Below are 72,089 nucleotides of genomic sequence, written 5' to 3' on the forward strand. Positions count from 1 at the left end.
GATGGTAGCAAGTGATAACTTCCTGTCTCCATCAGCTACTCCATTTACTGATAGGTACCCAGTATTCTATTGTAATTAGAAGTCCCCCTTCTCCCCATCTATTTATTTTTCTCCTTATTATCTGCCAGGACTTGGTTTTTTCAATGGTTTACAGTTCACTACTCTGCATGATCATCGTGATGCTCAAAGTGTCCCAGATTTGGCTCCTGAAACTCTTGCAGACTGGCTCCTGTGTCCATGCGGGGAGCTTTAATGGACCATTACGAGGTGCCTCAGGGCTTCGTGGGAGGTTCAGTGGTAAAGAATCCCCCTGCCAATTCAGATGCCACAGGAGACACGGGTTCAATCCCTAGGTGGGGAAGATGCCCTGGAGGAGGAAATAGCAACCCACTCCAGTACTCTTGCCTGGAAAATCCCATAGACAGAGGAGCCTGGCAGGCTACAGTCTGTGGGGTCACAAACAGCTGGATAGGACTGAGTGATTAACACACATATATGTATATATTCTCCTGCAGAGCTTAGTTGGAAGAGTCCTGGCATGCCTTCTTGGGGGTCACCTCTGATCTCTTCTTGGAGTTGGCTTTCCTTTGAAGGATCCCAGTGGGCTCCTTGCAGTCGCTGCTGTTACTGAACCGCCTTGACCCCCTCCCTGGCCTGCTCCAGTCTGTCAGCGCCGCTGAGCTCTCTGTCCTCCCATCTCTCCCTCCTCTTTGTTCTTCTCTGACTGTGGCGAGGCTGACCTCGCCACATTGAGACCTGCAGGCCTCAATGCCTGTCTCGACATCTTTCTGGGTCTCATTTGCTTCCATGTGTAAACCAAGGAGATGGTTGGGCTTTAAACACCCACGGCAAACATTTTCTCTTCCTCTTGGGCTATTCGATCTCCTCTGCACAGTGGAGCTAGGTCCTGCCTCTGGGTACCACCTCTGGTTCCCAAGGTGATGCACATCCCAGCTGTTTTCAACACTCACCGTGCAGCATTCCCAGGCATGTTGACTCTCTCCTGTCTGCATATTCAGTGAGCTCCTTGAGTTTGGGGACCACATAATCAAATCCCAAGTATATAGTCCAGTGCCTGCAGCCCAGAGGGTGCCAAACACATATTTGGTGAATTAGAAACACGTGGGTCCAAAAGATCATCAGTTTCCATCAATAAATCCTACATACCTTGCTTTTTGTGATGCCAACTTCAAAGGCTGACTCACTTTGCTGTATAGCAGAAAATAACACACCATTGTAAAGCAATGATGCTCCAATAAAATTTTTTTAAAAAACAAGCAAAGTCAGGGGCTTTCCTGGTGGTTCAGTGAATAAGAATCCAGCTGCCAATGCAGAGGACACAGGTTCGATCCCTGGTCTGGGGGGATCCCACATGCTGCAGGGCAGCTAAACCCATGGGTCACAACTATTGAGCCCAAGTGCCGCAGCTACTGAAGCCTGCCTGCTCTAGAGCTGCTGCTCCGAGACAAGAGAAGCCACCCCAATGAGAAGGCCGCACACTGCAACTAGAGAGCTGCACCCACTCACCAGATCTAGAGAAAAGCCCTTGCAAAACAACGAAGACCCAGCACAGCCAAAAATAAATACATAAATAAAATTAAATTTAAAAAAGCCAAAGTCAGATGTATGTCTTTTTCTGGGTTACGCAAACAGAGTAGTGGTGATTTTTTTTTGTTTTGTTTTTACATCTTATCGTTTTGTTTCTCTCAGTTTATTTTACATCTATTACACAAAACTTTTATGAGAACAGGGTAAGATATTCTTCTTCCTTTTATAGAAGGAATGGCTTGAAGAATGAGCGAGAGAAGTTTCAGAAATATTCTGGGAATTCAAGTAGAAATGAACTGCCTTTCTCAGTGTTGGATCCCCAGGGTGAGAAAGGACTTTGTAAACACAGAACAATGAGTCAGTGAACGATGTGGCCGCATCTGTGGTTTAGAGTGGAGGTGTGGTCCCCACGACTTGCGTCTGCAAAGCTTTCAGTATCACAGCTGAGGAGGCCCTTTATTTAAAGGCCAGTTGAAAATGCATACAGAGCTTCAACGTCTGTGGTCAGTGGAAATGATGCAAAATATCCTCTGGCCAAGGGAGGGTGTACCTTCCCTGCGTGAGCTTGGAGGGACCCCCAAGAGAATCTCCACTTGCCATCATGTCGTTTTTCACGAACTGTTTCTCAGCCCCTTGGGGAAAACAGCTTTGCGGCCACCATGCATCACTTTTAAAGCGAGCAGCAAAGTCATCTTTGGCAAGCCTTCTGTTCTCTCAGCCAAACCACCAGCAACTCCTCTTTTAAGCAAGGCCTCCTGGCCTGGCCTGTACTCTGCTCACCACAAGGGCGATGCCGCTCGTCGCTGTGTTGGGAGGAGGCCGTCGAGAGGGTGAAAAGTGAAGAAAAGGCACGTGAAACCCATCTAAAAGTACAGACAATAATTTGTAGGGTGTTGAGTGTGGATTGTGACAGAGGGGAGATTATCTTTGTGAGAACAAGTGGGAAAAACGCGAGAGGATTTGAGAGGATTCAATGAGGGTGATTTTTCTATAAGGCTATGTTGATAGCCTTTCTCTTTCACACGTCGGAACTGTTGAATCCATCTCTTCTCCCTCCATATTCCCCTAGTATTTTATTCGTACATTTGTACAGTATTTACGACGGCCTGTCATGTATGACTTATTCAACTTGGCAGGGCAGGCTTTGACATTCACTGATCTGCATTTCCTCCATGGCGTCTGCAGTAGTAATTTACACTTTCTTTGCTTCATAATATTTCTTTAGTTTACCTAACTTTATTATTGTAACAAAGATAAATCAAAGTTCATGGGTGGCACTTATTATGAGTAGTCAGGGAGTAAAATGAATAACATTCAGGAGTTGACAGACTACATTCCTAATCTTGAATAAGGTGCCATATCCTGAAGACGGTATTATTTATGGTAAAAGAATAATCTTACTACTTGAGGAAAAGAATTGATGATTGTTTGTGGCAGTTGATAAACATGCATTGGAGGAGGGCTGAAATTTTTTTTTTTAATGTGAGTCAGTATAATCAGAACTTTCATTTGGATTTTTATTTTAATCAGTGCTAACTTTTCTTCTAAAATAATAACAGAGAGTCCCTGATAGTCTGGTGGTTAAGACTCCATTCTTCCAATGCAGGAGGTGTGAGTTTGATCCCTCACTGGGGAACTAAGATCCCACTTGCCATGTGGTGCAGCCAAAAATAATAATAATAATAACAGTATGAAGAAAGAATGATATAGTGAATATAATGAGAGTAATTAAACTTCACCAACCTTGCCTCCATCATGGCTGGACTGATACCAGAGTCTCCCGTCCAAGTAGGTGGAAATGTAAATCTTCAGACACATGCTGAAGAAAGGCTTGGCTGTGACATGGGTCGAGACTCAGGGAATGTTGAAACAACTGGTCCTTGAAGACGGGAGTGCTGAAATAATATGTTGTTTTAAGAGTCTTCACTGGGAGACTAACATTTCAACACACTTGAATAACTCCTTTGCTGTAAAAATGTTTAGGCTTTAAAAAAAATGAAGCTGGATAAGTAATAGAAGACTTCAAGTGAAAAATCACTCAACTTAGATAATTTCATGGCAAAGAAGTCAGACTCTGCCGTTACACATGTCCCCAGCAAGCCCACCCCCAATGAGCATTGCTTTGAGTTGGATCCTCTTCTGAAATTAAAAATTTAGGTGAATGACAGACCAACGAAAAGAATGAAATAATGCTGTTTGCACCAACATGGATGGACCTAGAGATAATCATATTAAGTGAAGTAAATCAGAAAGAAAAAGATAAATACTATATGACATCACTCATATGTGAGATCTAAAATATGACACAAATGAGCTTATCTATCAAACAAAAACAGACTCACAGACATAGAGAACAGACTGTGGTTGCCAAGGGTGGAGGGGGAGGGACGGAGAAGAATGGACTAGGAGTTTGGGATTTGAAGATGCAAATGGTGTATGTAGGCTGATAAACAACAAGGGTCTGCTGCACAGCACAGGGAATTAGACTCAATATATATCTCAGTCACTCTTCAGTTCAGTTCAGTTCAGTCACTCAGTTGGACTCAGTCGTGTCCAACTCTTTGCGACCCCATGAACCACGGCACACCAGGCCTCCCTGTACATCACCAACTCCCGGAATTCACTCAAACTCACACCCATTGAGTTGGTGATGCCATCCAGACATCTCATCTTCTGTCATCCCCTTCTCCTCCTGCCCTCAATCTTTCCCAGCAACAGGATCTTTTCAAATGAGTCAGCTCTTCGCAGCAGGTGGGCCAGGTATTGGAGTTTCAGCTTCAACATCAGTCCTTCCAATGAACACCCAGGGCTGATCTCCTTTAGGATGGACTGGTTGAATCTGCATGCAATCCAAGGGACTCTCAAGAGTCTTCTCCAACACCACAGTTCAAAAGCATCAATTCTTTGGCGCTCAGCTTTCTTTACAATCCAACTCTCACATCCATACATGACCAATGGAAAAACCATAGCTTTGACTAGACAGACCTTTGTTGACAAAGTAATGTCTCTGCTTTTTAATATGCTGTCTAGGTGGTCAGAATTTTTCCTTCCAAGGAGTAAGCGTCTTTTAATTTCATGACTGCAGTCACCATCTGCAGTGATTTTGGAGCCCAGAAAAATAAAGTCTGACACTGTTTCCACTGTTTCCCCATACATTTGCCATGAAGTGATGGGACCAGATGCCATGATCTTAGTTTTCTGAATGTTGAGCTTTAAGCCAACTTTTTCACTCTCCACTTCCACTTTCATCAAGAGGCTTTTGAGTTCTTCTTCACTTTCTGCCATAAGGGTGGTGTCATCTGCATATCTGAGGTTATTGATATTTCTCCTGGCAATCTTGATTCCAGCTTGTGCTTCCTCCAGCCCAGCATTTCTCATGATGTACTCTGCATATAAGTTAAATAAGCAGGGTGACAATATACAGCCTTGACGTATTCCTTTTCCTATTTGGAACCAGTCTGTTGTTCCATGTCCAGTTCTAACTGTTGCTTCCTGACCTGCATACAGGTTTCTCAAGAGGCGAGTCAGGTGGTCTGGTATTCCCAACTCTTTAAGAATTTCCCACAGTTTATTGTGATCCACACAGTCAAAGGCTTTGGCATAGTCAATAAAGCAGAAATAGATGTTTTTCTGGAACTCTCTTGAATTTTTGATGATCCAGCAGATGTTGGCTGGATCTTTGGTTAGGGTTCCTCTGCCTTTTCTAAAACCACCTTGAACATCTGGAAGTTCATGGTTCACTCTACAGCAGAAATTAACACAGCATTGTGAATCAACTATACTTCAATAACATAAATGAATAGATAAGTAAATAATTAATAAAACTTACAAAGTAGCATTTTGGGTGAGAGAGAATAGGCTTGAGATTCCCAAATTCTCATGAGAAAATTACTGAAAAAACTGAAATTTAAGTGACAAGATCTGATTTTTCTGAGAATGAGAGAAATTAAGGTAAATAGTTCTATCACCAATGCATATAATTTTTTTTTCACAGAGATTTAGCAAGTACCTATAGAAAAAAAAAATGTACTAGTGTCTCATGTAATGAATGAAAGTGATGATTCAGTTGCAAAAGATTAGAGTTCCACCATCTGAGTAAGAGAATATGATTCTCATTTCAAAAATGAAATTATCTAGGTTAAAAAGCTACAACTATTAGTTTAATATCAGCAAACTGGAACACTGGATCTTTTTCCAATATTTATTCATTCCTTACCTAACATAAGCCTTGCATTTTTATTCTTTTGGGTTTATGCATTCTTTTGTTCCTGTTTCCTCCATAGAAAATGAATGCTTATTATTTTAAAATCTCATGAAAATATAATTTCAATAGACTTCCACAGCTACTTGGAGAGGCTTTCATGAGCCTCTCCAGGTCTCTAATCAATAGCAAGGCTGGTCTTTTGTGTAGGATTTGTGATAGAACAAGATTGTAAGCAGTGTGTGCTTGACGTCCTACATTTATACATAAAATCTGTGTTTTGTATAAAATAGGTGTGTTTGTTTGTTCTTCCTGGTTGTTGTTGTAAGTGAAGGTATGCAATTTTAAGTGCTTTGTGTATGTGTGTTTTAATGGTTATTAGAATCAAGGACCCAGGTCTGCCTGAATCTTGCCTTGCAAACCATCTACTCCCCTCCCCACCAGTAGGGTTGCCAAGGAATAGACGTGAAAAGCTCAGCAGACAAATAAGAAATCACGTTTTGTAAACTGAGAGATGGCCACACCTAGACACAGGGCCCTTTGAAAAGCTGGCGCGCCTGACTTGGGCTAATGCCCACACTGGGCTAAGTCATAAGGCTGGCATCTACCACCCTGAAGCCAGTTGAAATCTTAGACCTTACTCCTCACGCTCAGTGTCATGAAAGCAGGAAATCCAAGGATGTGCACACACTGAGGCAGAGCGCTGAACCTGCCCTGAGTAGTCAGGGCTGCACTGGCTCATTCAGTCACCAAGATAGACTGAAGAGATGAGGTCCTGTCACCTGCCTGATTAACAGATCCCTGTGTGTGCTGAGTCACTTCAGTCGACTCTTTGCAACCCTATGGACCATAGCCCCCTCCCCCAACCCCAGGCTCCTCTGTCCATGGGATTCCCCAGGCAAGAATACTGGAGTGGGTTGCATGGCCGCCTCCAGGGGATCTTCCCTATCCAGGGACTGAACCCACATCTCTTACGTCTCATGCATTGGCAGGCGGGTTCTTTACCACTAGCATCACTTGGGAAGCTCAGAGGATGCCTATTCTAACTCAGCTGGCAGCTCCAAGATCTTTGTGGGGAAGCCAGGGTTGGGGCACATCTGAGAAGCAGGTGGCTCTCCGTGAGCTCATGAAAGAGCTGGAGCTCAAGGACCTCAGGTCTGTGCCCGTGTTGATGGGAACAGCAAAAAAAAAAAACCACACAAAAAAAACAACCATTGGTGAGCTTCTCTTCACAGTTCATGACCTGAGGACTGAGGAGCAGCATTTCAAATTCACATGTCACATTCCTCCCTTTAAAGTCTGCCCATCTAACAGTTCATAGACAAAGATTTTAAAGGCCCACTTTGGGATTCTGGAGGCAACCACAGCTCTCTCTCCTCCCAGTTCTGTTCCTAATCCAGAATCTTTTTGCTGTATTGGGCAACACATAGAAAAGTATTTTTATTTTTAAATTTTATATCATTGTAATGTTATATCCATAATAACTGTAGTTTCTAATGTCAAATAATTCTTAAAATCCACCCCGTCCCATTCCTCAGATTTTTTTATCCCCAAGTCAACTGATCTCAACCCTTCTAGCTATTTTCACTTGATTGTTGCTTCTGTATTTTTGAAGACCATGTTGATTCTATTACCTTGAGTATCATTTCTATTTTTTAACTTTTTTTTTTTAATTTTTCAGCCACAGCACGCAATACGTGGGCTCTTAGAAGCACAGAGTCTTAACCACTGGACCACCAGGGAAGTCCTTGCTTTTAATTTTACACATAATGTATTGACAACCTACCATCAGAGATAAGGGTTTAGCTTTTCCACACCAATTATCCCAGATTCACCTACTCCCAGATTTCCAACGTAATTAGATCACAATTTTTAGGTAAATTCATCGCTTATATTCGTATGATCTTGCAAGTATTATTCACTCTTGTGGCCCTCCTTTCTTATAAACCCTTTATTTTTGTTATTGTTGTTGCTGTTTTTGGAGTTCATCATTATTATAATTTTTCATTTGTTTAGTTTTCTATGAACCAATGATTTGATCTCTTTTCAAGAGTTCCAATCTTTCTGCTACAAGCATATCAATATTATTTTCCATATACTCAGATATGTCTCTTTTTATCTGGCAAACTCCCAAAGACATCACTTCCTGTCCTCTGCTCTAGTCTGTACTGTTTTGCTTCTATGCCTACATAGCTACATCCTGAACATTCCTTCTGATGACCACCTGTGTTCCTGATCCCTTTTTACTTTAAATTTTGTTGAAAATCATGTTTTGTTTTAATATCATCCTGATATACCTAAAGGTATAATAAGTCATTTTTTTTTTATTCCAACCTACCTGAAATAGTTATGCCCACATATAATCGTTTATCTGGATAGAGGATTTTGTGTTGAAAATCTTTTCTGGCAGAATTTGAAACCAAAGTTTTCTTGCTTTAACTTCCAATCTTATTCCTTAGAATCTTGTTGCTTAACCAATGGGTGAAACTTTGGGAGGTAATAAGGCAGAGCGGTTAAGAGCTGAACCACCTTGGTTCAAATTCCTTCTTATGCTCCACCAGCTTGGCCAGGTGACATTTGCAAAGTTACTTAAACTCTCTGTGTTTCTTTTTCCTGCTCTATAAAATCGGGTGTGATAAAAAATTATATTCAGCCCAAATCCATGTCTTGGGTATATTTGTCTTTAGATGATTTTAATTTAGATGAGGGAGAAAGTGTTTAGGATAAAACAAATCTTTGTGGGATTTAATTTTGTGATGGATGAACACAATTTTCAGCTATGGTCTTGATAGAAATTTGCAGTAAAATGCCGCATGTAATGCTAAGCACATCCTATACACACAAACACCAAAATAATTATGGTAGGTCAATCTCTGGGGGAAAAAATAGCATGTATTATGATAATACTACATATGCTGTAAGTCTTAAATTATAGTTTTATTTTGAATATTAAAAAATAGTTCACCAAGAACGACCCCAGTGGGAGGCCCAGAAGATCAGCAGATAGTCAGTCATGCTCCACACAGCAGGAAATCGGAACTGGAACATCACTGTGCCTTGGCCAAGCACAAAAGCAAAACGCTAGTCCAACGATGAAAACGCAAATGCTACGCATTTATTAATTTGGTAATGATTAATTGTTTGTTGCCATCCAAGCCTAATAATTCATTGTTCTGAAGTGGATTTCCCACAGTTTATTATGGTAATTAGTGCTGGTAAAGTGCTTCACACCCACAGATGGGAGGCTGAATTTCCAAACACCCTGATTTCGAGATGGAAAATGTGGGCTTTTTTGTTCCCTGTCCTGAGTAACTCACTTAACCTCTGCTCAGTTTCCCTGTCTGTAAATTGCTACAGCTTTTCTATTAGAGCATTTTAAAGGCTAAAATAATATGCATGAAAATTCTAGGTAAGTACTATGAAAATGACTGCAGGATCTAAGCCTCAGGCAAGAATATAAGTTCTTATGAAAGTAGAGGCTCTTCCTTCATTTCATGCATGGTTATCTTTTAGAACAGAAATAAATAAGACCCTGGTTAATGTAATATCTACTAGAAATTCCAGGCTGCAAACATTAAACAAGTCTTCTTTGCCTAAGAAAAATTTTGCTATATACTCAAAACAAGTCAAGTTTTTTTGTGATATTTTTTATGCCAAGATAACTAGATCAGAAGTCTCAAAGTTTTGTCATTGTGTGTCTTTATTTCCATATATCTCATGCTCGCATGATGCTTGTCATGATGTCTTCTACTAAAGATAATAATGATATTAAGTAGCATTGACTGATGATTTACTATGCAACAGGCATTGTGCTAGCAGGGACTGACTCTACTTGCTGTTTTCAGTATCCTAAGAAAGTGACATTCTTGAAACAGTACTCATTTTGTAATCTTCATTATCTTTTATTTGGTAAACAAAACAAAACCAAACACTCTCGTAACTCCTTTGGGAAAAGGTGTGTTGTGCAAAAACAAAGAACGTGCTCTCGCAGTTCATGAAGCTAGGGAATGCAAAGCTAGAGGGGGATAAAATGTTTTATTCTGAACTTCCCTTTATTAGCACTTAGTGCTGTACAAGATTAAAGTGATCTGATGTGATCACAAAACAGATAAAAGGTCAAATGACTGAAAATGCAATATAGGTTGGAGAGGATGGCTAATATGCAGTGTTTGCTGGGGAGACACAAAGGAACAGACAAATCTTTCTCATTTTCATTTAATTTTTTCCTCCTTTGCTTGATAATTTTAATACGTTAAATACTAGAGTTTGACAGACTCTGCAGGGAAAAGGTTAGCTCCCAGCTTGGTGGTTAAGAAACCATCACCAGATTTAGACAGAATTTTTTTTTTATTCACATAATAACTGGGTACTTTGTATAAACTGCTTAAACTCTCTAAGCCTCGGTTGCTTTATTCATAGAATGAGACTAAGAACACTTAATAGGGTAATTATGAGGATTATATGAGGAAATATATATTCACTGTAGTTTCCACTGCCTCTGATTCAAGTAGGCATGCATTAATATAATTATTAGCTTTATTATAGCAAAGCTAATTTGACTCTTTGTTATAATATTAGTTTTGCGAAAATGTTTTCCTTTTATTAAAATTCCCAAAAGTGAAAGTCACTCAGACTCTTTGAGATCCTATTCTCCAGGCCAGAATACTAGAGTGGGTAGCCTTTCCCTTCTCCAGGGAATCTTCCCAACCCAGGGATCGAACCCAGGTCTCCTACATTGCAGGCAGATTCTTTACCAGCTGAGCCACAAGGGAAGCCCAAGAATACTGAAGTGGGTAGCCTATCCCTTCTCCAGCAGATCTTCCCAACCCAGGAATTGAACTGGGGTATCCTGCATTGCAGGCAGATTCTTTACCAACTGAGCTATCAGGGAAGCCCAATGTCCCTCTTAAATAATGGAAACTCTAACTGGGTAAGTTCTCTATCAGTCTTCTTAAACACAAGAGCTCAGGTCTGTGGCTTTTAGAAGCATAATCACCTGGTCCTAGGTTACTAGCACATCTGGGAATGGTCTCAGCCTTGCCTATGAGCATTCTAATAATACACATCCTCTATTTCTCCCCAGACACAATTCCCTAGTTGGGAGGAGTAGGATACAAACTCCTCTATTAATGCCACGTGACACTGATGTATAGAACAGTCTTATGGACTCTGTGGGAGAGGGAGAGGGTGGGAAGATTTGGGAGAATGGCACTGAAACATGTATACTATCATGTATGAAACGAGTCGCCAGTCCAGGTTCGATGCACGATACTGGATGCTTGGGGCTGGTGCACTGGGATGACCCAGAGGGAGGGTATGGGGAGGGAGGAGGGAGGAGGGTTCAGGATGGGGAACACATGTATACCTGTGGCGGATTCATTTCGATATTTGGCAAAACCAATACAATATTGTAAAGTTTAAAAATAAAATTTAAAAAAAAAGAAATCAGGAAAATGAAAACCACGTTTACAATGACATTGTTAACATTTGTTGAAAGTAGCTTCCATAAATAATTAAGAGCTCCTTACACTCAACTCGAAGAAGTCACCCAGCTTATCCCTTTCTTCAAAATGATAAAATCTCAAAAGTTAAATAGGGAATGGCATGAGTAGTGCTGGGAAATTCAAACTACTCCACAGAGTCTGGGAACGGCACAGGACCTCCCATCTCTACTCACTATTAAGTAGAGAGACGCTTTATTTTCACCCATGCCCTCTGACCTCAGCTATCCATTAATGCTGCAGAGAGAAATGTAATAAGACACCAATTAAAGGAACACCATCCTTAGCAACATAAAACAAGACAAACAAAAACACAAATAAAACAATTCAATAAACACCAAACACTTCCTCCAACACAACACTACAGCTTGGCTTTCCTGGCTGGGAATAACAATAATTCACCATATTCCACACAATGGGGTTGGGCTGGAGTGCAGAGAGCTCTTCAACTGCAATTTTAATATTTCATTTATGTAAAAACTACTACTATTACTGCTACTACAAATGCCAGTACTATTACTAATGATAATTCTGAAAGAAATACAGTAAAATGTTAACATTTAATCAGCTATGCTGATTATTGTCCCCATTTCTCACTGTGTCCATGATTTCATGATCTTTTTGATGACAAAAAAGTTAAGGTGAAAAATGACGTGTGTGATGTAATAGAAACTGGAAGACACACATTTGATTTCTGATTCTGCTGTTCAATAGTAATTACTCAAGTCAATACTTAGCTTTTATCAATAAACTCTGTATATGTTAAAGCAAACCCTATAAATTGCTTGGCTACATTTTTACCTACCTCAAAAAATATTTTACAACTCTGAAAAAGAAGTAATGTGAGAAAATATCTAGTATAATGTCTAACACTATAAATCCTCATAAAACATTACTTTTATCTGAAAAATAGCATTATAATAGTTATTGTTATGTTTATAACCAAACTTACACACAGCTAGAAGAGTGGAATTGACAGAAGATTTTTTAGCACACCTGGTGAGAAAGGGGTAATTGTGAAAATGACCCAACAGTGACATACATTGGCCAAAAAATGTGGAGAAATAGGCTGGATTGGATTTATGGCCACTGTGGTGGACTTTGAGGAGTCTTAAATGAATAATGATAGTTTTAGTCATGCTTTGGTAAAGTTTAAATTAAATTTCTAAGAAGTGAACAATTTGGCAGAAGCACTTAAAAGATGAACAAGTTCTTGTTAAAACAAGAACAAATTTAAACTACAAGAGAAACGAAGAATACCCTGTATTACTTCCAAAGCTTTCAGAAAATAATGACCATTTAGGCCAAAATGAACGAAGGAGAGAGGAAAGGACAAAAGGGAAGGAGGGAGGGAGAAAGGAAGAGAGAGAGAGAGGGCTTTGAAGGAAAAAATATAAAGTCACCCACTTTGAAGAGGTGAATAGATATTTCCAGCTGTGTAATCATTTAATAGAATTCTTGAAAAGGAAAAAAAAAAAAAAAGATGAAGAAATTTGAGCAGAAATAGCAGAAATCAAAGACCAAAAGGCAGAGATTCATGAAGACAGGATCAAAGCGTTGAATGATGAAGAGCTTAAGGAAGAATCAAAGCCACAGCTCCAGCGCTCGAGGCGAGAGGGAGAGGTATATGGTGGCAGGGGATCAGCAGACAGGACACCTAGGGGAAGGCCGCCTGGAAGAGAGATGGTGCAGAGGCTTTGTCTAGGACCCCTTTAAGGGGGTGGGGGGAATCAAGGTAAGTGACAGCGTAACAGAAGGTGGTTATTAATCAGAGAAAGAAGAATCCAATAATGGAGCCGCAGCCCCAAGCAGCTTAGAGAGTACGTGATGGAGCACTTCTGAAGCAGAGCGGCAGGGAGGACTATTCTCACTGCAGAGGCTGCTCTGGGACAAGAGTTTACCCTTAGCTCCTGATGGCAAGTGGGAGAAAGATAAAAACGATTGGTGGAAAGGAGGAAAGGAGCCGTTAGGGACATTTTTTGAGAGAAGCAAGAAGGTGGTACTGTAAAGTAAGGATCAATAAGCTTTGTAAGCTCCAGTTAAACAGCTGGGCCAGGAAACTCTCAACGAAGCCTGGTCAGAATAATGGAAATGACAGACAGTGCAGCCAGAGCACACAGGTGCAAGGGGAAGGTAACTGTTCTGTTTTGTTGTTTTGTTTTTGCTGAATTTTAGTGGTAGCAGAGAATATCTCCAAAACAAGAAGGCAAGGTTATTTACAAAGGTCTGATTGATGAAGCAATTGCTTTCCCTCTAAGACAACACAGGAGTACAGTGTGCCACGGTGTTGTGTGCTGTGCTTAGTCATTAAATCGTGTCCGACTCTTTGCGACCCTCAGGACTGTAGCCCACCAGGCTCCTCTGTCCATGGGATTCTCCAGGCAAGAGTACTGGCGTGGGTTGCCACGCCCTCTTCCAGGGGATCTTCCCAACCCAGGGATGGAACCCAGGTCTCCCAAATTGCAGGCAGATTCTTTACCATCTGAGCCACCAGGGAACCCCACCGTGTGTCATAGAGGTTATAAAACCACTAGAATTCCATGTGCAAAGATCAAGTTAAAAAAAAATTAGATGAAACAATAATGAGGAAAATTTCACAGAGAGCCATTCTTATGTTGTTGCTGAAAGAAGTAGATGCCTAGGGAGCAATGGGTGTGTTACCCACGGTCCCACAGTTAGGGCTAGGTCTTTTTGACCTAAATCTTTTTTGCCTTTTTTTAAAATAAATTTTTTATTTTATATCTTTTTGACTCCAAATTCCTTGACTTTTCCGCAAGGTAGCTACTGACTCAACCAGAAAGCAAGCTAAAACCCATCAAATTCCTAATGCCAGTTTTCTTACATAATACATTCAAATACTTCCCACCAACGAGAGGGGACTCAGGATATGTCTCTGCTGCACAGTAAGATGAGCCTAGGAGGGATTTCCCACACATTCATGCACACACATGCATGCAGGCACACAGGGGTGGTAGGAATTAAAAAAGAGCAAGAACAATACTGGATGCTTGGGGCTAGTGCACTGGGACGACCCAGAGGGATGGTATGGGGAGGGAGGAGGGAGGAGGGTTCAGGATGGGGAACACATGTATACCTGTGGTGGATTCATTTTGATGTTTGGCAAAACTAATACAATTATGTAAAGTTTAAAAATAAAAAAATAAAAAAAAAAGAGCAAGAAAAGAGTAGCTTTCTAAGTATAATGAGTGAAGAGAGACAGAACCAACACATGTACTCTCTGCTAAAAAATAAGAAATTTTTGATCCAGGTAACTGAAAGATTGTTCATCCTTTTGCTATTGTTGGGTTTGTTACTCTTGTTATTTTTATTGTTTTTTGTTTGTTTGTTTGTTTTGTGAAGGTTTGTGAGGGAGCTGTGGGATAGGTTTAATGGCAGTTGGGGTAGAAAGCAGAAGAAAAAAAAAACAGCTACAGAGAATTATGCAATCGTACAGAATGAAAGTGGAAAGCAGAAAAAGAGAATTGCTGTCATGGGAATCACATGAATGTAGAAAGCAGTGCAGAAAAGAACTAAAAAGAAAATACTCAAAATATTATGAAATTCTACTGTGGCATCAGATGTTCTTGTAGCTATTATTGCTGTTTTCACCATAATAATTTTTTAAAATATTTTAATTCTCTTATTATGATTATTATTATTATTTTGGCCATGGAGAAGAATGAAATCCATTTGAAAAAGATATCAGAGAGTCTTGAGAAATTTCTATTTTCTCTTTGTAAATTAATGGGCTGTTGTGATGGTAAGAGTTGTATATAAGTTAAAAGTATTTTTAAAGTAAGAATTAAAATGGCTGTCAGATGAAGTGATTTATGTGAAAATACTCAAAATATTATGAAATTCTACTGTGGTGTCAGATGTTCTTGTAGCTATTATTGCTATTTTCACCACAATAATTTTTTAAATATTTTAATTCATTTATTATTATTATTATTTTGGCCATGACATGGGGCATGTGAAATCTTAGTTCCCTGACCAAGGATCGAACCCATGCCCCCTGCTGTGGAAGCAAGGAGCCTTAACCACTGGACTAGCAGGGAAGCCCCTCACCATAATAACCGATGGTGTTTCCTTCAGTACCACTCCTGGCTCACTCCCTACCCGCAGTGAGGTCCTCACCTCCATCATATTTTGGGGCTGTGGCTCTTCTTTGTAGAGAAAGCCCTGACCAACTACCCCTCTGGAGACAGTAGAGTGGATATCGTCTACACATCTTTCCATGAAAGAGACAGCAGTGAACTGGCTCTTCGGCACTTTCACCCGATACGGAAAATGAAGAAATGGTCACCAATTACAGTGAGAGAGATTTAAGTTTAGAATAAAATAATTTCCTACTGTTATGCATGGAAAAAGTTTAGTGAGGGAAGTAGCACTTCTATTTCTTAGAGCTGGTCAGAAAGAGTCCTCTGCCTGCCTTCAGATGCTCAAAAGGAAAGCTCTTAGAGGTGGGGCAGGGGTTGCTGAAGTGGGTGACTCCAGGGGTCTGTTCAAATCCCCGGACTGTATTATGATAAGTTGTCATCTTTTTGTCAAATCAAGATGTGCTATTGCTCTAGACATTCAGAGTCATGCTTCAATTCCATGTATCCTCAAGTAGCCTTAAAGAGTTAATGCAGTTTTGAAAATATTTTCAGTTCTGGAAGTTGTTGAATGCACTGGGACTGAAAACATTGAAAAAGAGCTTGAACTATTTCAGGTAATAAAAAAGTCAATATTGGATTTCTCTGTTTGAATTGCTATTTCTTTCTTTTTTTCTCTCTCTCTCTCATCCATGCCATTCTTAGAGCAGGCTGAGGCTAACTCGTTTTCTTTATTCACCCAAAATATGGGATTTGATGTTTCCTTCCGTATACAACTTCCTACTCACAGCTCCTATCTTCCCAAAGTCTATGAAGGCATTCTCTGCTTCCTTATCCTTTCAACCTAAACCAGAAAAGTTTTCCCCCTTTCGTTAAGAGGTATAAAAATGTCAGTGCCACTGAAAATACAATATCTTTATTCTCATCGTCTAGGAGTCAGGATGTGTGAGAGGGTGTTAAGTGTCAGCCATGTCAGATTTCACTTCCTGCTTCATAATCAATCCAATATGGCTCAACCAGTCCCCTGTTATGCCCCAGCCTTTCCAAGGAGATCTTGCTTCCAATCTGACCTGGGCTGCTCTCTCTTCAACTACCCAGGGACAAAGTTAACAATACCTGGCAGTATCCCTCTCCTTCATCCACCTCCTGGCCCCTCTTCCATCTTCAGGGTTATAAAAATGAAGGAAATCTGTTATGACGGATTCCCATGGTTTGGGAGTTGCCTGTTGAATGATTTCATAGTCTAGCTATTAGCTGTGAAGAAACATAATGCCATCCGTACATATCTGGTTTTAGTTGGGAAGGAAAGGCTTGCGAAAACCTCAGGAGAGGCAGAGGGGAATGAAGAGGGAAAGTCAGCAATCTGGGGACGCAATCAGATGATTTAGGAGGGTGATTAGGTGGAGTATTTATGGTGCTAAAGCTGGAGTTTGATTCCCCAGGTTTTTCACTCGCAGTGTGTGTGCCAGGCTAGAACGTGGCCCTGGGGAATAGCCATGTTAGTCCAGGTGGAGGGAGCTCATTGGGAGGGAATGAACAGCTTTTTGACTCATTTCCCCTGGTGGAGGGTCTAATGATGACTCTGACAACCAAGAAGCCAGTGCTTCTGAGTTGAGGTCCCATTACCACAGTGATGGGTGGTCTTGAGGCAAAATACTGTGGTGATTAAGGCTGGCCTCTGGGATCAGGCTGATGAAGGCTCAAACTTTGTGACTTTATGCAAAAGAACCCTACAAACTCCATCTCCGTAACTATAAAAGGAAAATGTGCGTGTGTGTACATGCTCAGTCGCTCCATCATGTCTGACTCTTTTGAGACCCTGTGGACTGGAGCTCTCCAGGCTCCTCTGTCCATGGGATTCTCCAGGCAAGAATACTGGAGTGGGTTGCCATTTCCTCCTCCAAGGGATCTTCCCAACCCAGGGATCAAACCCATGTCTCAAACCCATGTCATCAAAACCCTGGGTCTCCTGCCTTGGCAGGCGGACTCGCTCCCACTGTGCCACTTGGGAAGCCCCAAAAGGAAGATAATAAGTATATCTAAATGAGAAAATGGATGAATGGAGCTAAGTGCGGTGTTTAACATAGGACAACTGCTCAAAATGAGAGACACGAGGACAATAAGAAACAAAATAAAGTGTCTGAAAGAATTCCTTGATTCAGCAAATGTTTATTAAACATCTATTATGAATCAGGACATGCCTATGGTATTTTAAAAGACAGAGGGGTACACTGAACACAGCCTGGGTACTTCTATGCTCATTGGTCAGATAAAATACAATTAAAATCTCAAACTATTTAAGTAAGGAGAGATCAGGAATTCGGGAAAGGGAATAACTCATAAATTGGAGTAAAGAATCTCATGAACTATTTAAAATATTCAGAGAAAATTAGAAGACGTTTGTGATATTTCATGAAATTATTAGAAACAACAGTTACAGCTCAATAAGGTAGTTGTAAGTAGGTGTCTGCATGTGAGTGTTACTCCCACAAGGAAACTAAGGCACGAACAGTTTAGGAAATTGACTACCATCACCCAATTAGTAAGTTGCAAGGACAGAATTCCAGCCTATATCTGCCTGATCTGGTGCCCTGTAAATTACTCATTATATTTCATAGATTCTGAAAAGATATTTACTGAATAAATGGATGAAAGTGAAAGTGTTAGTCACTCAGTCCTGTCCAACTCTTTGCAACCCCATAGACTATAGCCTGCCAGGCTCATCTGTCCATAGGATTCTCCAGGCAAGAATACTGGAGTGGGTAGCTATTCCCTTCTCCAGGGTATCTTCCTGACCCAGGGATTGAATCTGGGTCTCCTGCATTGCTGGCAGATTCTTTTACCATCTGAGCCACCAGGGAAGCTCATTTCCAAATACCCATTTAAAACATCTAGGGAAGAAAAATAAAAGTATAACTGAAAAAATAAAACTATAAGTGGAAAAAATAAAACTGTAAGTGGAAAAAGTAAAAATATAAGTGAAAAAAATTTAGGTGAGGGAGAAAACTAACCAATCATTTATCTACTGATAGATTAGAATCTGAATTTATATACATAAAACAATATAATGTATATGTCTACAGGCTTTGCCAACTGTGATTATAATTAGCACAGAATTGATCAGTTTACAAATTCCATCTCCCACCTGCTCTCACAAATCTCCGAAAACCTTCAAAATCAAATCTAGTCATTCCTGGGAATGACTTGAACGGTTGTCACCAGCGCTTGCAAACAAACTCTTGGGCTACGGTGGTTGTATGACATCAGTGAGGTTCTTCCTCTTGTCTCCTCCCTCAGTCCCCTCTTCAGTGTTTGCTTCCTGATAAGCCAGTTCAGGGTGCCTCAGTCTTGTCCCCCCTTCAGTGCCCACCCCCCAGAGCATCTGTCATGTAAGACACTGTAAGCCCTCCTGATGCCAGAGGAGAGCTCTTACTGCATCAAGCTTACGTTGTATTTTGCACACACGTCCGTAGAAGTTCCTCTCCTTGACTGTATCACCAGAGCATTGATGCAGAACTCGGTTGTGTTCTACAGCAAGGGTCTCCAACCTCCAGATCTAATGCCCGATGATCTGAGGTGGAGCGGATGTAAAAATAATAGAAATACAGTGCAAAATAAATGTAATGTGCTTGAATCATCCTGAAAGCATCCCCCATCCGTGGAAAGATGGTCTTCTTCGAAACTGGTCCCTGGTACCAAAAAAGGCTGGGGACTCCTACTCTAGAGCCTGCAGGAAACCATGACAACGTGCAGACAGCTTGATTATCTTACACCTGCCCTTTGTCTACTACAGAGTTCAACCAGGAACCACTAATGCTGGTCCAGGGAACTCAGACAATCCTCTCGATATTTCACTCCATCCTGTAGGCTCTTTCCCATCATTCAACTAGACGCCAGGACTCTGCTTGTCTCCCTAATTGTCAATCAAATCCAAACATACCTGAGTCCCAGTGGTGGTTTTGGCTCAGGCTCAAGCCGAGACCACTACTACATCATTTTTTAAACCTTTACATTATTTTAGAAACTTGATCAGGTATTTTTTGGTACAGTTTGGTGCTGAGAGAGGGAAAACATGTTATATTCTGCCAAATATAATTTGAGAATGTCAGCTTAAACCTTTTTTATGCCCCAAATACACCAGTCAAATCAGATTAGGGTGATGGTGATGAGGAAGCTTATTAAAACAAGAACATGCCAACCTCATAGAGATGGAATGTTTTTCATTGTTAAATAAAAAAAAAATGTATGTGTGTAATCTACGACTAACAAATTTCAGGAAAAGGGACAGACCAGTGATTAAGAAATAAGCTCAGTGACAAAGACATACAAAGCAAGACAGAGATTAAGAGAATATCACTATTAGGACTTGTGTGGTGGTCCCGTGGTTAAAAGTTCCCATGTCCAATGCAGCAGTTGTAGGTTCAACCCCTAGTCTGGGAGCTAAGATCCCACAGTCTGTGTGTGGCACAGCCAAAAAAAAAAGACAGGACATCATTATTTTTATCTTTTAACCAACGAATATATATTGATTTCTCATTACACCCAGCTCAGTTCAGTCACCCAGTCGTGTGTGACTCTTTGTGACCCCGTGAACCACAGCACACCAGGCCTCCCTGTCCATCAGCAATTCCCAGAGTCCACCCAAACCCATGTCCATTGAGTTGGTGATGCCATCCAACCATCTCATCCTCTGTCATCCCCTTCTCCTCCTGCCCTCAATCTTCCCCACCATCAGGGTCTTTTCAAATGAGTCAGCTCTTTGTATCAGGTCACTGAAGTATTGGAGTTTCAGTTTCAACATCAGTCCTTTCAAGGAATAACAGGACTGAAATCCTTTAGAATGGACTCGTTGGATCTTCTTGCAGTCCAAGGGATTCTCAAGAGTCTTCTCCAACACCACAGTTCAAAAGCATCAATTCTTCAGTGCTCAGCTTTCTTTATAGTCCAACTCTCACATCCATACACAACCACTGGAAAAACCATAGCCTTGATTAGATGGACCTTTGTTGACAAAGTAATGTCTCTGCTTTTTAATATGCTGACTAGGTTGGTCATAACTTTCCTTTCAAGTAGTAAGCGTCTTTTAATTTCATGGCTGCAAATCACCATCTGCAGTGATTTTGCAGCCACAAAAAATAAAGTCAGCCACTGTTTCCACTGTTTCCCCATACATTTGCCATGAAGTGATGGGACCGGATGCCATGATCTTAGTTTTCTGAATGTTGAGCTTTAAGCCAACTTTTTCACTCTCCTCTTTCACTTTCATCAAGAGGCTCTTTAGTTCTTCTTCACTTTCTGCCATAAGGGTGGTGTCATCTGCATATCTGACGTTATTGATATTTTCCCCCGCAATCTTGATTCCAGCTTGTGCTTTCTCTAGCCCAGTGTTTCTCATGATGTACTCTGCATATAAGTTAAATAAGCAGGGTGACAATATGCTGCCTTGACGTACTCCTTTTCCTATTTGGAACCAGTCTGTTGTTCCATGTCCAGTTCTAACTGTTGCTTCCTGACCTGTATACAGATTTCTCAAGAGCAGGTCAGGTGGTCTGGTATTCCCATCTCTTTCAGAATTTCCCACAGTTTATTGTGATCCACACAGTCAAAGGCTTTGGCATAGTCAATAAAGCAAAAATAGATGTTTTTCTGGAACCCTCGTGCTTTTTCGATGATCCAGCGGATGTTGGCAATTTGATCTCTGGTTCCTCTGCCTTTTCTAAACCCAGCTTGAACATCTGGAAGTTCACAGTTCACATATTGCTAAAGCCTGGCGTGGAGAATTTTAAGCATCACTTTACTAGCGTGTGAGATGAGTGCAATTGTGCAGTAGTTTGAGCATTCTTTGGCATTGCCTTTCTTTGAGATTGGAATGAAACTGACCTTTTCCAGTCCTGTGGCCACTGCTGAGTTTTCCAAATTTGCTGGCATATTGAGTGCAGCACTTTCACAGCATCATCTTTTAGGATTTGAAATAGCTCAACTGTAATTCCATCACCTCCACTAGGTTCGTTCGCAGTGATGCTTCCTAAGGCCCACTTGACTTCACGTTCCAGGATGTCTGGCTCTAGGAGAGTGATCACACCATCATGATTATCTGAGTCGTAAAGGTCTTTTTTTTTTTTTTTTTTTTTGTACATTACACCCAAGGCACCAGGAATAAAAAGAAAAAACAACCAGCATGCCATGTAAATTAAAAATTACCCTTCAGCAGAACATATTTATAATAAACTAATGGGAAAGTTACATTTGAGGGACCTCAGACAGAGTGACTGAATTTCCCCAAGGTTGTCAGAGATAAATTCATTCAAGATGCATCAATGATATTGTGGTTATAAGAACATAAGCTCCTGGGCTCAGGTTTCACTGTATTACTTATTACCTAACTTCAGATTCCTCATCTGTAAAATAGAGATAACAAAACTGCCTTATCTCAGACTATTGTGAAGGATATATGACCTACTCCAGGTAGAAGATTTAACAGGGTACAGGAAGCTTGGGGCTGGTGCACTGGGATGATCCAGAGGGATGGTATGGGGAGGGAAGTGGGAGGGGGGTTCAGGATTGGGAACATGTGTACACCCGTGGCTAATTCATGTTGATGTATGGCAAAACCAATACAATATTGTAAAGTAATTAGCCTCTAATTAAAATAAATAAATTTAAAAAAAATTAAAGAAAAGATTTAAAAGAGGGTCTGGCAATTTTTAAGTGTTTCATAAATAGTAACTATATATATACTCCCTTCTCTGTGTTTTATTTCACCTGTGTATTCTTATGTACCTAGCCAATCTTAAAGGAAATCAACCCTGAATATTCATTGGAAGGACTGATGCTGAAGTTGAAGCTCCAATACTTCAGCCACCCGATGCAAAGAGCCAATTCATTGGAAAAGACCCTGATGCTGGGAAAGATTGAAGGTACAAGGAGAAGGAGGCAACAGAGGATGAGATGGTTGGATGGCATCATCAACTTAATGGACATGAGTTTGAGCCAACTCTGGGTGATGGTGGAGGGCAGGGAAGCCTGGCGTTCTACAGTCCATGGGCTCGCAAAGAGTTGTGCACAACTTTGTGACTGAAAAACAAAAGCAGGGTGAGGGAACAAAAGAAGTAAAGACATACAGAAATCTTGCATTTTGATATTCACTATTCTAGATGCCATTAAGAACATTCGAGATTCATGGAAAGAGGTCAAAATGTCAACATTAACAAGACTTTGGAAGAAGTTGATTTCTACCTTCATGAATGACTTTGAGGGGTTCATGATTTCAGTGGAGGAAGTAACTGAGGAATGTGGTGGAAATATCGATAGAATTAGAATTAGAGCCTGAAGGTGTGACTGAATTGCTGCGATTTTATGACAAAATGTTCACGGATACAGAGTTATTTCTTGTATGAGCAAAAAGTGGTTTCTTGAAATGGAACATACTCCTGGTGAAGTTACTGTGAAGATTGTTGAAGTGACAATAAAGGATTTAGAATATTATATAAACTTAGTAGCTGAAGCAGGGGCAGACTTTGAGAAGACTGACTCCAATTTTAAAAGACTCTCTACTGTAGGTAAAATGCTATCAAATAGGACTACAAGCTACAGAGAAGTCATTTGTAAAAGGAAACGTCAATCAGTGTAGCAAACTCCATTGCTGTCTTTTTTAAGAAATTGCCGCAGTCACCCCAGCCTTCAGCAACCACTACCCTGATCAGCCAGCAGCCATTAGCATGGAGGCAAGACCCTCCACCAGTAGAAAGATTATGACTCAATGAAGGCTCAGATGATGGTTAACATTTTTAGCGGTAAAGAATTTTTAATGAACATACATACATTTTTGAGACATAATGCTATTGCACACTTGGTAGACTACAGAATATTGTAAATATTAACTTGTATATGCACTGGGAAACCCCCAAAATCCACGTGATTTGCTTTATTGCAATGTTCTAGGACCAAACCCTTCACATCTGTGAGGTGTGCCTCTGATGAAGTGTGTGTATAACATACAAGACACTGTTTTAAATGTTTTACGTATGTTTTCCTTTTCAATTCTCATGGCAACTCTGTGAGGCAAATACTATTATTATCTCCACTTTGTGTTAAAAAATATGTCACATAGAGAGGTTAAATAATGTCCCTTAAGACACAGAGATGGTTAGTGGTGGAGCCAGAATTCGAAACAAGACATGTTCTTCCCCCATCTACAATTATTCCTGGAAATTGAGATAATCTTGAAAAAGTAGCACGTTAGCTATTAAACTCTTCCTTATGAGTTGGTGTAACCCAGACTTACAGAGCCCTGGGATCTCGGATAAGAGAGAGGTTAAAAGAGCAAAGTAAGAAAAAACTTGAAGGATTGCATACAAAATTTCTGTTATATTTTGAGAAAAGGACTGTGAGGGCAGTAAGAATTTCTTTATCAATGGTTACACACAGACCACAAAATTTTTAACAACTAAATACATGATCAAGTGGTTTCAATGCACTTTTTCTGTCTACAAACACAGATGTTCATCAGACACCAATGGAATCTGAAATGGAATGAAAACAGTAAAATGAAACAACATCAAAGGCAAGAATTTGCATCCATTGCTGGGGGAATGTAAAATGGTACAGATCATGGGGAAAACTATTTGACAGCTTCTTGAACAGTTAAACATAGTTAACTTATAACTCAGCAATTGCACTCTAGGTATCTACGCAAGAGAAATAGAATCTTATGTCCAAATGAAGACTTGTTCACAAATGTTCCCAGCAGCATTATTCCTAATAGCCCAAACCAGAAAAGAACCCCACTGTCCATCAACTGGTGGGTGAATAAGCAATTTTTGACATGTCCACACAATGGAATAGTACTAGGCAACAGAGAGAAATGAAATCCTGATACATACACCAATGTGGATAAATCTCAGAGACATAATCCTAAATGAAGACGACCAGACACAAATATTATATATTGTGTGATTTAATTTTTATGAAATTTGTACAAAAGTCAAAGCTAGAGTGCACAAGGTAAGGTTTTCAAGTGATGAAATACCCTAAACTTGGATTATGGTAATGGTTGTATCACTGTATAAATTTACTGAAACCACTAATTGCTCTCTTAAAGGGGGTGAATTTTATGGTATGTGTATAAATAATGACTTCCCTGGTGCCTCAGTCGGTAAAGAATCCATCTACAATGCAGGAGATCACCTGTAATGCAGGAGATCTGAGTTCGATCCCTGGGTCAGGAAGATCCCTTGGAGGAGGAAATGGCAACCCACTCCAATATTCTTGACTGGAGAATGCCATGGACACAGGAGCCTGGTGGGCTACAAATAGGCCATAGGGTCACAAGAGTCGAACACAAAGCTGCTTACAAAGTATTTAAGCCTTCCTCTAGATTTACTACACCAGTGTTCCCTCATACCTTATTTTCAGTTGCAGAAAAATATAAATAATATGGAATTGATCATTTTAACCATTTTTAAGTGTACAGATCAATGGCATTTATTAATAGCACGTTCATATTGTCATGCAAGCATCACCACCATCCTTCCCCAAAAGATTTTCATCATCTTCTGCTGAAGCTCTCTGCCCATTAAACAATAACTCAGAATCCTCTCCTCCTCTCACGGCAACCACCATTCCCCTTCAGTCTCTATGAATCTGAATCTCTAAGCACTTCAAGTGCTTAGTCTCTTCAGTCGCGTCCAACTCTCTGCAGCCCTGTGGACCATGGCCCACCAAGCTCCTCTGTCCATGGGATTCTCCAGCAAGAATACTGGAGTGGTCTGCCATTTCCTCCTCTAAGTACTTCAAGTAAGTGGAATCATACATCTGTCCTTTGGTTTCTGGCTTGTTTCACTTAGCATAATGTCTTCAGGGTTCATCTCCGCTGTAGCGTGTCAGAATTTCATTCCTTTCAAAGGAGTGCATTTTCTTTCCATTGTATGTGTGTATATTAGGTTTTGTTTATCCATTTCTCCATAGGTGGATACTTAGCTTGTTTCCTCCTTTTCAATATTGTGAATAAAGCTGCTATGACTATTGGTGTATCTTGGTGCTGTTTTCAAAACATGTATTGCTTTTTTAGGGCTTCCCCTGTGGCTCAGCAGTAAAGAATCCACCTGCAATGCAGGAGATGTAGGAGACGTGGGTTCGATCCCTGGGTCTGGAAGATCTCCTGGAGTAGAAAATGGCAACCCACTCCAGTATTCTTGCCCGGAAAATCCCATGGATGGAGGAGCCTGGCGGCCTACAGACCATGGGGTGCAAAGAGTCAGACATGACTGAGCAACTGAACACACACACACGTTGCTTTTTGTGGGAGAAGGGGACCCAGTGGCTTTCATTATATTTTCAAAGTCTGTGATCCAAATGCAGGTCATGTGGCTGACCAAAGAACACATAAACAAAATCTTCACGACTTTATTTCTCTGAGTGCGGATGAGTCTAGCAATTTAGAATGGAAAATATGCTTACTAGATTTTAGCCTACAACACAGAGATAATGACTATTATCTTATTAACCCTTCCTTATGTACTCGGCTAAGTACCAAGCACTTTTTAATTCATTAGAGCATCTAGCCCTTAGAAAACACTTTGGGTCCAAGCTTGTGAAGCAGTGGGAAGCAAGTAATTGACTCAAAGTCAGCAGAGCATTTTTATTTACTCAGATTTTAATCTGACCCAAAGGCCATGCTCATAACCGCTTGACTACATTGCCTTTGGAGAGAAACTTCCTTGACTCATTTGAGGGGTATGAAAATGGTTATAAGTTGGCACCGATTTTAGGAAAGACTGGTGCTTTGATTCAAAAAACAAAGCAAATCTCTGTCACACTTTGGAGTATAATTAGCAGAATCCGATAGCTAGAAGGAAGGCTTACAACTCTAGCAGTGATTATGTTTTAGATCTGATTTGGGACTTGCTTATACAAAAATTAAGCCAGTTGGCATCAAGCCAATTCTATTTAAACTAAATCTTCTTCAACTTCCTTGTATTTCCTTTCCCACATCTGCAGCAGAGAGGAAAGGCCACTCTACCATAGCAACAAAGCCTAAAAGGTTTTGTCCAGATCTCTTTTTCAGGAATCCTCTCAGTGGATCCTGGGCAGGTGTCGGGAGAGGAGGTGTCTGTGTTTCTACCCCTAATTCAAAGCAGACTTTCCCAGCAAAAAGTTCACAATAGCCTGGAAGCAAAGCAGTGGGCTCTTTACAGATGGAGACTGTATTCAGATGCAAATAAAATTCTTCTAGGGTTACTTGGTGTTCCTAGCTCTGACTGAAGGTAACTCCCTCACCTGGGTTTTCACATAATTTCCTCAGCTGCAGTTTAGTGAATTTCCTATTAAAATATAGACACCTGTCTTTTTTTTGTGTGGCGCTTTTTTCTCAGAGCATTAGTTTCTATTAATACAGACTCTGGGGATGAATACCAAGAGGGGGAGAAACCACTGAAGTGTGAGACGATCTTGTTGGCCACAGATCTGATCAGAAGTGTCAGTCTGGGGAGTAAAACAGAGCAGGTGATGAATAGATATATGATTTATAAACATGGTTCACAGTGGCCTGCCGGAATTGTTCTGTATTTGCATGGCGTTATACTAAAGCATGCCTGCTAAGTTTAAAACTTGTGACATCCCAACAAGAGGCTATATTCTGATTTTCTCAAGATATATGCCCAGGAGTGGGATTGCTGGGTCATATGGTAGTTCTATTTTTAGCTTTTTTGAGGAACCTCCATACTGTTCTTCCTGGTGGCTGCATCAAATTGCATTCCCACCAATGATGCTAGAGGGTTCCCTTTTCTCCAGACCCTCTCTAGCACTTATTGTTAGTAGATTTTCTGATGATGGCTGTGTAAGGTGATAACCTCACTGTAGTTTTGATTTGCATTTCTGTAACAATGAGTGATGTGGTACACTGTTTCACGTGCCTCTTGGCCAGGTGGATGGACCTAGAGTCTGTCATACAGAGTGAAGTAAGTCAGAAAGAGAAAAACAAATACCGTATTTTAATGCATACATGTGGAATCTAGAAAAACGGTACAGGTGACCTTATTTCCAGGGCAGAAATAGAGATGCAGATGTAGAGAACAGACATGTGGAAATAGAGGGGAAGGAGAGAGTGGGATGAATTGGGAGACTAGGTTTGACATATACACTACCATGTGTAAAGGAGATATTAATAGTTAGTAGGAACCTGCAGTATAGCACAGGGTGCTGAGCTCAGTGCTCTGTGAAGACTTAGAGGGGTGGGATGGGGGGAGGGGGTCCAAGAGGGATGGGTGTGTGCATACGTGCTGATGATTCACATTGTTACTCAGCAGAAACTAACATAACACTGCACAGCAATTATACTCTAATTAAAAAAAGAAAGCAGCAGCTACATTCTGCAAAGGAAAGGGCTGTGTTTCCCTCATCTCCACATCCCAGCCATCCCCAAACACCCAAACTATATTTTTGGCATTAATACTTCAAAGGTATTTCTGTTTACATTTTACTACGTCATCAGGGGTAACATAAGATTTAATTTCCCCACTTTTAGTGATTTAGAATTGGTAAGTAGTGGCTTTTTTTTTCCTGCCGTGTCTAATGGCAAAGGCAAACATATCTTAAGAGGGTACCTTTAAAAATATAATAATTTTATTTCTTTATCTGTTTGTGGCTGTCGTTGCTCGGGCTTTCTCTCGTTGCAGCGAGCAGGGGCTACTCTTTAGTCGTGGTGCACAGGCTTCTCACTGCGGCGGTTTCTCTTGTTGGGCAGCAGGGGCTCTAGGGCGGGGGCTCGGGTGATCTCAGTCCCCAGGCTCTAGAGTACAGGTTCAATAGCTGTGGCACACGGGCTTAGTTGCTCCAAGGCCTGTGGGATCTTCCTGGATCAGGATCGAACCCATGTCTCCTACATGGGCAGACGGACTCTTTACCCCTGAGCCATTAGCAAAGCCCCAAGAGGGTGATTTTGTGTTGCCGAGGTCTGTGCTTCCCACAGACCCATGGGGTTGTTAACAGAACCTTATCGCTTTGATCCTAGACTTAATGAAAGATTGGGGTGGACGTTCCCAAAGAGGAAAGGGATGTAAACCTGTGCTATTGGTGGGAGGGAGGACTTGTCAGATGTGGTGTTCTACTTACTGGGGCGATCGGGCTGTAGCATGCAAGGTGGCGAACCCCTGTGCTTCCCTTGCACACCTCCTGGAGGTGCCAGGACCCTGGTTTGTAGACGGTTCCCTGGAGCTTGCGGAGACTGGGCACTGAGCATCAGTTCCTGACAGCCTGGTGAGAACCCATGCAATGAACTGGATTATGACCGGGATCTCTGTGTACCCAGTGATCTTGAAGAACCCCGACTGCTTCACAAGGGCATCGTGTGGCAGAAAGGTGATGACTGGGACGAGCGTGGATTAACACCCATGTGCTTCCTTGCTCACCCCCCGCCCCCGGACTGCATAATCCCCGAGCCTTTGTAACATCGTGGAAAGAAGAAGGAGCCACCAAAATGATTTGCATTGATATCTTAAGGACCTGGGTGAGTGGGGCCTTGGGACCAGGTTTGATTTGATTTTGGCAGGGATGGAGAGCATGACTATCACAGCTTTTACACTGCTTACCCTGCATGCCTGCGTGCATGCTAAGTCACTTCAGTCATGTCTGACTCTTTGCAACCTCCTGGACTGTGTAGCCCGCCAGGCTCTTCCGTCCATGGGATTCTCCAGGCAAGAATATTGGAGTGGGTTGCCACGCCCCTCTCCAAGGGAACCTTCTCACAGTGCTTACTGTGTGCCAGTATTTGTTCCAAGAATTTATACTTACTAACAAAATGAATTCTTACACTTTACATATGAGGAAACTGAGATACAGAGGGGTTAAGTAACCCATCTGAGAGAGGGGAACTAACAAGTTCAGGAGCAGGGTACGGAATCCAAGCAGCGAAGCTTCCACGTCTGTTCCTCCCATTCATATGAGGCCAGATTTACATCCATTAGAAGCTTAAGGAAAAGAAAGGATGTAGGAATGTTGGAAAAGACCCCCTTCCCTCTACCACACAAACCTTTTTTCAGGGAATATGCTGATGATTTCCTTGATTTGCCCCCGGATAATATTCAGAACAATGCTCAGCTTGATAAATCTGCACTTCATTGGATAAGGTGTAAAAGATTCGTTGCTGCACCACTTACAGCAGGAAGGAGTAACTTGGAGACACAGAGAAAACAAGTCTTTCTTATTTGTCCTCCCTTGACCCCACATCCCTTATCTTATTCCTGAGTCTCTTGTCTGTGCTCTCCCAGTCTAGACAGCAGAGGATGACAAGTAGGTGTAACTCAATACTCCACACGGCTATGCCCAGTAAATTCTGAAAACCATGCATGTCTTGCAAACAGGGCTTTACCTAAAGGGATCAGAGCGTGTGCGGTTCTCTGTCCTTTTTCTCCCTTCAAGCAGTACGTGCATATGTCCTCCGACTAATCTTTCTCATCTTCTTTCTCCCCAGATTTTCTGAGTAGCAGCCAGTTCAGCCCCCAGACAACTCAGCCATTTCAAACACCCTCCTGTTCTCGAGCAAACAGCTTTGCGCTCAAGCAAACAGCACAGCCTGGGAGGTTTGTGGTGCTCGTGGGCTGCCACTGGACCCTGTCCAAGCCCCAAAAGCCTGTGCCCAGGCGAGATCTAATGGGACCTACTGCCAAGCAGCATGTGATTTATCACACCTGAGCTTACTTGGAACAAGAGAGGCATTCCTTGTTTCATTTCTCCCATCTTGTGATTTCCACCCCATTGCTAAGCTCAGATCACAGGGTCTAACTAAAAGAAGAGTTGATGCCAAATATCACTAGCTGATACAAACTAGATAAAACAGATGAAAAAAAAAAACAAGGTCCTGAGTGCATGCACGCACAGTTGTCTATGACTCTTTGCCGTGTCATGGACTGTAGCCCGCCAAGCTCCTCTGTCTATGGAATTCCCCAGGCAAGAATACTGGAGTGGGTAGCCAGTCCCTTTTCCAGGGGATCTTCCTGACCCAGGGTAATCAAATCCTCATTTCCCGTGTCTCCGGCATTGACAGGCAGATTTTTTTTTACCAAGCGCCACCTGGGAAGTACCAAACTGTATATTATACACAAATACTGTATAGCATAGAGAACTGTATTCAATATCTGGTGATAAGCTATAAAGTTAAAAAAAAAAAAAAAGAGTTGATGACAATAGATAGTGTTTTCTCCAAACAGCTCTCTTTTCTCTCCTCCATCTTGCTATAGTCTAATTGGCAGAATGTTTATTTCCAATCTGAATGGGAACTTAAATTTGTTTTCCTAATAATTGAGGAATTATTACAGGGAAGATACTTGCTCTCACTCCATGGATAGATCTGAATCTTTTAAATTGCATTATGCCTTCAGAGTTTTCTTTTTGGTTTTTTTCTCTCTGCTCATCCTTAAAGATGGATTTTATGTTCTAAAGAAGAAATCCATTAAAAAAGATTATAATTTGGGATAATGATGCATACTGAGTGGGTACAAAGAATATACAAAGAGAGGTAAGTATGTACAAAGTTAATAAAATCCAGATAATGGGGAAAAGAGGAACAGAACATCAGGAGTGGAGGAGAAGATATTAAATAAGGTCAAGAAATCACTCTAGAGGGAATCCTGGGAAAAATCCGCTACAGAGAAGAATGTAGCTGTGCAATGACTAGGTCTGAATATACCAGACAGAACAGCAAAAGTATAAAGGCTGCAAGGTGGGCAGAGATTTGGCATATTCAAGAAAATCCAGAAGCCTATTGTTGCTAAAACATTTAAACGGGGAAAAAACTAGCGGGAGGTAACAGGTGATGGACAGGTCATATAGTGTCTTCTACGCCCTGGTGAGGAATTTGCCTTTAAGGCATAAAAGGAAGCCACTAAAGGATTTTATGAAGGAAATAAACATGTATCATACTCATTTTGTTTTGTTTGTTTTTATGAGTATTTTTCAAAAAGTAGCCGTTACTGCTGCATGAGAAAGGTCTATAGGTAATCACTAGCAGAACCAGGTAGACCAGAGAGAGCCAGCTGAGACAGAGCAACCTGGACTAAGATCTTAGCGGTGCTAAGTTGTTGGAGACATAACACATTCCGAAGGGACAGCTGACAGCACTTGCTGATGGATTAGATTCAGAGAATCAGAGAAAGTTGTTGGCCTGAATCGTAGGGAGAATGGGGCTTCCCTGGAGGCTCAGCAGTAAGAATCTGCCTGTAACGCAGGAGACACAGGAGATGCAGGTTCAATCGCTGGGTCAGGACGATCCCCTGGAAGAGGAAATGGCAATCCACACCAGTGTTCTTGCCTGGGGAATTCCATGGACACAGGAGCCTGGTGGGGCCACAAAGAGCTGGATGAAGAGCATGTGCACAGGGAGAGAGGATGAAGTTAATGTTTCTTGATTTGGAAACCATAGAGCAAAAAACAAGTTTAATAGGGAAAAAAAATGTTTTTATTAGATTGGTTTGATATGCCTATTGGACAGCCAAATGGAGATGTCAAGGAGGTGATTAAATTTCCAGCTCTAAATTCATGAGAGCACTTAAGGGCTAGAAATGTCATTCTGGGATCCATCACCACAGAAATGGGTTTAAAAGTCAGGCTATGGAGGGAAAGAGAAAATGCATATAAAGAACAATGGAACTGGAGACTGATCTGAAGCAGTCCAGCACTGAGAAGCCAGAAAAGCAAAATCAGAAAGAAATGGATAGCTGTCTAGGAATAAATTCAGGGAAGTAGTGTGTTTCTGAAGTCAAATGAAAGCAATTCTTTAAGGCTAGGTGGTCCCATGTCAAATGCTGTATAAAAATCAAGAAAGAGGAAGAGAGAGAATTGATCATTGGATTTGGTGTGATGAGTGTCTTTAGTGACCTTGACAAAAACAGTTTCAATACAGTTGTGGGAAGAAACCTTGATTAGAACAGGTTAATGGGTGTTGTGGGAAGAAACCTTGATTAGAACAGGTTAATGGGTGGAGATATTTTAAGGAAATGGTGGGAATAAGTAGGAACAAATCATCTGAAGATTTTTGATGTGAAGTAGGGAGAGAAATGAAGCAGGATGCGGTTTTAGGCTTGACTAGGAGTAGAGTGAGGATGTCTTATTTTTGTTTTTGGGATGGAAACTATAAAGGTTGTGTGTTGATGGAAAAAATAATTCAGAGGAGAGGAAAAATGTAGGCTGTTAATTTGGGGAGCAAATTCCTTTAAAAAGCAAGAGTGGGTGGTATCCTGCATGTAAGTGGAGAGAGTGGTAGAGGAAAGAACTGATTCCAAGAGCAGAGCCAAGGAATAAAAGCCAGGAGAAACCACTCCATTTGAGAACCTAACCTCTATCACATCATTCAACCTCACACTTGAAGAAAGTCATCAAAGAACTGTTTTTGTATGAACATACTTCCGGAGGAACCTTAGACCTTCAGCAATTTATTTCCCTAGACTAGCCCTGGGGAAACTGTGGAACTGGTAAAATTAATCTCTCTGCACCACTCACATCCTTAGCCTTTCACATCCTCTACTTTCCACAGCTGCTGCCTTCCTAAGGGTTGCTGACTCTCCAGCAGCTGTCCAGCCTTCCTTGAAGGTTTTTGAACTTAGCTTTCCAAACCCTGTTTCCTTCAAGACTGACTTACACTGTTCCCCATTCCTGAACTCTCTGATAATCAGAGGTAATAACCACATAGCTAAAATCTACTATAATTCTTACTATATTTCAAGTATCTTACTGGGTGTTTTACATCTTTAAATGCATTCTTAGTGTTAATCTCTTACAAGATAGACCTTATCATGAAAGTGAAAGTGAAGTCGCTCAGTCATGTCAGACTCTTTGCGACCCCACGGACTATAGCCTACCAGTCCATGGGATTTTCCAGGCAAGAAAACCTCCTTTTACAAACGGGACAAACTCATGATATTCCTTTACATAGCTGTGTGTAGTTGAAGATCATTTATTCTAACTGCTGTTCATATCCCATCCTATGAATGTACCATAATTTATCTCTAAATTCTGCTGTTGATGAGCAATTGGTGGTTTCCTTCTTGAAATCAGTATAGGTAGTGTTGCTATGAACATGCTAGTACATACTTTTGATAAACAATCATATGCATTTGTTTTGGGTGTATACAGAGGAGTAGAATTTCTGAAATGCATATGTTTAGCCTAAGTAGTTCCCCTAAAATGCCCGTGTCAACATCTATGAAGTTATTAACTGCAGTGCTACTGCAGAAAAAAAACAAACAAAACTAAACCAAATGTTACAGCATTGCCTACCTACCAGCAGTAACATCAGAAAACAACCACAAACTATCCCTACCTTTCTCCCACCTTCCAAATAGTGTGCAAGTTCTGCAACGTGGGAAACCTGGGTTCAGTCCCTGGGTCGGGAAGACCGTCTGGAGAAGGGAAAGGTTACCCACTCCCGTATTCTGGCCCGGAGAATTCCGTGCACTGTATAGTCCTGGGGTCGCAAAGAGTCGGACACGACTGAGCAACTTTCACTTTCACTTCTTCTACTGACACCTAGTATTCACAACCAGGAAAATACCTCACATGGGTCCCAGCCTCTGATCTATGGACAAGCAAACTAGAAGAGAATTCGAATGGAAACTGAGTGCCAATCCATCGTGCCCATCACAAAGAGTGAGGTGCTTGTGTTCCAACACGTGGACAGGTTCTGGGGAGTGATAAACATCAGTCTTGAGTTTAGAATAGAGGTGGTGTCTGGACTTAAACCCTGGGGCCATTGACTAGTGGGAGTATTAGGATTGATTGTCTCACCAAAGAAAAGTAGAAGATGGGGAGAGAATACCCAAAATGAGATTTTGGACAACATCAGCATTTTCAAGGAGCCAGAGAAAATGATCCAGCAAAGGAGATTGAAGAGCATTCTGAGAAATAAGAAAGAGACCTAGGAAAGGAAAAAGAGTATCCAAAAAAAAGACAAAATTTTAAGAAGTTCAAATATGGAAGAAGAGCCCCTGGAATTTGCTAGCAGCCAAATAGAACATTATGTTTGGAAGACACTTTCTAAGTAATTATCTTCACCTCTTTACTATGGAGATGAGGAAACTGAAGTCCTGGAAGAGTTGAAGTTTGTGCTGTGGGTGAGAGCATGTCAGGTTGCAAGGATCTGAAAGAATTTGGATTATATTGACAAGCTGACCAACTCTTTCACCTCTCTGAGCATCCATTTATTCAACAACATAAAAAAACAAACAGCAGTTTGGCGGGAGGTTACATAAGACAGTTACATGAGATGGTTCTTTTTGCGCCTAACAGAAAGTTTTGCATTATGCCCTTAAGGGTTTGTTTTGTAATTTCTTCTTTGTAAGTTCCTTGAGGGCAGGGAACACTTCTGCTTTATTTCCTGTTACACCCCCAGCATTTAGCACACTGCTTAATTAATACATATAGGCACTCCATAACTATTTCTTCAATAAATGAAGGAAGTGTTGATATTATAGCTGATTAACCAGAGTTGCAACTGATGTTTCCCTTACGCCAGCTACTTTTTTGCAGTTTTATATAACATTTGTTACTAGAGTCCCTGTGAACAGAGCAGCATGTTCTCCACCAGCCTAAAATAGTTGTAGCAAAGTGGAGCACCATCTTCTTATCTTCTAAGGCCATATGAGGGGCCCCATAAAAGTGGACTTTCATATATTAGTCGCCCCTCTGTTCTGACCACACTGTTACTTCTCCAGCATCTGTTTGCAATCACTTAGGCCACTATTCCCTGCCAGCCGGCAGCAGCTAACTGCACAAAAGGCTGCGGCAGCAGCTAACTGCACAAAAGGCTGCGGGGTGGTATGTGGTGTAAATTCCTCAACTCCTTGTGCTTTTCATTCAATGAAGCATAACTCAGCCCTTTAAAACAATGCAATTTCCTGATGCTCCATCAGAAATGGTGGGGGCTCTTCTGAACTGCTTAATCATTGCTGCCTCCTTGAAAACAAAGCGAAACAAGTGTTCAGTTCCAGATGGCTTGCATGTTGGAGAGTTTCATTTGTTTTCACTTTTCTTTTTGTTTTTGTGGCGAGCGAAGGCCAATGAGAGTGACTCAACCAACCACATCTAGTCTCAGGTCTGGACCTTGTGGGCCTGTCATGAGCCCTGTTCTCACCATAAAAGTAGCTGAAAGAGTATCTGAACAGGACGAATTCTGGCTCTGAAAGCCACAGACTCTCAGAATTAGCGACAATCCACGAGACTGTCTGGTGGAACCTCCTTTTCCCTGTGAAGACTGGAAACAAGCGAGATGCAGAACGTGCCCACGGTCTTGAGGCTGAGGCTGAACAAAATTTAGCGTCTCTTTGATCTAATGCCTCTTCCTTTCATTTAAAATGGTGTGGATTTTAAGAGAAATATAATCCACATGCTTCTGATTGAGTTACATTCACTGCATCCAAAAATCATTTTGTTCGAGCCTGTCAGGACTCAAGCCACCCTCTGAGCGTCTTCATTTGAGATTTTTGGAAACATGAAATGATATTTTTGCCATGGTAAAGGAAAATCCCTTTGAACTAGGGCTTTGCAGTATATGTGTGTGTGAGAGAGAGAGAGAGAAAGAGAGAGAGAGAGAAAGGGTACCAGCTAAGGAAAAAAGAACAGAAGGAAGAAGACAAGAACCAGCACCTAAATATTATATCTTTCTAAGTGAAGCTATGCATTCTTCCTCCCCCTGACCCCTGATAAAGTCTGCCATGAGATGCAGTGTTTCCCAGCTCAGTGTGAGGCCAGCAGGGCCCTAAGACCATTCCCGGACACACCTGATCAGGTTCAGGTAACTGGCCATTTGATCGCTGGGTTCTGTTGATGTTGCCACAGCCCCCCTGCAGAATCCTCTCCCTTAGAGCCCAGGCTCCCACCTTCATTTCTTCCCTCTAAGTTCGCTTCATCATTGCAAACCCTGAGTGGGCTCCAAAGAGCCACAATTTCTTCTCTCCGTCCTTGTGGAACTTAGAAACATCCAGCGCGGCTGAACTGCGTCTGTTCTATTAGAAATAGAAATGGTGGGCAGCCCCTCCCTAGAATACACAGAGTATGAACAGAAGTTGACTGAATTTTATTAGAGACAGTGGAGGCAGTGCAGAGGGACTGATCACCAGGACAGGCAGGCACGTGAAGGGACTTATGTCAGGAGACACAGTGAATCAACACGATGGGGCATTATGGTGGCACCAACACCAAGCTAACTACCCCTGTCCCACGGCTGAACTCCCCGACCCATATTGCCTGGTGTGAACATTGTTCACTCTCACCAAGTGAAAGTGAAAGTGTTAATCACTCAGTGGTGTCTGATTCTTTGTGACCCCCATGGACTGTAGCCTGTCAGGCTCCTCTGTCCATGGGATTCTCCAGGCAAGAATACTGGAGTGGGTTGCCATGCCCTTCTCCAGGGGACCTTCCCAATCCAGGGATCAAACCTCTGTCTCCCACACTGCAGGTAGATTCTTTACCATCCAAGCCACCAGGAAAGCCCACTATCACCAAGCTATCTAGCAACGCCTGCATTGAGAGACCCACTTGCCAAGTAGTGTGTGATCGTAAGACAAAGCAATTGGATTTCTCCATTTCCATCCACACGCTCCACAGACACTCCATATTCGGGCTTCTTTTCCTCTTTAAAGTCCTCCTGATTTCACCTGGACACACAATTAAGTGTGGGGAGGAGAAGGAGAAGTGGATGATGCGGTGGGTGCCCAACTAGATTGGTACTTCTTTGGAGTTAGCTCTGTTCAGAGAGGGAACTGTGGTTCTTGGGAGTAAATGGAAGAACAAGGACTTTGGCCCAGGGAGAGAGCCCACAGGTAAGCGTGGCATCACCCCAGCTTTATCTCCATGGAGATGAGATCATCAGTGGAGAGGTCAGCTCTAATGTGGCTTTAGCCTCCAGTTTCAAATGAGGGCATAAGAGAGGCCAAGCGCACAGTAAAGAGGAGAATTCCACAGGGACATCTGGGAAGGGTCCTTGATCTCCCAGTTCTTCACTTCTAGACTCCATTCAGTCCCTAGTCAAGCAGTTTTCTCCATCTGGGCACTACTGACATTTTGGGCCAAATAATTCTATGTTTGGGGGATGGTCCTGCATATTGTGGGATGTTTAGGAGCATCCCTGGCCTCTGTTCAATAGATGCCAGTAGCAAAGCTCCTCAGTGTTGTGACAATCAAAAAGTTATCCAGATATTGCCAAATATACCCTGGAGGGTGGGGGTGGGGTAACATTGCCTGAAGAACTAGTGGCCTGAAAAGTTCATGTGTATTTTATAGGGTCTACCAGTGACCTGCCACTGCTGCTGCTAAGTCACTTCAGTCGTGTCTGACTCTGTGCGACCCCATAGACGGCAGCCCACCAGGCTCCCCCGTCCGTGGGATTCTCCAGGCAAGAATACTGGAGCGGGTTGCCATTTCCTTCTCCAATGCATGAAAGTGAAAAGTGAAAGTGAAATCGCTCAGTCTGGACCAAAAGCTGCAGTCTGCACAGTCAGACCAAAACCAAATTGTCCTTACTCCTTCCTATCCTCCCTTCGTGCTAGAAGGTCACCCAGAACCCAGGCACATTCCCGCCTGAGAGCCCACTCCACACTCTCCCTTCAGAGAAGGGAACAAACTGAAACAGGGAGAAGGGAACAAGAGCGGAAGCGAAGTAAAGTAAGAGAGTCTGGGGTAGGGAGAAAGCACGTACTTCTTTTCTCTTTCTCTCTCTTAAATAAAGCTCCTGGGCTTTCTCAAGTCAACCTCCGTCTGAATCTGGTTTTCATTTGCACGCCCCCACAACCGTGAACCGAGCTTCTTCTCATAGATAATTTGACTTGATTACTTTCTGAAAGGGCAACAGAGCCGGAGTAGCCCAGCGCTCATTTACTTGTCACTCCCAGCACTGCCTTAATTGGGGTTGAACTGCACCTCCCCCTCCAGGAATGACCCTGAGACAGGATCAAAATTCGCCAGGGATGAGCTGCTAGGGAGCTGGACAGTCCTCTCCGCCCAGTTAGGCAGGCAGGGCCTTGGACAAAATGTTAACACCATTTGACAAAAGAAGTTTCACAAAAGGCTGAATATAAGATAAAACTTGGCTTCCCAGGTGGCACAGTGGTAAAGAATCTGCTTGCCAATGCAGGAGACGCAGGAGACAAGGGTTTGATACCTGAGTTGCAAAGATCCAACCTACTCTGATTATCTTGCCTGGGAAATCCCATGGACAGAGAAGCCTGGCAGGCTATAGTCCATGGGATCACAAAGAGTCAGACGTAACTGAGCGACTGAGCACGCAAGATAAAACTCTGGGATGGTTAAATATCAAATTATTGGTTTTGTGAGCATGGGGACGTGTGTCATACTCTTATTTCACACATTTCAACCCGTAATATACTGCCCCTTCCTTCTTTGAGACTGAGAATGGATTCTACCATCTCTTCGCTTCATACCTAGGAGGTTACTCCATTCAAGATTCACAATAAATGCTTAATAGTTACTGCCTGATTAGGGCTTCAACATCTTTTAGCTTTAAAAAGATTTTGATGGATCAAGTTGCTAAATTTGGGCATTAGTGTGACAAGGAGTAGAAAAGAGTAGCCAAGAGCTTGGGATTAGGGATCAGACATGTTTTGATTTGAGAATCAGTTTAAACCCTGTGTCTTTAGGTGAGTGATTTGGTCCCTAGGCTTTGATTTCTTCATCTATAAAGTTCAAACAATGATATTGATCTCCTAGAGTTTGTGGAAATAGTGTTTTACGCAAAGCTTCACACGTGGTAAGACACCAGCTGCCATTCCATAATTATAAATATTAATAGTTATATATGAAATAAGAAGACTAATGCAAACATATCAGTTCAGTTCAGTTCAGTCGCTCAGTCATGTCCAACTCTTTGCGATCCCATGAATTGCAGCACACCAGGCCTCCCTGTCCATCACCAACTCCCGGAGTTCACCCAGACCCACGTCCATCGAGTCAGTGATGCCATCCAGCCATCTCATCCTCTGTCATCCCCTTCTCCTCCTGCCCCCAATCCCTCCCAGCATCAGAGTCTTTCCCAATGAGTCAACTCTTCGCAAACATATAATGGAAGCTAAAACTCTCTCTCCTAAAAACCCCAAAAGAGACTAACAAAGAATAAGAACTACATTCTTGTTCCACAAAGCTGTGTGTGTGTGATTTGTGAAAGTTTTTGTGCCTTTGCATCTATCTCAAGTGTGTGTGTGTGTGTGTGTGTTGTATTTGGGGCATATGTATGGGAGGGGTTTCATGCATTCAAATTTTAGTTTTACATGTTACCTCCATTTGACAACTGAAAAGAACCAGTGAAGTTAAATATTATAGGGAGAAGAAACCCATGGTTGAGACATAGCCAGCCTTTGTCACATTCTGTTGGTTCAAGGTTGTGAAAATTAAGTACAAGAATGTTGCTTTCTTTTTTTCTTCTTTCTGGCAAGTGGAAAGGCCAAAGCTCAGAACTGTTGGAAGTGACAACCCAATTAATCAGGCTCCGTGCTTCAAACTAAGTGTTGAGCCTGCTCATAATTGTGAAATTTTTAAATGACCCCTTTGTCCGCAGCAGCACGAAAGTGAAATTCTTACAGGATCCCTTGCTTCTTGGCACCTGGTATCTGACCAGCAAGAATGTGGGCAAAAGTTCTTTTGAAAGAGGCCAACCTGTGTATTTGTTTCCTCTGAAGGAAAACGTAAAAGATGTGATTTTACAGAAACACAGTTGGTTTGTCAAACTATGTGCTGCTGGAAGGTATCTTTCCACAAACAAGTGCCGCCAAGTAGATTTATAAAGGTTGACTCCTCCCTTAAGATGGCAGCAGAAAAGAGAAGTTTGTTCTTGGACTTTTAGAATGGGGAGCATTGAGAAATCTTAGAATCCTAGTCAAATCTCCTTCCCTTCTACTTCTCCAAATTGTTTACCAGATAATAAAATGGGGAACAGAAAGGTAAAACTACACATCAAAGATAACGTAAGCAGACAGAGTTAGAATGAGTACCTTGATCTCTCGGGGCCTCCCAAGTGGCACTAGGAAGGGATCTGCCTGCCAAGGCAGGAGACTCAGGTTCGATCCCTGGGTCAGGAAGATCCCCTGGAGAAGGAAATGGCAACCCACCCCATTATTCCTGCTGGGAGAACTCCATGGACAAAGGAGCCTGGCGGGCTACAGTCCATGAGGTCACAATGAGTCAGACGTGACTGAGCACACCATACACACACACACACAAACACACACGCATGTACACATGCACACACCTTGATCTCTTACTTTCTAACGCGAGGTGCCTACATCTTTATGGAGCCTGTCACGGCAGAGACCTGTGAATTCTCTTCCTCCATTTATGGTAACTTAAAGCTACATCCTACCTAGCACTTCCAAACACTTTATCTAAGTTTTTCCTCACTACACCACTGCGAAATAGATTAAACAAATATCGCTGGCATTTTATGCATGAGGAAGCACAGACTTCAAAACGTTCAGGAGCTTGATCTAAACTTGCAAAAACCGGAACCTCCTACTCGGGTTTCCAAAGTCCAAATTGATTCTGTTCTAGGATAGGATGAAATCATTTCAAAAGATACATGACACATCGCAGAGCTGTTAAATAATTGTTCTGAAGTTATACAGCCATCTCAGATTAAATAGCTTTTCCCTGGAACATGAGTGACTGATAATCAAGGTCTTTTATTGCCATTTTAAAGAGGACGTCAGCATTGATAACCTGTAACTTGAACACTAAAGAAGGCAAAGTATGGCTGGCCTGCCAATGACTTGCTCAGTGAGTAGTTCCTGTCAGTATATACTTGAGAACCTTGCTGGATACTTGATGTATGTTTAAAATTTACCGTATTTGAACTCTGAGTTAAAAAATAACACTAATCCAGTTTTTCAGGTGAGGAATGGAAGCTTTGAGAGAACAATAAACTGCTCACATCAAATTGCTAATGAGCCAGCATAGAGCATGTGGAAAGTGACTTGGGATCTCGTAGCTGTTAATATTTATGGCCATATATATGTATATCGCATGACTCCAGTCATGGCCTGGGTGCCAGGAAAAAGAGATGCAGGAATCTCAGAATTAAAATCCAGATCTGTCTTACTCTGAAAGCCATATCATTTCTTCTACTGCCAATCTGCAGTAAAGGTTCCTCCTGACTTCAAGCGTCTCTGAATGGGAATCACAAGGCCCATTTTCCAGCCCTTTGATGATCTTCACAGACAACATATTTTCATAAAATAATAGCTACAACGTTCTTGAGGACATGTTGCTTGTTACCACCACGCTCTTTTTTAAATTAATTTTGTTGAAGTATAGTTGCTTTACAATGCTGTGTTAGTTTCAACTGTACTGCAAAATGAGTCAGTCGCACATATACATATATCTCCTCCCTGGACTCCTTTTCCACTCAGCTCACCAGGGCGCACTGAGTAGAGTTCCCTGTGCTGCACAGTAGGTTCTCACTAGTTATCTATTCTATACATGCTATCAGTAGAGTACATGTGTTGCTAACTCTTGACTTCATTTATGTAACCTCTCTAAACTGCATAATGTGCCTTATCTCCCACATGAGTATGACAGTGTTTGAGTAAGTAGAAGTTAAAAACAACACAATCCTCTACAGTAGGGTGGTGAACTGGATCCTCATAGCCCAATTTAGAAGGTAATAGACGTGCTTTCTTTAAAACCAAGAAAGGAGGCTCCTTTGTGAATACTTTCAACTGCAAAAAGTGGCTTCTAATCCCAAAGAGATAACTCAGAAGCAATTCACCTTCCCAGAGGCTCTGATTAGCCTGTCTGCTTTGTTTTCTCCTTGCCGCGGGCACCAGCAGAGTTGGGTTGGGTCAGTGTCTGCTTTGCCTTAGTTCCGTGGTCCTCTTTGACTCCTGACTGGTCCACTGTCTCCTTTCTCTAGCTCCCTCCAGGGCAGTAGCCCCCAGACTGCTTTCCCAGCTGGTCCTCTCAATATATCTTGAACACCTGATGGAGAACCCCCGGAGCCCTACTCCATGCTTGGCAAAGTCATCTTGGTGACTCTGCTACAGGGTCTCATGACTGTCCTTTGCAGCAGGCTTACCTCCTACATCTCTAGAAACATGAGCAAAACATCTTTCCAAACAGATAGAAGGCAGAATTTCCCAAAGTGGCTACTTTGGATACTAGCTCCTTCTATGGCCACCTTCTCAGTCAGTATTTGAGAAATACTACATACTCTATTTCCTGTCTCAGAGACTGGCACTGCCTAGTAGCATATTAAACAGTATGAAAAATTCTGAGGTAGGGAAATTTGGTTTTATTCAGCCCAGCCCTGTTCTTAACTCCTTTGAGCATGGAAATGTGTTTCGCAGTGAATATTAATTAACATCTTTAGCCCTGGTTGTTCATGGAACATATTTTCCAAAAAATACCAGATGAAGGAATTTCTTGTTTTACCTAACAGCTCTTCTTATTCCCAAATTTCAAATGCACTAAGTTGAAAATGCCCTCAGAGGCAGTCAAGCCCCGAATGAACCCTCAATCAAAGCTCCTACATCCTCACATTCTCTTTGCTGGTGCTGTCTCCAATGTTAGACTTAAAATGTCATTTAGGTCTGTTCTCAAACTTTTAAATCCACAGAGAGGTTCTCGCTTGATATCTCTGGCTTAAGTCCCATTATTAGGGGGGAAAAATGAAAAGATGTAATAATATATAACTGAAATGGAAACAGATTGTCTTCTTTATTCTTTTCTGTGTTTTCAGAATTTTCTATATTACTTTTAAAATAGGGGGGGAAATCCCTCAAATAAAAAGAGGAAAAGAAGGTTCCAGAAAACACTTGCTGATCTCTTTGAAGTACTCATTTTTAACTTCTCCAGTGTCTCCATATATCTTGCTTGTCCCCTTTCAAAGCCAATCCATAAACTTTATGAGTTTCATTGCTTCTTAAAATTTTATTTGCTTTTCATTCCATATAGAAAAATCTGCAGATGTTTTAACTTTGCACACTACTCATGCCATCTGGTGTTCTAAAACGTCACCCAAATGGGGTCTCCTGATCCACGGGATTATTGTCCTATAACCAAACCAACATTGCCCTTAACGTGGCCTGCCTCAACTAAAAGCAAGGTCTAGTTTCTCCCTACATCTTATGTCTCATTTGTTATAGTATATGCCTGTTCCTTATCTGTTGAAAACATAGCTGTGTAATTTGACCTCAAGTGAATTTTTAACAAGTCAATTCATTAAAGCATATTTACTTAAGTGGAATATCCCTCGACAAGGGTCTGGATTAAGACAGAATGTTCCAGACCATTCACTGAGTAATCAAGTAACCACATGACCCTACTAATAAGAAGTCCAGAAGTTCAATATATTCAACTATTGGACCCCCAATCCAACCCTCATTCTGTGCTCAGGGTTCCTATAAAGCTTACGATTTCTGAAGCTGGGAAGTTACATCAGAGCCAATCCTCTTTTCATGATCTGTTTACAGCAGCAGAGCACTGGCTGGTGAGCAGACAGTGGTCATGATAACATTAGCAGTATCTTTGCATCTTCAACCAAACACATGCTACCTCGCCGTTATGAGTTCCCACTTAATGAAGTACCCCCACTTAATGAAGATGCTTTAGCTGAATGGTTAGGCTCTGAACCTAGAAGTCCAGTTTCCACACCTTCAGATGAGTCTCAGATTGGCCAACACCCTTCTGGATGAACATTGCTCAAACCACTGCTTCAGTGTTGGAGAGATAGGTGGGTACAGATACGTAGTTGTGGCTTACCAGAGCAGCAGCCCAGAAACAGAAGTCTGTCTCTGGAGTGAGTACCATGGTAGGAGAACTTGAACTATTACCCATAAATTTCTAGAGGCTCAGGGTAATCTTAAAAGTTAAGAACTCCAAAGGCTCCAGCCTTAGGAGAATCACCACAGTTTCATGAGTTTTACCCACCGGTTTGGGAGGGTAAAGAACTGAGAAAAATCTGCTTCCTTCCCATGCTTCCTTCAGGAGGGAGAGACCAGCAACCACTTTGAAATTCCTTCCCATGCTTCCTTCAGGAGGGAGAGACCAGCAACCACTTTGAAATAAGGCAGGAGCATTCTGTTTGCTTTAACAAAAGGCTGCCATCAAGGGAAATTGTTATATCTGAGCCTAACCACCTTGTACTTAACAAGAGTCTAACCAACCAAAGGGAAGGGAAATACCTAAGTTGAATCAGCTCCAGTGTTCCATATGGGGGAATAGAAACACCCACTGCATTCCTCTCCAGCTTTCCTGTGCCACTGAAGGACACGGTGAAGATCACAGTAGGGCCACAAGTCACAAAAAGACTGAGACCTAATCACAGGATTATAGAAAATGTCCCATCCCCCACACTTGTTATCACATCAGCAGTATTCCCAAATAATAACAGGTGGTGTGAATAAAAAAAGAAGGACAAGTCTCACAATGCATTTAATAAAAAGTTCCTGGGAAAACTCAAAGATATCAGAGGAAAAAAAGAGAAAAAAAAAATACAAGGATACCACAGAAAAGTTTAGCCTCTGACACCTATAGCCTCAGTTAACAGAAATTAGCCTCAGTCTAATTTCTAGCCCCAGTGCATAGAACCTCACAATGAAGGCCTGTCTGCCTCAGTTAGTTCATTGTACATAGTAAGTTACATCCAGTATTTAACAAAAAAATTACAAGGCCCCCTAAAAGACAAAAATCACAGTTTGAAGAGATAGATAAAGTATCAGAATCAGATGTAGATATGGCAGAGATTTAGGTTGTCAGAGGAACTTAAAATAAATTAGGATTAATAGATTAGGGACTCTAAAGGAAAAAGTGACTAGAAAACAACATTTAAGAACAGATGAGCAATGTAAAAAGACAAATGGACACTCTAAGAGAGTGTCAAAAAGAAATGCTAGAAATCAAAAATACTGCAACAAAGCTGAATATTGCCTTAATAAGTTCATAAGTAGACCAGATATGACCTAGGAAAGAATCAGTGAGCTTGAAGATGATATATCAATAGAAACTTCCAAAACTGATAATCAACAAGACAAACAATTTTAAAGACAATATCCAAAAACTACAGGACAATTTAAAATATGTAACATCTGTGTAATGGAAAAACCAGAAGCTGAAGGAAAGAATTGAGACGTTATAAAGCTGAGAAATTTCCAAAATTAATGATAGATATCAAACCATAGGTGCAGGAAACTCAGAGAATATCAAGCTGGATGAATGCTCCCCCAAAAAAGTACACTTATGCATACACTATTCAAATTGCACAAACCACAAACAAGGAGAAATCTTCAAAGATAAGGGTATGCATACTCACCTACAGAGAAAGAAATTTAAACATCTCATTGACCTTTTTGTTAGAAACCATGCTAGCAAGAAAAATGTGTAGTGAAATAGTTAAACTGTTCAAAACATTTAAACTATAGACCTGCCTTTCAGGAATTCTTAAAATTTCTTCAGAGGAAAGGAAAAGGATATAGGTCAGAAATTTGAATCTGCACAAAGAGAATTTTAGGAAAACAAAGGCAAACTGAAATCTTTGATTTAACTTATTTGATTAGTCTAATAAATGCTTGCTTAAGTTAATAATAGCAGCAATTTAGGGTGATTATGACATACAAATAAGTTAAATGGATGAAAACAATGTTATAAAGGATGAAAAGAAGGATACTCAATTATAAGTAGGAATACTCACTTATAACTCCACTCCAAATAAAGTGGACAGTGTTATTAGGAAGTGGTAAATAAACCACTGAGAGAAATTTGCTGAGAGAAATTTAACACCCAAAACCACTGAGATTAAGAAGTAACAAATTTATACTAAGGAACTATAAAATTCAATATTCTTAAGATGGAAAAGTCTTCCACTTGATTTATAGACTTGATGTAATCTACATCAAAATTCCAACAGGATTTCTACAGAAATTGATGAGCAAAGAACTCAGAATAACCAAAACAATTTTGAAAAAGAATATCAAAATGGCAGAACATATAATTCCGAATTGCAACTGAGTCTTACTGTAGAGTCATTGCAATCAAGACAGAGTCATACTGACGTACGGGAAAGTGTGTGAAGTCTCTTTAGTTGTGTCCGATTCTGTGCAACCCCATGGACTGTAGCCCACCAGGCTCTTCTATCCATGGAACTTCCCTGCCAAGAGCACTGGAGTGGGCAGCCATTCCCTTCTCCAGGAAATAAATAAATAAAGGCCAATAGTCTATAAGCTATGATGCATGTTTAACAATAAAAGCACATAAATTATTTCAACAATGTGTTTTTTTCAATCAAATTAGTGTGTTTTGCCGAACCGTAAATTAGATAGGAATGTCTGTAACTCTTTAGCTCTAGTGGGTTTAACTAGAACCCCCCAGGGTCTCATAATAATAAAATGCAGACTATGGAATCATGTCACTAGCAGTAGGCCTGGCAGCTTCTCTCTTGATCCTATTTCTGCTGTATTCCAAGATGCTGTTTCCTTGGGGTTGACTTCTTAAATTATTTCATCAGCTTTTTTAAGAATCAGTAGCTTCCAACAGAGGGTTTCCCAGGTGGCACTAGGGGTAAAGAATCCGCCTGCCAATGCAGGAGACACAAGAGAGTTGGGTCTGATCCCTGGTTCAGGAAGATCCCCTGGAGAATGGAATGGCTCCCCACTCCAGTATTCTTGCCCGGAGAATTTCATGGACAGGCAACTGGAGGCTATAGTCCATGGGGTCGCAAAGAGTCAGACATGACTGAGCCACTGACATGGATGATACTTACACAGCAAAAGTGAGTACTGAAGAATGATTTGAGGAATCTGGGGAAATAAGGAGAAAGGGAAATTACAAAATTATTTGGAATTTAGAATAGTGGAATTCAAGATTGCTCTTAACCATTGTGAACCACATGTTTGTAGTTTGATAAGGTCTGTATATAGATTTGAGGAACTGATTTGCAACCTGTCCTTCTAGGCTTTCCACTGGGCATTTTCTTCTGTGGTTTTTAAGATACACTCAGTCCTGTGAATTTCTGTTGAGAATTCTTCCTGAATGCTCCATTTCCAGGATTCTATGCCTCCAGTTTTGTTCTTACTCATCCATCCCTCCATCCATCCTTATATCCATCTATGAATTTATTTAGTACTCAATAGACAGTAGAGCATAATAGTTAAGATCTTGGATTCTGACACCAGATTTCTTCAGTTCAAATTTCGGCTCCAATGTTTATAAGCTCTGTGACATTTCACTAGTTACTTAACCTGTCTGTGACCCAGTTTACTCATTTGAAAAATGTTGTTAATTTTGCTTCCCTGATAGAATTGTTATGCAGATTACAAAGAATAATACCTGGAAAATAGTATTTACCATATAAGCATGAATTTCATCATAAGCACCTACTCTGGTAGATACACCCTGTTGAAAGAGACACAGAAGACAGACAGATAAGCAACTTCATCATGTTCTTGGGGATCAGTTATGGTGTGAAGACGTGAACACAGATAACTGTAACAGGTACAAAATATGTATCACAAGAAAGATATTAATAGGGTGATATGTGGTTAGGAAAAGGATGATCTCCTAACATGGATGTCCATGGTCAAATGATAAGGTAATACAGAAAAGAACAACATGGCCTCCACCTTCTCCAACCCCAGCTGTCTAAGTGGGTTGCAGAGATCTCCACTGTCCAAAGCACGTTTCAAGTGAACAATGGGATGAGAATGGTAGAAAGCAAGGTTTTCCACCTTCTAAAGTCAAAGGTCTAACACACACACATGTGGAAAGGTTGACTAAGAGGCTGGGTTGAGCATACCACTCAGGATTCTAGTAAAGACCCTATGTGGGGGGTCCCAGAGGAGAAGGACAAGTCTCCTGGGCGTCGGCACTCTCAGCCTTTTGTTCTCAGCTTCTCAGACCGAGCTTGCTTTTTCTCCTGTAGGCATTCTCACAGGCGGCAAATGTTCTCTTTCTTCCTCTTCACCAGGGCAATTACAACACTTCTCTTCATCCTGGAATCCATCTCTTCCTTGAATTGGATGCTCCTGGACCACTCAGAGTTTTCCTTCCACAACTTTTACCAAATCTTCTGTTAGGTATGAATTTTTTTTAAGATTTTTTTAAAAGATTTTTTTTTTTTTTGACGTAAATCATTCTTAAAGTCTATATTACATTTGTTACAATATCACATCTGTTGTTTTTATGCTCTGTTTTTGGGGGTCATGAGACACATAGGATTTTAGCCCCATGACCAGGGATTGAACCCATACCCCCTGCATTGGAAGGTGAAGTCTTAACCACTGGATCACTGGGGGTGTCCCTATTTGAAATTATTTAATTACCACTCCTCCACCTTTGAATATTAACTACATAAGGATAGTACACATCTCCCCTCTTCATTCTCTCTTCAGTTCAGTTCAGTCACTCAGTCATGTCCGACTCTTTGCGACCCCATTAACAGCAGCATGTCAGGCCTCCCTGTCCATCACCAACTCCCGGAGTCCACCCAAACCCATGTCCACTAAGTCGGTGATGCCATCCAACCATCTCATTCTCTGTCTCCCCTTCTTCTCCTGCCCTCAGTCTGTCCCAGCATCAGGGGCTTTTCCAGTGAGTCAGCTCTTCACATCAGGTGGCCAAAGTATGAGTTTCAGCTTCAACATCAGACCTTCCAATGAACACCCAGGACTGATCTCCTTTAGGAAGAACTGGTTGGATCTCCCAGCAGTCCAAGGGACTCTCAAGAATCTTCTCCAAAACCACAGTTCAAAAGCATCAATTCTTCAGAGCTCAACTTTGTTTATAGTCCAACTCTCACATCCATACATGACCACTGGAAAAACCATAGCCTTGACTAAACAGACCTAATACTTGTTAAATAAATAATATGATGAGTCAGGGCAAAACAATCTAGCAATGTTCAGTTGTTTAACCTTTCATGCTAGCTGTCTTAAGACTGTTGAAGAGTCATCATTCTGCTTATAACAAGGGTGGGAGCAAAGGAGACATGGGACCCAGACTATGCTAAATATAATACTCATGTCTCTGTTTCTATCAGAATTCTTCCTTGTAGTTTCCTAAGTAGAGCTGCTGGAGAAAACTCCTTTCTTATTTGATTGTGGAGGGTTAAGAGTATAATCTCAGAGCTGAAAAGATGGAGTAAGTCTACCACCTGGGATGGGGGAGGAAGAAGTAAGGAATGCAGAAAGAGGAAGATGGTTCAGATTCCAGGTTTGCTTTTGTGTTTTGTTTTTATTGGAATTTAGTTGCTTTACAATGCTGTGTTAGTGTCTGCTGTTCACAGATTCCAATTTCTAAGAGCTCTGAAAGCTGTTCTGGTTTTCAAATTCATTCCTAACATCCATTTTTGTCTCAAGCTGGTTCGTGTTGAGTTTCTCTAAAACGAGTCTGAAAGAACTCTAAATGTAAGCATACAGCATGACATTGTGCTGCGTAAAGATACATAAATGCCAGCTATTTGTTTGGCTACAAATCCATGGTGGAGAGAAAAGAACCTTTCAGAACAAATACAGTTTAGTCTGGCTGAAACTAATTTTTTTTTTTTTTTTTTTGGCCAAGTGACATACAAGATCTTAGTTCCCCAACCAGGGATGAAACCCACACACCCTGCATTGGGAGCATGGCATCTTAACCACTGGACTACCAGGGAAGTCCCTGAATCCACTTTTTGAGCTGTTTCATTTACCAAGGTGTTCTGTTTTGTTTTTTCAAAATAACATTTTTTCAAAATAAGGTATCTTTTCAAAATAAGATAATAATTATCTCAAAAGAGAATCCCCCTACCAAATACCGACTAGTATTTAGATGCCAGATTGAGCAGCAATGACCAAGGTAGAGACTGCAGACCAGACCTGTGATGGGAGAGATAAAAACAAACTCCACTCAATTTATCCAGGGGTACCAGGCGGCTGCGACGGGCACGCTAAAGCGCAGCCGAGAGGAGCTACCCACCACGTCCGAGGGCAGGGGCAGTGGCCGAAAGTGCCAGACTGCGACGGCGCAGGAACGGCCGAGAGGAGCTACCCCACGTCCGAGGTCAGGGGCAGCGACCAGAGGAGTTACCCACCGAGGTCAGGGGCGGCGGCCGGGAGGAGATACCCCACGCCCTTAAGCCCAAGGCCAGGGGTGGCGGCCAGGAGGACCAAACCCATGCCGTGGCTGTGAGGGCACAGGAGGGCCTAGCGGAGCTATCCCACGTTGAAGGTCAGGAAGGGCGGTGGTGAGGAGATATCCCTCTTCCAAGGTAAGGAGCATTGGCTGCGCTTTGCTGGAGCAGCCGTGAAGAGATACCCCACACCCAAGGTAAGAGAAACCCAAGTAAGACTGTAGGTGTTGCAAGAGGGCATCAGAGGGCAGACACACTGAAACCATACTCACAGACAACTAGTCAATCTAATCACACTAGGACCACAGCCTTGTCTAACTCAATGAAACTAAGCCATGCCCGTGGGGCAACCCAAGATGGGCGGGTCATGGTGGAGAGATCTGACAGAATGTAGTACACTGGAGAAGGGAATGGCAAACCACTTCAGCATTCTTGCCTTGAGAACCCCATGAACAGTATGAAAAGGCAAAATGATAGGATACTGAAAGAGAAACTGCCCAGGTCAGTAAGTGCCCAATATGCTACTGGAGATCAGTGGAGAAATAACTCCAGAAAGAATGAAGGGATGAAGCCAAAGCAAAAAGAATACCCAATGTAACTGGTTGATAGAAGCAAAGTCTGATGCTGTAAAGTCTGATGATATTGCATAGGAACCTGGAATGTCAGGTCCATGAATCAAGGCAAATTGGAAGTGGTCAAACAAGAGATGGCAAGAGTGAATGTCGACATTCTAGGAATTAGCGAACTGAAATGGACTGGAATGGGTGAATTTAACTCAGATGACCATTGTATCTACTACTGCGGGCAGGAAGCCCTCAGAAGAAATGGAGTAGCCATCATGGTCAACAAAAGAGTCCAAAATGCAGTACTTGGATGCAATCTCAAAAATGACAGAATGATCTCTGTTTATTTCCAAGGCAAACCATTCAATATCACAGTAATCCAAGTCTATGCCCCAACCAGTAACGCTGAAGAAGCTGAAGTTGAACGGTTCTATGAAGACCTAGAAGACCTTTTAGAACTAACACCCAAAAAAGATGTCCTTTTCATTATAGGAGACTGGAATGCAAAAGTAGGAAGTCAAGAAACACCTGAAGTAACAGGCAAATTTGGCCTTGGAATACGGAATGAAGCAGGGCAAAGACTAATAGAGTTTTGTCAAGAAAATGCACTGGTCATAGCAAACACCCTCTTCCAACAACACAAGAGAAGACTCTACGCATGGACATCACCAGATGGTCAACACCGAAATCAGATTGATTATATTCTTTGCAGCCAAAGATGGAGAAGCTCTATACAGTCAGCAAAAACAAAACCAGGAGCTGACTGTGGCTCAGATCATGAACTCCTAATTGCCAAATTCAGACTTAAATTGAAGAAAGTAGGGAAAACCACTAGACCATTCAGGTATGACCTAAATCAAATCCCTTATGATTATACAGTGGAAGTGAGAAATAGATTTAAGGGTCTAGATCTGATAGATAGAGTGCCTGATGAGCTATGGAATGAGGTTCATGACATTGTACAGGAGACAGGGATCAAGACCATCCCCATGGAAAAGAAATGCAAAAAAGCAAAATGGCTGTCTGGGGAGGCCTTACAAATAGCTGTGAAAAGAAGAGAAGTGAAAAGCAAAGGAGAAAAGGAAAGATATAAAAATCTGAATGCAGAGTTCCAAAGAATAGCAAGAAGAGATAAGAAAGCCTTCTTCAGTGATCAATGCAAAGAAATAGAGGAAAACAATAGAATGGGAAAGACTAAAGATCTCTTCAAGAAAATCAGAGATACCAAAGGAACATTTCATGCAAAGATGGGCTCGATAAAGGACAGAAATGGTATGGACCTAACAGAAGCAGAAGATATTAAGAAGAGATGGCAAGAATACACAGAAGAACTGTACAAAAAAGATCTTCACGACCCAGATAATCACGATGGTATGATCACTGACCTAGAGCCAGACATCCTGGAATGTGAAGTCAAGTGGGCCTTAGAAAGTATCACTACAAACAAAGCTAGTGGAGTTGATAGAATTCCAGTTGAGATATTCCAAATCCTGAAAGATGATGCTGTGAAAGTGCTGCACTCAATATGCCAGCAAATTTGGAAAACTCAGCAGTGGCCACAGAACTGGAAAAAGTCAGTTTTCATTCCAATCCCAAAGAAATGCAATGCCAAAGAATGCTCAAACTACTGCACAATTGCACTCATCTCACACGCAGTAAAGTAATGCTTAAAATTCTCCAAACCAGGCTTCAGCAATATGTGAACCGTGAACTTTCTGATGTTCAAGCTGGTTTTAGAAAAAGCAGAGGAACCAGAGATCAAATTGCCAACATCAGCTGGATCATGGAAAAAGCAAGAGAGTTCCAGAAAAACATTTATTTCTGCTTTATTGACTATGCCAAAGTCTTTGACTGTGTGGATCATAATAAACTGTGGAAAATTCTGAAAGAGATGGGAATACCAGACCACCTGATCTGCCTCTTGAGAAATCTATATGCAGGTCAGGAAGCAACAGTTAGAACTGGACATGGAACAACAGACTGGTTCCAAATAGGAAAAGGAATACGTCAAGGCTGTATATTGTCACCCTGTTTATTTAACTTATATGCATAGTACATCATGAGAAACGCTGGACTGGAAGAAACACAAGCTGGAATCAAGATTGCTGGGAGAAATATCAATCACCTCAGATATGCAGATGACACCACCCTTATGGCAGAAAGTGAAGAGGAACTAAAAAGCCTCTTGATGAAGGCGAAAGTGGAGAGTGAAAAAGTTGGCTTAAAGCTCAACATTCAGAAAAGGAAGATCATGGCATCCAGTCCCATCACTTCATGGGAAATAGATGGGGAAACAGTGGAAACAGTGTCAGACTTTATTTTTCTGGGCTCCAAAATCACTGCAGATGATGACTGCAGCCATGACATTAAAAGACGCTTACTCCTTGGAAGGAAAGTTATGACCAACCCAGATAGCATATTCAAAAGCAGAGACATTACTTTGCCAACAAAGGTTCGTCTAGTCAAGGCTATGGTTTTTCCAGTGGTCATGTATGGATGTGAGAGTTGGACTGTGAAGAAAGCTGAGCGCCAAAGAATTGATGCTTTTGAACTGTGGTGTTGGAGAAGACTCTTGAGAGTCCCTTGGACTGCAAGGAGATCCAACCAGTCCATTCTGAAGGAGATCAGCCCTGGGATTTCTTTGGAGGGAATGATGCTAAAGCTGAAACTCCAGTATTTTGGCCACCTAATGCAAAGAGTTAACTCACTGGAAAAGACTCTGATGCTGGGAGGGATTGGGGGCAAGAGCAGAAGGGGACGACAGGGGATGAGATGTCTGGATGGCATCACTGACTCGATAGACAGGAGTCTGAGTGAACCCCAGAAGTTGGTGATGGACAGGGAGGCCTGGCATGCTGCTATTCATGGGGTCGCAGAGTAGGACATGACTGAGCGACTGATCTGATCTGAACATAAGATTTTATACTCTTTATTAAATTGCTACTTATTAAGTTAGAATTCTCAAACCTTTTTGAGCAGCAATATTGGCATGGCTTCCAACCAGATACACTAAGAAACTCAAAGAATTCTACAGAGATCCTCACAATTTAGTTGGGAATAGACCATAAACATGGGGAAATTAAACAACCATAAAATAAAAATGCTAGTTCAATAATACAGTTAAAGAGGACAGAGTGTATCACTGCCAAGGGAATAGGACAGGGATCTGTAGGAACTCAGAGATGCCAAGCCCTCTCAAGCTGGACTGACTAGAAGAAGTGGGGCTTAGAGTCCAGGGAGGCTAGAATGGGGAGCTCTAGACTGACTGAGTGTTAATGAATGTGAGTGGCTGGATGAGTGGTTCCTAGGAGGAAACATAATAATAGTAACAACAAACAGCAATGCCTGGTAACAACTAACATCCTCAGAATGCTGCACAGGCGCTACACTCTGTTCACTGCTTCATATTCACTCTTTTATTCTCACAACAGTTGTAAATGGCATATAGAAAGAGCATCTCATTTTATAGACATGAAAACTGAGCATCTCTGGGTTACCCAGTTTTTGAGTGAAATGGTCAGCCTCCAGCCCAGGTCTGAGTGACTCCAGGACACACACCATAGGCTTATGGTCTTGGAGAGCACAGGTTTGAAGCCAGGCAGATCCAAATGTGAATCAGATCTGACAGCTCTAAGATCCAGTGGTCATCCTGGGCAAGCAGCTTGATGTGAATGGACACATTCCTACCTGCCTCCTAAATGAGTCAGTGGGTAGAGGCAGGGATGCTCATGGAAGTGCCTGGTGTGCAGTAGGTGCATAATATATGCAGGGCTTCTCCATGTTTGCTCATTGCCAGGTCTCCTGCTGATGTTCTTTTAGCCAAATTGACTATGTTCTTGACTTTAACTCCAGTCTGGGTGGCCAGCCTGAGTTGTCTCTCAGTGCTCCTTCCAGCCTGCTGGGGTTCAGGCTGTGCGTGGCTATCTGGATGGAGAGGATGAAATCTCAGAAGACTAATTTCTGGACTGGTTTGCCTCACCCAGGCGGCCGGCCCTTCCAACAGCGTGTTTGGGGAATGCTTACAACTCCTTTCCTCTTCCTCCTCCCACCAACACACCAGCACACCCTTTAAAATGTGCTCGGATCCCCCTCCCAGCAGACAGCCTAACAGCCCAGCTAATTAATGATCCGCCTGCCCCTTCGCAGTGTAAGTGTGCAGTCCCAGTGGTTTAAAGGAATGGGGAGTAGGGAGCAGGGGAGGGGGAACTTGGGGCTTCTGGGACTTGACCCCCAATGCTGTCTGAACTTCAAGAGTCAAAGCAAATCCCGGGGAAAATGGCAGGTTCTGTTCTAACATCAGCCCCCAGTCAATACAGCACAATTTCATAGCTCATTATTCCCATGCCAGGGCACAAGTCGGGAGGGGGTGGGGACAGTGATGGGGGCTGCGGGGAGGGGCCAGGGGAGAATCATATGGAAGCAATTAGTGGAGCCTTCATTCAAAAAAGCATTAAGGTGCTTGTAGCATTGAAGCCCAAGTGACCCCTGGGCTGAGACCATAATTCACCAACACTTAATACCATTTACCCTGCAGATGTGCATTTTATACACAAATATCAGCTTACCACTTTGAAAAATTAACCTATTGAAGGCTGTCAAATTCTGACGCCCTTGTGGGGGTATTATATATTGTCTGCACAGCCCTCAGTCTCGCCTTTTAGCCCCCGAATCAAGGATGCTTGGGTTAATTGGGAAATGAGGTGACTAACGAAGGGTAGAGAATGGTAGAGAAATGAAGACAAGAAGAAATGTGGATTTTCCTAAGGAGAATACATTCATTTTTTTTTTAGTTCAGAAACACATGGTTTGGGGGTGGGAATAACCCTTCCCCCCACAAACACAAACTATGTATGTTGGAGTTCTAATTCAGAAAGTCCAGAGTTTATGAAGATGAAGTTAGAATAGAAACATGAAGAGTAAATGTGTCAGTAGGTCTGAATTTTGATTTAAGCAAAAATTTGTGATTACAGAGTTGATAAATTTATGATTACAGAGTCGATGAATCAGTATAGAAATTCTCTTTGGTTAAATATTTTTTTTTTCTAAGAGAATGCAATGCCAATAAGAAATTCAATGAGCATCAATTTCCACCTATCCAACTGGTATTTAAAAGTAATAAGATCCAGTGTTTTCAAGGTTGCTAGAAATGGGTGACCTCTGACAATGCAGGTGGAAAACTAGTTTAACAAAATAAAGAACTTTCTGCAGAGGAATTTGGTGATAGGTATCAAAAACCTTAAAAATATGCATATGTAAGATCCAGCAATTCAACTTCTAGGAATTTTATTTTAACATACACACATTACTGTATATAAAATAGATAACCAACAAAGACCTACTGTATAGCACAGGAAATATACTCAATATTTTATAATAACCTATAAGGGAAAAGAATCTAAAAGAGAATAGATATGTATTTATGTGTACAGCTGGATCATTGTGTTGTACATCTGAAACTAAGACATTTGTCCAACTCTTTGCGACCCTGTGGACTGTAGCCCACCAGACTCCTCATCCATGGGATTCTCCAGGCAAGAATACTGAAGTGGGTTGCCATGCCCTCCTCCAGGGGATCTTTCCGACACAGGGATGAAACCCACATGTCCTGTGTCTCCTGCATTGGCAAGTGGCTTCTTTACCATTAGCACCACCTAGGAAGCCCTGATGCTGGGAGGGATTGAGGGCAGGAGGAGAAGGGGACAACAGAGGATAAGATGGCTGGTTGGCATCACCGACATGAATTTGAGTGAACTCCAGGAGTTAGTGATGGACAGGGAGGCCTGGCGTGCTGTGATTCATGGGGTTGCAAGGAGTCAGACACAACTGAGCAACTGAACTGAACTGAACTGAGGAAGCCCTTTATAAAGAGCATATCTTGATAAAAGCAAAAGCCTTACAATAGAGAGCTTATTAAGTATGGCACAAACATATAATGTATTAAAATACACTCGTTAAAAACCATGTTTTATAAAAATATTTATCAATATCAACAAACGTTTCAGGTTGAATTACTAACAGATTTTTAAAAATAAACAAACAAAAGATAAAGTTACAAATCAGTATCTGTAACATGTCTCCAGGCTTTGCAAATCACTTGTGGATGTGTATGCATAAATAACTAAATCGTGTTAACAATATCTTTTGCTAGTGTGAATAATGCTTTCAAGCTCGTGTTGTAGTGCTTAGTTTTTTGTTAACCAGGAACTATCCTAGCCTAAGATGGAGGCTTTATGCCACACTACAAGGTTGGTTTCACTGTCTTCAGAACCATTCCCTTTATTTCCAACTTAACCTCATTCTCAAGCCTCTTTAGCAGCCACCCTACCCACAGTGGCTCCAGCCACTGCACGTGACTCACCCGAGCACCCTGCTGATACTCAGTCTCCTCTCCTGATCTGTTTTGTGGACAAAAGTCTCTAGCTCTCAGTGTGTACTAGGTCAGACTTTAGTAGGAATTCCAGCCTTATAACCTTTGGTGAATTATATTATCTCTGAACCTTTGTGCCCCTCTCTATAAAACAGAACGCTAATGGCTATCTCATAAGGTTGCTGTGATCAAATGACATAAGAAAATGCATGAAATGAGCTTGGTCATAGAACAGATCAGTAATCACTATCAAATCCCCTTAATTAATGACTAGGGCTTCCCAGGTGGCTCAGGGGCAAAGAATCTCCCTGCCAATGCAGGAGACTCAGGTTCAATCCCTGGGTCAGGAAGATTCCCTGGAGAAGGAAATGGCTATAAATTCCAGTATTCTTGCCTGGAGAATCCCATGGACAGAGGAGCCTGGCTGGCTCCAGTCCATGGGGTCACAAAACATGAATTAGGAATTAAACCACCACCACAATTAATGACTAAATGGAAATTTGTATCTACTGATTTCATTTTTGCAGGTGTCATTCCACTGGCCCCAGATGGTGAGAAGTTATTGCATATTTTATGCAAAGTTTCCCCATTACCAGACATGCTGCTTTCCTCAGTGTGACCAGGACTACTGATGACCACGTGAGGACAAGATATTGACCTCTGGCACTTCACAGTTGCAGTGTCCTATCATGCTTCTCTTTCAGCTAGAAAGGTCCTCAGACTACAGGGAGAAGATGGGAAGCTGTGGCCAGTTTCTCCCTTCACTCCTTCCAGCCTCCATTAGGAATTCAGAATGGCCTTTCCAATGTGTTTGAGGCACAGACAGCAAGCACAGGTAACTTATGAAACAGGTAACTAATTAAAGAGAGGAGAAGGGACTAAAGAAGCATAGGAAGGAATATTTTAGCACAATGAATTTTTAGTGTTTTTCCAATTGAATGGCACATACCAAAAAAGCAGATGCCTCCCCATCTAATCACCAGAATGACACGCTCTCCTGAAAAGATTCAGGACAACACCCACTTGAGAAGATCAGAATTGTGAATGGGCCACCATACCTACTTGTTCTAGAATCTGCATTGCCCTGTATCATCAGTAATTAGCAAATTTGGCTACACACTGGAATCACCCATGGACGTTAAAAAAGTACATATGTCTGGATCCTGTCCCTAGAAACAATGATAATAATTGGTCTAGAGATGTGTCTCTCAAAATGAGACCCCTGGACCAGCAACACACCATCATTCAGGAATGTCTGAAAATCCTCAGACCCCATCATAGACCCATCGAATCAGAAACTCTGTGGGTGGGGCCCAGAAATCTGTGTTAAGGAGCCCTCCAAGTGTTTCTGATGTTCGTCAGCCACCCATCTAGAGTGGAACTTGGGCATCAGAAAGTTTTACAGACTCCACTGATGATTCTAATTTGCATCCAGGTTAGAGCACCACTGTGTTAGACCCTTCTTTCCCCTGAGAATTCTTAAGTCTTTTGTGTCTCCATCCTCACTTTCATACGAATCAATGGCTTTTCCGTATGTTCTTATGGCTTCTATGGAAATAATTTTCTCTTATTTCTAGGTAGGCTGACAGGTTTGCCATTGCACTAAGGGGTGTCAGATTTTCTGAACCACTGATAACAAACCAAAATACTGCCCTCCAGCGCAATTTCTGGTAAGTTAGCCAGCCAAGGGACTCAGGGCAAAGAGAGGGGTAAGTCAGCAGAGCCAAGAGAAACAGGAAGACAGATTAGAAGACAACTCAGAAGATCCACAACAGCCTTGAAATAGAAGGGCTGTAACTTTGCATCTAAGCCCTTTGCTTTCATGCTAGGGAATCCATAGTCAGTCCATGGTTTATTCAGTTTATATCTAACATGTCTTTAAAGGGCAACACAGCAATCACATTCCTGGTGGGAGAAACTGCATGTTTGACTGGAAAGAGCACAGCCCAGGTGGCTCAAGTTTCCACTGAATTCTAGTGCTGACTTTGCTGTTAAAAGATGCACCAATTTAAGTGAGTCTCTTATTACTCGAGAGGTGAGGGGGTAGGCTCAGTTTTGCCATCTGTACAATGATTTCTAAGGCCCATTTTCTCTTATTTTTAACTTTTTATTTTGTATTGGAGAAGGGGTGGCTTCCCTGAAACTCAGACAGTAAAGAATCTGGCTGCAATGCAGGAGACCTGGGTTTGATCCCTGGGTCAGGCAGATCCCTCGGAGAAGGAAAAGGCTACCTACTACAATATTCTTGCTTGGAAAATCCCATGGCAGAGGAGCCTGGCAGGTTACAATCCATGGAGTCTCAAAGAGTCAGACAGGACTGAGCGACTAACATTCTAGCTACTATGGGCAGTTAACAATGTTGTGATAGCTTCAGGTGAACAGAGAAAGGACCCAGCCATACATTTACATGTGTCCATTCTCCCCCAGATCCCCTCCCATCCAGGCTGCCACACAGCAATGAGCAGCATTCCATGTGCTCTACAGTAGATTGCTAAGGACAGCTTTCCACGTAGTAGGGCTTGAGCAGACTTCTACAACGTTTTTATACGAAGTTTGACAGACTGGGAGTCGGGCTGGAGGACAAAGATGATGCTGACTTTCACAAACAGGCCCTTTATGGGACCTGTTTCCTAGAGTTCATGCATCTCAACTTGAGTCACAATGTACATATTTATATGATCAAACTACCTTATATTGATATTCTCCACTTAAAAAGCATGGTGGACAGGCTATGTCACTAACCCTCACAAGAACCCTGAAGTACATAGACGGCCCCCATGTCACAAACAAGGAAGCTGAAGTAAGTAAAAGCGTGGTGGCAATGGATGGTTTTAGTCGCTAAGTCGCGCCCAGCTCTTGCCACCCCCATGGACTTAGCCCTCTGTCCATGGCTCCTCTGTCCATGGGACTTTTCCAGGCAAGAATACTGGAGTGAGTTGCCATTTCTTTCTCTAGGGAAAAATTCCTGACCCAGGGATCAAAACTGCATCTCCTGCATTGCAGGCAGATTCTTTACCAGTGAGCCACTTGAGAAGCCCAAATAAGAAGGAACTTGCCAGCCAACCATATGTGAGCCTCTAAGTACAGTAGCAAAGTTAACTTCAGAACCCACATCTTCTGACTCTCCTTTCTAGCTGAACCATTAACTCTAGCTTGTAAAATGCAATTCCTTTCCCTGTAGCCAAAACAAAACCGCATTTGGAAACCAGAGTTACAAGCTTGGTGATTGTCTGTCAAATGTTTCCTAAGTGATTAAAGGAGAATCAGGCCTTCTCCTCCTCTAGGTCCTTTAACACTTAGTATAAATTATCTGGTGTTAGGATAGAGATCTTTTCATTAGTGTGCCTTTGAAAACTATTAACGTACAGGAAAGAAACGTTCCTCTTCGGGGGACAAATGCAATCTTATCAGAAAGGAACAGGACAATAACAGGAAGAGGGAGGGGACACTGGAATGTAGGGGAGGGTGGGGCTGGAGGGAAAGAAGACAGCCTGCAAGTGCTGGCCCCATGGAGGCCTTTAATCAGAGCCTGGCAGCCATGATGCTTTTGTGAGCTGGAAATGTGGCGGGGTGGGGGGGATGAGGGTGAGGGGGGAGGAACCACGGCTCTCAGAGCCAGGATGGGGAGGACTGCATCCCCAAAGAACAGCCCTGGTGTCACTATGACCGTGTCCTGGGACCTTACACGGACACAGATGTATTTATACAGAGCTCATTTTCTTAACTGCTGATCTCCAGGGAAAGCTCCCTGCCAGGAAGATGAGGAAGGCTGACTCCTAGGCCTGAAATTGGAGAGAAGTGACCTTAAAGGACACTGGGTCCACCTCCCACTCTGTCTTGAATTCCCTACAGCATCCCCCCTTTCTTGCTTGCTTTTTTTTGTGTTTTTTTGCATATTTATTTATTTTAAACTTTTAATTTTGTATTGAGGTATAGCCGATTACGAATCCACCTGCAAAGTGGGAGACCTGGGTTCAAACCCTGGGTTGGGAAAATCCCCTGGAGAAGGGACTGGCTACCCACTCCAGTATTCTTGCCTGGAGAACTCCATGGACAGAGGAACCTGGCAGGCTACAGTCCATGGGGTCACAAAGAGTCAGACATGATTGAGTAACTTCCACTATAGCCAATTAACAATGTTGTGCTCATTTTAGGTGGACAGCAAAGGGACTCAGCCATACGTATACATATATCCATTCTCCCCTAAACCCCCCTTCCATCCAGGCTGCCACATAACGTTGAGCAGAGTTCCCTGTGCTCTACAGTAGGTCCTTGTAGGTTATCCATTTTAAATATAGCAGTGTGTACATGTCCATCCCAAACTCCCTATCTGTCCCTTCCCCCCATCCTTAAACCCTGGCAACCATAAGTTCATCCTCTAAGTCTTTGAGTCTCTTCTTATTTTGTAAGTAAGTTCACGTGTATTATACCTTCTTAGATTCCCCATGTAAGTGATAGCATCTCTCCCTTTTTCTGTTGCAAATCCAGAGACAGCCCACCCCACCAGTGACTGCCTCAGTTGGAAGAAAGTCTACCCTGATCCCCCACATGCTTAGGGGTTTCTGACCAGACTACGCCTGAAACAGGAGGGAAGGGGGAAGGGCACAATCTTTAAAAGAATGACATAGCCATAGATATGATGTAAGTGATTAAAACCAAATAGGTCCAAGATGGCGGGTGAGTCAACTTCTACTACATCTTGAGTCTCAGTATATGCTCAATGCAGGCTTCCCCAGTGGCTCAACGGCGAAGAATTTGCCTGCAATGCAGGAGATGCAAGAGACGTGGGTTTGATCCCTGGGTCAGGAGGATTCCCTGGAGGTGGGAATGGCAACCCACTCCAGTATTCTTTCCTGGAGAATCCTGTGGACAGAGGAGCATGGCAGTCTGCAGTCCATGGGGTAACAGAAAGCCAGACAGGACTGAGGTGACTGAGCATGCACACACCCATATGCTCACTGTAACACATCAGTAAGCTAAAGGACACACCCAGAGGCGTCATGACAGTTCTGAGGTCAACCATTAAGACCAAAAAGTGGGTAGCGGCCCAATTCCTGGAAATCTCCAACCCTTCCCCAAAATAGCTAGAAGACTCCTTACTCATTAGCCTATGAAATTACCAACCCCTACATTCTTCTCCAGCTTCTTCATATGCTTTAAGCTTATTTACTTTATTTTGTCCTCAGGAGATACAGGGAACAGCTGGCCAACCTCCTGGGCATAATAACACTTCAGACACTTGACAGAAAGAACAGAGCCAACAGAAGGGACCACCCAGACATGTAGCTCTGTCTCACAAGAAAAGTTGAGGACAGAGCAAATATGCCAGGATTTGGCAGCATTCTGCATCTCTAATTATGCCACATACAAAGCTATAAAAATATTCAGCTTAGAAATTTGACTTTTGTCTTGACCAACCTATTTAACATGGGATCCTTATCCTTACATATAGCCACACTCACACACATCTGTTCCTAGAATTCTTGCAGAATAACTTGCTTGTCTTGCCACTTCATTTTGTCTTTAATTGTTATCATGAATATAGCCTTTCTTACATCTTCCCATAATGCTCTTCTCCATTCGTAAAAGCCTTTAATCTTCCTTGCTCCTTAGATTTTCTGAAGTTAAGATGATAAAATGGATTGGGATGTCAGTCCAAAAAGCCCAGTGCTCTGAAAATCTCAGACATGCTGCCTAGGAGATGGGTCTTCAAGGGCAATTAAAAGATAATGTCAATAGGGCTAGACAACGTGACAAGCTAATGGTCTCCTGCTGCCAAAGAAGAGGCCTCGGAGAAACTGAGACATTATTTTCAAAGCCGGAGCCCATTATCCTGTCACAGCACCATCCTCCTATGACTTGGCTGTTATTACACCCCATGATTAGAACAATAAATTAAAAAGAGTCAGGGAGGAGTAAGTGCGAATTTCTGCAGCAAACCAGCAGCTCTGTTGATCTAAGTGGCTTCGTGTAAGAGTGAACATAGTCATGTGTGTCTGAACCACTGAATCCAGCCAGATGGCTTTTTTGTTCCCATCTATGACTTTTCTTGCAACGGAGATTTTTTTCTGTTCATTACCACAACTGGATTTACTTCTGCCATGCAACTCCTACCCATCCTTCAATACCCAACTTAAGATTCTCCTTTGAGACGTGGTCTCAACCCTTCTAGTCCATAGGTAGCCTCCTCTGAACCTCTGTATTTTATGCTTGTTGTGCTCTTTTGTTATTGTCATCACCAACGTGGATGGTGGCTCCTTCTCTGCTGTTGCTTAAATTCTCGGGAACTGCTGTTTCTCCCAACTTGATTGTAAATTCCTAGTCATGAGAGATTATATCTCAGACATGTTTGTATACCTTAAAATCCCAACATGTGCTCTCACTAAATATCTATGATATGACTGGTTCTCTTTAGATTAGCCATTTCTGGGAAGGCATAGTCTGTGTTAGGGCATGATGGCTATCCTACCAACAGGCAGTGAGGAGGAATTTGATGTTGTCCAGCATGTGGTCACAAGACAGCAAGATTGGAATGGAGTAAAACAATCCTTTGTACCTGGCTCAGCTCCCATCCTTGTGTGTTGCTTGCCAAATATTCTATCCCTCTGAAGTAATATGACTCTATAAGGGGTCCCAGGTCCAGTGTCCAGGTTATTATCTGACTGATCACTTGATTTTGGACATAGCACTTCTATACGTTTTTCTGTGAAAAGAAGAGGATATGTTGTTTTCCAACTTCACTTTCCCATAAAATTCTTTGTGCAAATAATTTGCACTTAAACTTCTGGGGGCCTTTCACCTTTTATTTATATCTTTAGTTAGTTACTTAGCTAGTTAGTTAAACACAGCTTTGTTACATGATACCAAGATAAACATATAGACAAAGTTGGAATCGAATTTGCTAGCCTATGTTCACTGTTCTCTCTAAACTTTAGACCAATTTTGATGTTCCTCTAATATCCTGAATGACTTCAACAATTTAAATTCTATTCTCCTAGGATCAATAGACTAGGAATCAGGATACTTGAGGTATGTTTCCTTTTTCACCAATTTGCCATATCATCTAGTTTTAGAACACGTTCCCTCACGTTCTTACTCTAAACATTCTAAAAAGGATCCACAGTCTGTATCATGGAATCTCTTTAAGCACTTGATGAAGGCCTTTCCCTCCCCCACCTTTTGTTGTTTGCTTTTTAATTTTTACAATGTTGTTTTGGTTTCTGCCATAAAACAACACGATCAGCCATAATAGTACATCTAACCCTTCCCTCTTGAACCTCCTGCCCTTCCCCTCATTCTACCCCTCTAGGTCATCACAGAGCACCAGACCAGGCTCTCTGCATTATACAACAACTTCTCACTAACTATCCATTTACACACAGTCATGTATATATATTGATGCTGCTTTCTCTGTTCATCCCACTCACTCTCCTTTGCAAAGGATTGATCAGCTTACAATTTCCTCCTTCAGCAGTAGGTGTACCAAGGCAGAGAAATAGAGCAAATGTCCACGGCTAACTGGACGTCTTGACAAAGCCAGGCTTGATGCTCGAATATTGGGCAGCCCAATGCTTTGCCACTAATGGTCACATGGTTGTGAGGTGGTACGTAGTCGGCTAAAACAGTAATTGAGCCAGCAGCCCTTAATTCAGTATAACTTACCTTTGTTTCCCTATCCTTATTCTCAACCATTTTGAGAAAACGGTTTAAACTTAAGTCATATGATGTGAAAGGTTAATAAATTATTTTTTTTGTTTTAATTTCAATTTGTCCTCAAATGTGAACAACAATAACACCCCTGTGAACTGCTGGCCCTAGGACTTTGAAGGTCCACTGAGTAGCTGGGATGAAACACTGCTATGGGAATTCTTGGCCCAAGGAAAGAGGCAAAAACCTATGCACAGTAGGTTGAAACTTCAGAAACGTCTCCCAACTCTAAAATGGATTGCAGGTGTTTGTCTCAAAGATGAGAACAGATAATGAATAAAACATGCCTGGAGCTTTGTGTCCAGAAAATGTGACAAGCTTGAATCTGATGACTTCAGGAATAAAATGAAAAATGAGTTTGAGCTCATCTGCAAAGCTTTTAACGAATCCAAGATGCTGTGGCTGGTATAGCTGTTTATGGCTACAGTTTGCCTGAGGTTTATGGGGGCACAGGGAGAGCAGTGGGGGTGGAAGAATCTGGAAGAGAAAGAAAGAGGGGGAAAAAGAGAGGAAAAGAAAAAGCACAGACTGAGTTGCGGCTGAGGGTAGCATGTGGAACTTCAAAATGAGAACCCTCCCCAGGATTCTCACTGAAGATTAAATTTCACCTTTCGTTTTGAACCAGAAGAAAAGAGACACTGATTACTCTGCAGGTGAGTATACTTCACAGATATACTCTGCAAAGCATCAGGCTCCGATGTTTTTGCATTTCTATAGTATCAGTGATTTCACTCTTGCTTTGGGCGGCAAAAATAGAAACATCCTTTACTGTCTCTTGGTCTCAAATTGAACATTTAATGTTAAATAATTTCTTTGCCACATGAGGAACTATGCTTACACATGCGGAAAGTAAGATAACCTTTTATGACTCTTTTTTTCCATAGGAAGTTATCTTATTTTCCACATGTGTAAGTTCAGATCATTAAAGAGAAGGATGGATCGGCATGAAAATTTTTAGTGTTCTTAGATTGTCACACTTTGAATATTTCTGTTGAAAGTCTAAGTGTGATTTACACGAAGTCCAGTAGATGTAGCTGCAACACTGCTGTACACGAGCTTCATTCTCTTATTGGCAAGCTGGTCTGGAATCAAGGTGGACCCCACACTGCTTTGTGAACCCTGCTCTCCACAGTCTCACTGAAGGACTCTGTCTCATTCAGAACTGTTGCTATTGTCAAAGAATGGCTAGTAAGTTGGCACCCTAATTCTATTCCCCATGTTTTGGAACCTGCATGGAAGTGTATAATCAAGTTACTAGTTAGTACACCTACTGAAAAGAACAAGTTAGTAATGGTCCCCTCGTGATTTAAACTGACACATGCAGCTTTGCAAAATGCCAATCCATCCATTCATTAAGACTCTTATTTCTTCAGCACCTACAAGGTGACAGGCTCTGAGGATCCTGAGATGTATTTAGATCACTGGCTGTCTCCCTGGGACTCTTTACTTCCAAGTACTAAAAAATATAAAGCTTGAAGAAAGTATCTAATACACAAGAACAAATTTATTCTAATAGTGGGATAACTCCAACCTTCACCATTTATTTATCTTAGGGAATTCACTTTGCTCCCTGGAACCTTGGTTTTTTAATCTTCCCAAAAGATTGTAGTAGAGAAAAACAATATGATATACCCAAGAGTGTTTGATATTGTGCTATGCCAATCTTTTTTTTTTTTTTTCATTAGTAACTGGTCATGATGAAGAATGAGCTCATGGCTTCTATCTAGAGCTCCTGTTAAAAGAGCCTGTAAAGTGAGAGACCTCCTGTCTGTGCTCTGTTCATCAAATTCATTCCATTCTGAGCGTCTATTTCTGTGCTTCTGTCAGCCTGTACATTCATAATTGACTTTTTCTCATCCATCTTACTGTAGATTCTCATGGTCAAGAGCTCTGAGATATTTATCTCCTTTGCCAAAGCATCTGGCATAATGTTGTACATACTACAGTTGCCCCATAAATGTTTGTGAAATAAATATAAGCAATTAGCCTCCAATTAAAATAAATTTTTAAAATATTGTTGAATAAGGCACAATGCCACATTTAAAGAGAATGTTTCCATTCTATTTATTCATTTCCAGGTTTTATCAAGCCAGATAACAGAATAATGTCCTGGCACTTTGGGGAAATTTGGTACCACTGCAATTTTTCAATATTTTCTTCATTGAGTACAAGCCAATCAAGAAACATTAAATCAGAACAAATTGCTCAAGGTAGTGTATTACATGCTATGGGAGATAAAAATTATTGCCTCGCCGTCAAGAATATTAATACCTAGAACGAGACATATAGCTAATAGAGAAGAATTGAAGTACAAGAAACACGTGGAAAAGACAGGTAACCATCAACCCAAATCCAATTCAGGTAACCAAAATTCTTCAGAAGACAGAATCCAGCCAGGAACTACATTTCTCATCATACTTGCAGATGAGGCTATGTGACCAGTTCTTTTCCAGTAGAATATAAGAAAGGTGCAAGGTTATCACTTCTAGACTGAGGTTCTTGGCTGTCTGTTCTGTTGGATGGATACGGAAGACTCTGAGGCCTTGGGACATCACATAGGAAAGAATGCTGGCAGGAACCTGGGTTCCTGAATCACCTTTTGGAGAAGACATCAAATGGCCCTAAACTCCCACTGTGTCATAAATAAGAAATAAGCTTCTCTCTTTCTCTGTCTTTATTTTGGCCATGCCACGAGGTATGCGGGATCGTAGTTTCCACTCCTCCTGCATTGGAAGCCTGGGGTCTTAACCACTAGGCCGCCAGGGAAATAAGCTTCTCTTGGGTGAAGCCACTGAAATTTTGGAATTGATTTGTTAGAGTAGCTAGCAGTATCCTCACAAAATACCACATTATTTTCAAATGAACGAGGCTAAAATCAAATACTTTGAATTCAGAGAGGGAACAGTCACTGTTTGATCAAGTAGACCAGAAGCTTCCTTCCGTAGATAAAGTTGAAAAGTATACTCATAGAACAGGAATCATGCAGCACAGGAGAAACTACACAAGCAAAGACTAAGGCAGGAGATTGAAAATGGACAGAAAAGAAAGTAACCAGATGAACTGTACCAGGGGGTCCTGCCTTCAAAGGCTATCACTAAGCCTTTGATTATTCATTCAGTCTTGAGCTTGGCTATTGTCTTTAAGTTCCTACTGGCTGTAAGCAATTAGACCCACCTCGGGCAGGCGTCTTATTACAACCACCAGACAGTTCATTCTTCCACCAAAGCCAGTTCTAGATCTGAACAAGTCAAGTCTTGCCAGCTGCAAAGGAATAAAAAAATACTCATTTAGATTATATTTTTCATTTGCAATTTCTGATATTACTAAAGGCACAATTAGACCTACGTGAGAACTTAGAATCATGTAGTAAAGTTGGAATGGAGCAGACGCTCCCTGCTCTTGTTTCTTTCAGAGCTGGCATCAAGAGCTGAAAGGTTCTTTATTTGTGTGTGTGAATGTCCTATCACCCTTCCATAAAGACAGAGATGATGGATAATTGTCTTTGTATTCCTCTCTACCCACAATCAAAACTTTAACCTTCATAGAAACAAAATTATAAACAGAAAGTTAGAACAGGATGGAATGACGGAGCTCATATAATTTAGCATGCTGATTTCGTATAGGATCATTTGTTTTTCTCATTGAGAACCACAGATTTATAAGCGATACATCCATTTAAAGATAGGAGCAAATCAGATACCAAACTCCTATTATTTGGCTTTCCCTTTGTTGCAAGTGACAAACTAATTTAAGGGGGAAAAAAAGGAATGAATGGTAAGAATACTAGAATTTCTCCTAAAATCCAGGGAGAAGAGTAAAGCTAGACTTTGCGAACAAGTGAACCACCTGAGTTTTCTTTTTTTCTCTTTGCCTATTCATCTCCTTTGATCTGTTTTGTCCAGAACTGTTTTCTCAGTTTCCTTATACATACTATGAAAAATCGCTGCTGCCAAGAGATCTTAAATTTATGCCAGTCCAAGAGAAATGACAGACAATTCTGAGTTGGAATCTTTTAGTCCTTATTCCAAACACAAGAGAAAAAATCTGATTGGAGCAATGAATTTTAGCCAGTGTGGGAGGGGACGAGGTTATTGTTTGGCATGGAGCTGGGGCAGTTCATGGAAGAGAGGGAGAAACAATTCCCAGAAATGGTGAAGTTCATTATATAGACAAACTAATGCTAAGTGACTTACGCAAGGAAACACACAGCTAGGGAAGACAGAAAAGGGAACAGGATACCAAGAGGTTAAGTGGCTTACCCCAAGAAACAGAATTAGTTAATGGAAGAGAAAGGGTTAGAGCCAGCTTCTTAATCCAGGGGTGGTAGTTGTTTATTAAATATTTCATTCTCATCATTTCACTCCTCAAGGGAGAATCTTTGTCCCTGAAACCATTCTAGAAAGGAATCTGTCCCAGATGTTCAACTCTTGGCATATATTCTCCCCTGAGACTCTAAATACCAATCTCCCAGGTCATTTCAGATAATTATCTGTTCCTAGGTACTTCGTTCCCTCTCTGTTTTACGTAGATACTGTGCATATTGTTTAACACAGATGGTCTCCTGTCAAAATGATTGCTTGCTAGAGTTGTCAAGGCAGATGCCAAATTGTACAATCTGGTACAGATGATGCTTTGGAAGGAGAAAGGCACATTTATCACTGGGTTGAATTCACACTGCTTTAGTGTGCTGGAAAAAAAAAAAAAAGAGTGAATCCCAAGTGTTGGTCATAGTTGAACCATTTGGGACTTTGAATTTCCCAGGGCAGTGGTAAAGCAGATGAAACAGTAACGACCTAACTAGCAAAACAAATATTTCTGTTTCGGCTCAGTCACAACAAGTGATATTTTAAAAGGTCTGCACCCCAAAGCTTATATTGTTACCTTAAATTTTAAAACATGTTCTCAAAATGGTTGTATGTAACCTATTGAATTCCATACTTTAAGCATCAATATTTAAATGATGATCAAGTGTTTCCTGTAGAACTACAGGCCAGGGTTGTCCATGGTGTTGTGGGAGGGGTGTGGACCAGCACGATTGTTGGTGTTCGGAAGTCACTCTTCTGCAACTCCCAAGAGAGACTCAATATTAACTAGTAGCATAATAACATGATTGCTTCTCCAAAATCCAATTGCCTCACACAATTGGAATCTGAAATGTCGCCAAAGGGTTTACTTTGATCCTAAAATAATATCCTCTTGACAAAATTTGTAGATGAATATAGTTTGTTATTACTCAGTTGTAATAACAAATGGAATGAATCAAGAGAAAATATCTCATCCATATTTAATTTAGAAGCTAATGTGAATACTGTTAACCAGACTCTTTCTGGGATGGATATTTTTGTTGATGCTCTTTTTAATTTTAATTGCTAGTCAGAAAGTTTGCTTGCATCTATAACTGGACTAATACAGTTAGGTATCTGAACACTGAGATAGACTGAGGCTAATGTTATGGATATTTTGCAGTTGAAAAGTTTATATATTCTCTTTCCAATGGAAAGAATCTTTTCAAGAAAAAAAACTGTACGGTTATGAAAAAATATTCATTTTAGAAAAACCTGAAGATAAAGGAAAGTAAAACTAAGTAAACGAATGTCACCCAGAATCCCCAAACCCAAGTACAATCACTCAGAATATTTTGAGTATTATTTCTTCACTTTTTCCTCTTCTTTCTTACCTGTGCACCTCACACCTGGGTGAGCTAGGGATGGTCAATATTAGCAAAAAGAAATGTTTTTTCATCTTGTGAACGATTTATTCTTAACCCTCCCAAGAATTTTTTATGAAACCTAAAGCCCTCCCAAGCATCGCGGTGCTCCCTCTTCAGGATGAGCCAGGTATAACATCCAGAAAAACAAGAGCCAGTCTAGGACGCCGCAGCAGGACTTCCAGTGGGAGAAGAGAAAAATTAAGAGACGGGATTCTCAGATGTGAAGGAAATATTAGCTGCCCTCCAAGTAGACTCACTATAATTGGAAAGTGAACTTTACAGGGAAGAAAATAAGTTGTTTGTATCATCTTCTGGGCTCTGGTCCACATACGCTTGTGTAAAAGAAAATTTGTTCTTTTTGCGAGTCACCGACTGAACTTCCAGCTGGGCTTTCAGCCGTTATCAGTATAATAAACACATATGGGGTACATATTCTAAAATCTGTATCATATTCAGGAGACTTTTTAAAACTTAAGATTGTATTATGAGTATTGTCATGTCAGTGAATATTTTTGAAATATAACTGATCATATATATGTTTATAATATTGCATTTTGAATGCTCATTCAGCCATGATTGAGTCTTTGTGACCCCATGGGCTGTAGCCCGCCAGGCTCCTCTGTCCATGGAATTTTTCAGGCAAGAATACTGGAGTGAGTTGCCAGTTCCTCCTCCAGAAGATCTTCCTGACCCGAGGTTTGGACCCAAGGATCAAAACACATCTCCTGAATTGACAGGCAGATTCTTTTTTACCACTGAGTCACCGGGAAGCCCACTTAAAATTCCATTAAGTGATGAATATTTTTATAATATAAATATTTTTATAATATTCCGTTAAATGATTCACCACTATTCATTTAACTGATCCTTTTATGTTGAGTGTTTCAATAGCATTAGTTTTCAATGATAAATATACCTACAAAATATACTAATGTTTGGGTGCATTCATGATTGTCATTTTTATAGTAACATCTTATCAGAGGAATTTGAGGTTAAAGGTTAAGGGGTTCTTGATAAATATTACTTCATAAAATTTTGTAAAGTTCTCGAAAAACATTACTTGATTAAAAATCCTTTTCCAGAAAAGTCTAAAAAGTTTTCATTTTCAGCCTCATTTATTTCTGAAAGGTGATTTAGATTAGATAATTGAAACATTCTCTGTGTACCCACTACATTAGATTTTTCTAAATAGAAACATACCGAAATTATCAATGTACTTTAGCTCTAATAATTTTAAAAGTGCAGTTGTCTGTTGAAAGTTTGTAGAGATGTGGATGGACCTAAAGACTGTCATATAGAGTGTGAAGTA

The sequence above is a fragment of the Bos taurus genome, chromosome 29 (genome assembly GCF_002263795.3).
Source record: "Bos taurus isolate L1 Dominette 01449 registration number 42190680 breed Hereford chromosome 29, ARS-UCD2.0, whole genome shotgun sequence".
Lineage (NCBI taxonomy): Eukaryota > Metazoa > Chordata > Mammalia > Artiodactyla > Bovidae > Bos > Bos taurus.